The 72,089-nt window shown below is 34.2% G+C and overlaps 1 protein-coding gene and 1 non-coding gene across 9 annotated transcripts; both read right to left on the reverse strand.

Moving 5' to 3' along the window:
• Positions 1–8,881: 8,881 nt before the first annotated feature.
• On the reverse strand, positions 8,882–20,079 carry LOC125658100 (uncharacterized). Of its 8 annotated transcripts, none has more exons than XR_007363599.2 (4): positions 19,962–20,079; positions 13,510–13,577; positions 11,458–11,574; positions 8,882–10,918 (listed from the first exon to the last, which is right to left on the reverse strand). XR_007363599.2 is itself a non-coding variant. In XM_056149669.1 (3 exons), exons 1-3 carry the CDS (start codon positions 13,209–13,211, stop codon positions 10,650–10,652), a joined length of 426 nt encoding a protein of 141 aa, XP_056005644.1. In that variant the 5' UTR covers positions 13,212–13,347; the 3' UTR covers positions 8,882–10,649. The 8 variants fall into 8 exon arrangements, 1 of the variants encoding a protein (XP_056005644.1); XR_008798658.1 differs by having other exon boundaries at positions 13,382–13,577; XR_007363598.2 differs by lacking the exon at positions 19,962–20,079 and adding an exon at positions 17,933–18,894.
• A 2,643-nt stretch (positions 20,080–22,722) lies between these two features.
• On the reverse strand, positions 22,723–22,795 carry Trnas-gga (transfer RNA serine (anticodon GGA)). The gene has a single exon. It is a non-coding gene; the product is annotated as a tRNA-Ser (tRNA).
• Positions 22,796–72,089: the final 49,294 nt, after the last annotated feature.

Here is a 72,089-nt window from a genome sequence, read left to right on the forward strand (position 1 = left end):
GAGGTGTAATTGTGACAGACTCATATTATACATGTATATTGTATAATATGATGGGTATATGTATAAAGAATCGGTTCATTGAATAAAATGCTTAGGCAAGGTAATGTAATTTAAACATGCAGTCAAGCATATAAATTTGGTCACTTTCCCAGTGTAATGGCCTGGGGTGTATAATTATATTTTGGCCAAATGTCCCTTGTGTCTTTTAATTTCATTGGTGTTTTAGTTTGTCTTATGTCATTGGATTGGTCTTGGAGATTTTCCCTCCAAGAGTTCTGTTCTTTGTGGTCAGTCTTTATTCAGTTTTTGAAGAAGAGAGTTGATTTCAGTAGATCTGACATATTTTGACAATTAGACATAGACCGACATTTTTCCTCTTGAATGGTAAGTTAATAATTCATTACTAATGCTTATCTATTCTATAATTCCTTTACTAAATGTTAAATCTGTAATTTTGCATAAAATTCCTTTTGTTGCCACATTCCTGGAATAAATGATCAGTGAGAGTGAGACTTATATAATGTAAATATCTGTGATAGTAATGTATATGATTCATCTCACTGTGATATTATTTTAAAGTAAAAGTATGTTTTATGACTTACAAGATATTGTAGATATCATAATTAATTTATAGATCAGACCAGTTTGGTGTCATCTGTAAATATTGTTCACTCGAGCCTATTCCCATAGAATGGTATGCTCACCATATGGTTTTTATTTAATTCAATAATTAATAATGTTAATACATATTATAATGATAATTATTGTAAAGTTTTATGATGAAGTTAAAGTCTATAGGACTTGGGAGATTTAATATGTGATGTATACAGGTATAGAGTTATCTCCCTTGATATAGATCACCCATGTAATGCTATAATCGTATATTGGTTGTACATCAGTAATTATGTGAAATTATAGTATTCATGTTTTATATAGCATATTACTTAAAATTGTTAAACATTGTTGTTATAGGGTTTCATCATTGGACAATTCGTGCATTGCATGGTAACTCCTGAATAAACGTCTTGTCGAGAACCCAAACAGGTGTTCCTGTTATTACTTAAGGGAAAGAGAAACCTGTTACATAATCAGTTGCGCAATATCGCCCCTCTGAGACACCGATCTCTGTCCTTCGCTGTCAAAACATAATCGTACACAAGTTCTTTCTCGTTCACGAATCCCGCTCGCGCCGTTAAGTGAGAAAGTTTCCCAGTTTACTTTCGGAAGGTCGGTGGTCTCTTCCCAGGTACATTGTATCTGGGTTCTCTCTTCCACCAATAAAAAACTGGGCGCCACAATATAACTGAAATATTGTTGAGTGTGGCAGAAAACATTAATCAATCAATCTCGTTCACGATCGACGCGGATCTTACTGTGTAGTTAAATTTTTTTTTACTGTGTTGCATACATTTTTGCTGTGTCGGGCAAATATTTTACTGAGTCGGAACAGCAGTCAAAACACAAATGGAAAACCCTCATGACTCGTGTGTAGCTTAATGACGTGGCTTCTAATTATAGATTGCACCATGCAAAAGTATTGATTTTCTTGACCTCTAACTGCTATGCGAAGGTTACAATGCAAAGGCACCCTAGCCAAAACATTTTCATGTACAGATTCTTATTGATTTTTAAATTTTGAATTTCTTAATTATCACTTTAATTATCACAGACGCATATTCAAACGGGAATTTTAACTGAAGAATGGCCTGCTTCTGTGTCCCACTTTACCCCAGAATGAGGGCAAAATGTCACCTTTATATACATATTTTATCCACTGTCCAACGAACTGTATTTCCGGAAAAAATAATTGCTCCTGCGGATATTAATGTAAACCCTGTACTAGATCAGTGGCAAAATTACGACTACTTTAAACACGACCTCTTTACTACAGCGATGCATAAATGCCTATAGGGAATGAGAGTACCAAACCCCCGTATGCGTAACCCGGACGGAGTTTACCCAAGATTGAGCGGAGATATAAATGTCTAGGTGTTGCGTGAAATTATTTGGAATTGAAAGAAATATTATAGAGGTTCAAATTAATTGTCAGGATGAAAAATTATCGTACAAAATCGAGAAATGACTGAGGAAATTACCATGGTAGGGGTGTGCTTAAAATGAAGTGTGTAATTTACTGCAGGGTTTACATTAATATCCGCAGGAGCAATTATTTTTTCCGGAAATACAGTTCGTTGGACAGTGGATAAAATATGTTTTAAAAAAGTACAAATATGGCCTATAAAAGGCACGGGACCCTATATATTTTTTGTCCTTTTTTATCAACACTTGGAATGAACATTGAAATGTTTGCGGTCATTTATTTAAAATCGATATATATAATGGGATTGAGATCACAAAATTTCAGTTTTTTGAGGTTCTATAACTATAAATTAGTATGGGGTTCTGAAAATATCCCAGTAAAGGGGGAGGGTAATACCAGAGAAGTACCAGGTGCCGCGCATATAATACAGAGATGCCTCACCAGGTGTTAGTATCTTACATATCAACCATTTCTGTCATTAAAGGCTGTGTATCGGCCTGGAGATCCTGCTTTGTCTCGGAGGCAGATTTCTACGGAAGGGGTGGGATACAAGTTTTATCATATAATCTTATCTGCAGGAAACCAGGTAATAGCCATTTTATTTATTGGGTACCTATATAGTGTAAGTTTCATAATATACAGTAGATATATAGTAGAATTCTCCATTTACTACTTAATATAAGAGTATATTTCAGCAATTTTTGTGGAATTTTCAGGAAATTTGGGGTCATTCTCAAATTCCGGGTAGAATCCACCCTGATGAAGATATGAACAAAATTTTATCTTAAAATGATTGTATATTCCATAACAAACAAATCACACGCGATCTACAGATATAATATTTATTACAGTCGTCAGCTAGATGGCGAACTTGGGACAGGTGTCAGAATCATTCATTCCCTGTAACGGCACTGTCAGCAGACGGTACACTTGTTAAGGGGTTTCACAGTACCCTTCACATTGAAGTTACAGAACTAAATTTTCATCCATATACACTTCAGTATGTAAAGTCTTTGAAAATACAAATTTGGCTGATTTTAAGGTCGTTAACATTATGAGGATAGAGGCCTCATCGGGTAACTTTTCAATCCGGAAATAATGCTTATTTCACTTTATTTGAAACCAGAATCACGTTTTTCATACATTTGTATGAAAATTGGATCACACAAGAGCCAATGGGATTGCGATCACAAAATTTCATTTTCTTGAGGTTCTATAACTATAAATTAGTATGGGGTTCTGAAAATATCCCAGTAAAGGGGGAGGGTAATACCAGAGAAGTACCAGGTGCCGCGCATAAAATACAGAGATGCCTCACCAGGTGTTAGTATCTTACATATCAACCATTTCTGTCATTAAAGGCTGTGTATCGGCCTGGAGATCCTGCTTTGTCTCGGAGGCAGATTTCTACGGAAGGGGGTGGGGTACAAGTTTTATCATATAATCTAATCTGCAGGAAATCAGGTAATAGCCATTTTATTTATTGGGTACCTATATAGTGTAAGTTTCATAATATAGTAAAAGTATGCAGAATTCTCCATTTACTACTTAATATAAGAGTATATTTCAGCAATTTTTGTGGAATTTTCAGGAAATTTGGGGTCATTCTCAAATTCCGGGTAGAATCCACCCTGATGAAGATATGAACAAAATTTTATCTTAAAATGATTGTATATTCCATAACAAACAAATCACACGCGATCTACAGATATAATATTTATTACAGTCGTCAGCTAGATGGCGAACTTGGGACAGGTGTCAGAATCATTCATTCCCTGTAACGGCACTGTCAGCAGACGGTACACTTGTTAAGGGGTTTCACAGTACCCTTCACATTGAGGTTACAGAACTAAATTTTCATCCATATACACTTCAGTATGTAAAGTCTTTGAAAATAACAAATTTGGCTGATTTTAAGGTCGTTAACATTATGAGTATAGGAATGAGAGTACCAAACCCCCGTATGCGTAACCCGGACGGAGTTTACCCAAGATTGAGCGGAGATATAAATGTCTAGGTGTTGCGTGAAATTATTTGGAATTGAAAGAAATATTATAGAGGTTCAAATTAATTGTCAGGATGAAAAATTATCGTACAAAATCGAGAAATGACTGAGGAAATTACCATGGTAGGGGTGTGCTTAAAATGAAGTGTGTAATTTACTGCAGATTGCTATGTGTTTTAAAAAAGTACAAATATGGCCTATAAAAGGCACGGGACCCTATATATTTTTTGTCCTTTTTTATCAACACTTGGAATGAACATTGAAATGTTTGCGGTCATTTATTTAAAATCGATATAGTTAATTAGTGAGAGGGCCAAAGGTTAACATTGAGGTCTATGGGAAATGAATTGGTACTCTTTTCCCATAGGTTGCGATAAACAGGCTATTTGCGAAGCATTATGGTAAGGCCAGGGCACCAGGCTAGTGGCAATAAAGCAGCTACGCGCTTTAAAAAACACACGTCAACTTCGTAAGTGTTTGTAAACATGCATATCTTATAAAATAAATCATCAAAGTATATCAATTTGTAGATGTATATATCTTACCGGTAATATTTGAATATTTTTTCGTGATATTTAACAACAGAAATAAATCCAAGGTGCTGTTAGCTTTATTAGCCCGTATTTACATTTTAACTTAATGGTGGATTGGCATTATGTACAGGCTCGTAGCCCTGTTTTTTCAAAGTAAGGGAGAGGACAGTGTTATAAGAAGTTGACTTCACAGTTGTCTATAATTCTTTACAAGCAAAAAAATATGTAAATAAATAAAAAAATAAAAATCCATAAATTTTTTAAATCTAAATAAACCCTACCTTCAAAATACACACATACGTGTATCGAGTCCGATCTGGGGACCCTGTCATAACATCTTAAAATGGGGACTCAGAGATTTCATGACATATTTGGCATTGTTCAACTCATTTTACTCTGTAGGTATCCTGATTTAAGTAAACAGAGTGAGTCTTTGAGCTGGACTGATATTTCCATGAATTTAGAAAACGTGGACCCGGAAGTGCCAATCTGGGGACTTCTGTGTAAAGTTAGGGGACCCAATTCCTCATAAGCAAACAGAATTGAGGACCTAACCTCAGTCGTTCATACACAGAGACAAATGGGGACCTATTCATGAATTAAAATTTTTGGGGTAGCATGGACCTATGAATCATACATGTCATTAATTTTATTGACTGGGTTCTAGGGCAACATGTGGTTTGTCGGACCCATGAACCAAACTGTTTGCTTGGGGTCGTTAAGCCGAAGGCAAACAGTTTGGTTCGAAGGACAAAACACGTTTTGTCCGAGAACATAGTCAAACAATGTGTTGTCATACCTTTTTACTTTTTATTTTATCATATCTTGTGATGGTTTCCATGTTAGATAATAACTTATCCCGCCTACAGTGTGTCGGGGAAAAAGTCACAGCTCTCCAATATCTCATCGACTGAGGTACAATATCTCAATGAGCTGTTCAACAATTACGATTTAATCAGAAATGTTAGACTATTTTAGTTCAGATTTATTTGAGAAATAATTTTTATAGGTATGACAAAAGATTTTGCTAGGGGTCCGATGAATTTAACATCAAAAATAAAAATGGCGAGACTCCTGATCATGACTTGGATGCGTATATGGTAGCCAAAGCCGAATCTGTTTAAAACTCCGAGAAGCTTCCATTTGGTTTTGACGTTGAGATTCGAAAACAGACTGAGAGTAAAAAAAAGAAGCAGCTAAACAAGTTTGCCATTTTGCTTATTCATAACAGCTACACTTTTAGTTGTACTTCATCGTACACAGGTACATGGTCTGTGCATGGCGATCTAGGTCTTTTTCTTCTTTATGTGTATTGTAAATTGATTTCATTCAGGGCAAAGCTTTTTTATGTCCACAAAACGAAATCGTAAATTTATGCTACGAATATGTTTAAACTGTATTATGATGAAAAATTAACAAGCCAATGGTCAAATTGTATACAGAAAATCTGACTATAAATGTGGATCCAGCAGGAATTTACGTTGGAACGGTGGGAGGGGGGAGGGGGTAGAAGTGGCACTGTTATATGTCACAGTTCCTGAGAATCAGCGATGATTTTATTTTGACACAAAAAATGACAGTTGACAGTTAAAACTGAATGTTTCAAGAATAATGAACCCTGATTTTTATTTTAAATGAATACTCTGTGCATTCCTAGAAATGTCGTCAGTTAAAAAAAGGGTCACATAAAAGTAAAACAAAATTTCTATTATGTACCAAATTGTGCGATACTATTCATACACACAGTTTTCTGACGTATTCCCTTTAAATAATTATAAGACTGTAATATTGTTACGTTTTGTTTTTTCAATCACACTTATCCATGCAAAATAGTTAGGTATGGCTCTATTTTTCCGGCATAAGACCTGCTTCAAACATTTAACAATTTCACTATCACAAAATTATGGGTACCGTACAGAATCAGAAGCATGGTTTGGTATTTTTATCCCATGAAACATCAGCCATGCAACTGAGTTTGATTCAGGTAGGGCCTATACAATTATATATTGGGAATGAGACATACATGTAATCCCGGAACTTTAATCTGCTCATACATTTAGAAAATATTTTGACACTTGACTGGTACAGTTAAACCCGAGAGGTATCATCCATGCATCTAGGGCAGAGAGTTACTTGGAAATAAACTGTTTAAAAATCTTTAACCTGCGAGATACAGACGATACATAAGCTGTCCCCACTTCGTTGAGGTGAGCTAAAAAATGTCCTTGATTTCACTCAGCCATTATGAGTACCATAATTTTTGAAGGGTCAAAATGTTAAAATAGTATTAGAAAGCAGGTAGCTTAATAGTGTATATATATCATAGGGCATTCGCATGATCGTTGAAAAATAAATAAACATTCAAGTCAAATATTTCATGTAAATATTAAACAAAACCTTCATATATTATCAAAACATATTTGACAGGCCCGTAGGAAGCAGGTGGGTTTTTTGGGGGGGGGGGGGGGGGGGGGGCAACCAAATATTTTTAGAAACTACCAAGCAAAAATTTCTTGACGAGAAAAAAAGAAAAGAAAAAAGGTAATCAGACACTATTATTGTGGGGGCACAAGCATCAAAGAGCTAATTTTTTCTCTAGTATACTATATATCGGCAAGATTATGGGGGCACGGCCCCTTGGGTTTCTACGGTCATGTTTGTAGCACCCGGTACCGTAATTAATGTTGTGTACTTGAATAAGAAAAACGTACTTTAACCTGAGGACCTTATACACATTGTACACTTACACAAAATAAGAGGTTCAGAAACTTGGACCTTATACACGCGGCTAAAGTTTAAGAGAAATTACACAAGATAAAGATATAGAAACTGAAGACGATATATAGCCAATGAAAGTTTGAAGACTTACACAAGACAAGGGTATATATAGAAAACTGAGGACCTTTTACACAAGGTAAAAGTTTGGGGACTTACACATGGTAAGGGTACCTACAGAAACTGAGGACTTTATACACAAGGTAAAAGTTTGGGGACTTACACATGATAAGGGTACCTACAGAAACTGAGGACTTTATACACAAGGTAAAAGTTTGGGGACTTACACAAGAGAAGGGGGATAGAAACGGGGGACCTTATACGCACGGTAAACGTTTGGGGACTTACATATTGTAATGGTACCTACAGAAACTGAGGACTTTATACACAAATAAAAGTTTGGGGACTTACACAAAATAAGGGTATAGAAACTGAGGACCTTATACACACGGTAAAAGTTTGGGGACTTACACAAGATAAAAATAGAAATTGAGGACTTACACAAGATAAGGGTATATGTAGAAACTGAGGACCTTATACACATGGTAAAAGTTTGGGGACTTACACATGCTAAGGGTGCCTACATAAAATGAGGACTTCATACACAAAGTAAACGTTTGGGGACCTATACAAGGGTAGAGAAACTGAGGACCTTATACACACGGTAAAAGTTTGAGGACTTACACAAGATAAGGGTATAAATAGAAATTGAGGACTTACACAAGATAAGGGTATATTTAGAAACTGAGGACCTTATACACACGGTAAAAGTTTGGGGACTTACACACAAGAGAAGGGTTTATATAGAAAGTTATTAGAAACTGAGGACCTTATACACAGGGTACAAGTTTGGGGACTTACATCAAATAATATGGTTTAAACAGAAACCGCGGACCTTATTTACACTGAAAAATTTGGGTACTTGAAAATAATAAACTTATATTCAATTTAGGAAATATTACAGTACATGTACTTGATAAAAGTACAGTAACATGAGGATCTCATACAAGGGTATAGTTATTAATTAAAATTGGAGACTTAATCAAACTTAATTGCACCTTATTTACTTTAAGAAAAGTATGTGATACTTTGGAATTTTTTCATGTAAAATCAAATCATAGTAAAACTTCCTACAACACCTTCAATGTTTGCTACACACGTCATGCAAGGCTTGTGAAGCACTGTTCAATCATGCGAGTTCCTTCTATGCAAAGTATGTATTTACATAGTGATAGATCTGCTGCAAAAACTTCACCCTGGGACAGTGCTAACTATGACTCAAATACAGACCGTATATCATATTTATTCCTCCTTTAGATCCATGAGCTACAAATTGACTGCATGTCCCTTATTCACACCAGACACCATTCTCCTGGACCTGCTCACATACTGAGGTATTAAATTATTGACTGACAAAAAAGTACTGAACCATTCAGTCAATACAAACAGTTTACGTAAAATGGTCTATGGGTATCATGTTTAAATCCTATGATTTAAATGTTGTCTGATCTACTAAGCAACAAAATGTTTAAATTTAGGTAAAAAATCAAAATTTATTATCAAATTAATTTCACAAATTCAATTGATAAAATTCTATTACAGTTTCAGTTGTAAATACATTATCTAATACTTCTGATGTTCATTCAAGTCAGTTGTGTTCATAGATACTTGACCTTCAACATAGCATGAAAACAAACATTTATTACAATACTATAAAAAGTAAATTTCCAAAATACCTCCAGACAAATTTTTTCTTGAAAATACATGTGTTAAAGAATCTGACTTTAAACTCATCATCATTCATACAATTGTCATCATTTCATTTCAGATATAAAATTATATCACATGACCAACTGATCAATATTACATGTACCTGTAATATGCAAATTAACATATTCTCTGCATTTTGATTAAACAATGTTAACAATGTGCCCATGGGCCACAATGCTCACCTGAGTAACTATGACCATTCTTGTTTTTAATCAGATTTTTTCCCCTACACATTCCTATGAAAAACTTTTATTTGATTACCCATTGTAGCCCAGGAGGTAGGGGGGGGGGGGGATTCATGACTAGAGCAATCTTGAATCTATGCTTACCATAGGATGCTTCTATATAAATATGACTAATCATTACTTTTTTATTCATGGGGAAAATAGTTTTAAAGAATTTTGCTATGTATTCCTGTGTAAAAATTTGACCGCCCATAGTTGTCCCACCCTACCTCAGAACCACAATTGGACCAAACTTGATTCTACACTACCTGAGGATACCTCCATATAAAATGAATTATCATAGCTATGCTGTTCTTGAGAAATAGATTTTAAGGATTTTTCCTTTGTATTCCTAGGTATTGATTGTTCATAATGGCCCCACCATACTCCCAGGGTTCATGATTTGAACAAACTTGAATCTACACTACCTGACGATGCTTCCATATAAATGTGACTGATCATGACTCTGCTGTTCTTAAGAAGAAGATTTTAAAGATTTTTCCTATGTATGCCCATAATGGCTCCACCAGTACCCCGGGGGTCATGATTTGAATAAATTGAATTTACACTTTGTCAGAAAGCTTTCATTTAAGTTTCATCTTTACTGACCCAAAGGTTCTTGAGAAGAAGATTTTTGAATGACAACACCCAATTTTACTTTTTCTTAATTATTTTCCCTTGAAAGACGGTGTGGCCCTTCATATGCACAAACTTGAATTCCTAATTTGTGCCAAGTTTGGTTGAAACTGGCCCAGTGGTTCTGGAGAAGAAGATGATATTGTAAAAAGTTGACAATGATTGATTGATTGTATGTTGTTTTACATCCCGTTTGAGATTTTTCAGTCATATAGAGACCTCACCATATACCAGTGAAGGGCTTCAAATTTAGACCTTTACTCGGAACTTAGGGCCATCGAGCAGTGAGGGATCTTTATCATGCCAACACCTGCCATGACACGGAACCTCAGTTTTTAAGGTCTCATCTGAAAGACCTGAAACTTTTATTTCAATGTGCTCAGCGCTTGGCCATGGAACAGTTGCTACCTATTTCTTATTGACTCAGGTCAAGTCGCAGCAAGGATTCGAACATCCGACCTTCCGGTCACAAAAACGACAGACAACAGACAAATTTTGATCAGAAAGGCTCACTAAAAAGCTGAAATTTGTCAAAATCTATTTTGATAATGATTCAACAAATTCTGTTATGTACAATTTATGTAAATTGTAAGAACTGTAAACAAAAATATCATTTTTCATAGAGATACCATCAATTGTAGTGAACAATCAAAGCAGTATCGAAATCAACATTTTCTCTGTTTTTTAATTAGATTGTAGACTTGGTCTCTTACATTTCTCCAAGTTCTTTTTGAAAGGTTTTTATCTTTTTTCAAAACATTTGTTACATCATTTTTCCCAGGTACCTTCAAAATGGTAATAAAGTGTGAAAAATGTTTGTGAATGGAGTTCATTTCAGATGAAGTCCATGGCTTTTTCTGTAACTTCTGTCGCTTGGATGAAGACTCGTCCATTTCTCTGGAGCATCCGCTATCAGATACTGCCTCCCTCTTCCCTAAAATCAAGTTTTCAGATTATAATTTTGGTTGGTAGTATGGTATGTGTATAGATAATGCAAATTGCTCAGAAAGTGGTACATCATGACTGGCTAAATATTTTGAGAAGAGTGAAGTGAATTTTATCATATGAATGCGATTTAGGAGAGTGATTGTTTACATATTTATGTGTACTGGTAATAAATACTTTCATTAATTGAATGGTCTGTGTACTTGAGTGGTTAACTATGCACAAAGTTATATACTTTGTTCTACTAGGAATTTAATCTCAGCTCCCCCATCTCCATTCAGAAGACTTTCGTGTGAAGTACAATGTCTTTCATACTGGCAAAGTTCACTCAATGCAAATAAATTGTGTCCTGAACTAAACCTTGCTCTATTCTCGAGTATAATCATCCTGATTGCCATTCATAAACTCCATTTCAAGTCTTGAGAACTACACATTTCAATGCATGTAGTCCATGTTGGGCTTATGCTTACAATACCAAGTAAAGAAACTTGATGCTCAACATTGTTTCATGCAGTGTGTATATAGTACCTGGAGTCACAGTTTGGAAATTCTGGTTGTCTTGACTGTCATCTATTTCCTTCTCACTCTGATCCTCATCATCCACACAAGAAACACAAGTACTGGCATCAATATCCCTTACTTCCTCTGGAAAAAAATGAAACTTGATTTTAAAAACACAAATATTTAAACCAGAATAGAAAGAGCCATTTTATGATATACACACATGTTCATAGGTCAAAACCTTTGTAATGTGAGGTATGAGCCTCCACCTTTTTGTTTTAAGTTTTGCACAATTATCATAGGCCTTGGATCCTGATTTTATGGCATTAGTAATGAAAAATGATATTAATTCTTACAGTTACTGCCAAGATAAAAGAAATGCTGTGGTCATAATTCTACATTAAAACACTGTAAGTATAGAAAGTATACATATCAAACTTCCACAGGGTGAATAAATACATGTACAATAAAACATTCCTATAGCAAAATACTAAGGACTGACCATTTTGCTCTCATAGATGTAATTTATATTGTTAAGTTGTCAACATGGTTTACAACGAAACGGAATGAAAATAACTTTGCTTTAACATGTTTAACGACCCTCTCTACACTGAACACTAATTTCAGGGTACTTTTGTGTAGTTAGACCGATCCACCATTTGATATAAAATAGAATAATTTGCAATCTGCATTCTATTACATAATTTATAAAGATTAATTCAAGCATTCTAAACACTATATTAGTCCATGATAGAGTTATTAAAAACTTAATTTGCATGTATTTTTCCCATTTGAGTTAGCAAAATTTGCCATTTCAGCAAGTTTGTTTACATATGCTAAAGTCATAACCTAACGTAGCAAGAAATGAGGTATTTCATTGGATGACAAGAATGAACCAATTACATCACTTTGGAATGTAATGGTTTGGACCATGGATATTTGCCTGAATAGGTCAGTTGGTAGAGCACCTGCACTAGTGATGCAGGAGTCTCAGTTCGATACCTGGTCCAGACATACATTTTCTCCTTTCTTAGTACGGGAAATTCCCAATCTATTTTTAGTCTGAAGTAGAAAAACTATGTGAAACCCACTTTTTGTTTAACACAAGGTAGTAAACAATAGATTGTCCATCTAACCAACAGTTCTGACACACTGTAGAGCACCAACTTTTTTTGATACCTTATTTTTGCAAGAAAGTCATATGGTATTTATTAGCAAGACAAAATTTTTATAGAAATCTGTATATTGTTGAAAATAATCCTTAACATTAAAAATACATGTAAGCAGACAGTCTCAAGTCATTACATAAAATAAAGTTCTAAAGAAAAAGAAGTGATTTGCAGCAGTAGTGAAACAGTGAAAATTTCATACCAGCATAAAATATATTCTAAAGAAAGCTATTAAGTTAGGGTTTGTTTGGGTAACCATAAACAAATATATACACTTTTCGTTATAGGTCCAGCGAATTTGCTGTATGTATAAACACTGTACATTGACCATTTCACAACTTCTGAGCTTATGTATTCATTCAAGTTTCATATAAGTTAGAGAAAGATGATCTCGAAGATGAAATTCAGTAAATTGCTTCAAAACTGTTGTTCTTGGGTTGTAACCATAGTCTTAAGTTAGCATATTGAAGATAGATAAATTATAAATTTGCTTTTCTCTGAGTGTTAAGTTCAATAAAAAATTCTGGTGATAAGTTTCAACAAAACAAGAACATAATGCACAAAAATAAGACCTTTCCATGGATTTGTATTTTTTGCACTTCTTTTGGACATCTACAGATCAAAGAGTCATGCAATCGATATCTTATTTTTGATTCAGCTAACATGAAATATAGCATTGCAAATGAGCTGAAATTAGATTGAATATTTACATGTGTATATTCATCCACCTCAAATCACACATACACACACAAAAAAAAAGCATGCAAATATGGCTTCATTACCTTTCTTCTCCAAGGATACATGTTACCAGGCCCATAATCATACAACAGTTCTGTATCTGGAGGTATTGGTTTTAGAGAGTAAAAGCAAATAACTGGTTTCTCATCTATCTCAATGACTTTTGGCTTACAATTTGGATGAAGATGATCATCGCTTAACAGGCGTCCAAACGAACCGTCTTCCTCTGAAGCATCAACCCTTAATGAAAAAAAATTAGCACCATAAAATTCAGCCTAGCTTGCATGACTATGATTTTATCACTGGAAAATGCTGATGCTGCTAAATAACATTATAAAGGCAAGATTTCTGGAGCTACAAATTCACTTGTACATGTTGTATGAACTACATGTAAATTATAAATACATTTGTATTTGAAATGACTTGAAAACAGGATGCAACTTGGAAAAAATCTTGCAGATTATTTTGCACAAATACTACAAATAAAAATATGGTATTCAAACCTGTCTTTGTCCTGAGTAACCGAACGTAGCAAACTTGTGATGAGATCAACAGTTTTAGACTGTATAGTCTGACATTCCTATGTAATCATCAATATTTCATATAAAATTTTGAAAATCTTTTTTAATACTGTACAATAAAAATAAGACTTTTCTTGTTGTTTTTTTTAAAGATAAATTTCAATAATTCTAAGGATCATTAGCTTTTGTATCGTACGTATGGTTCATAAGCTGATGATCAAGGTGTTGCATTCCAAACACCAGCTACCTACATATAACTTGTATGCAATTTTTTTCACTAGAAGAACTTTAATTCTATGAGGAAACCCTACTTGTATACATAATATTGCTTGATTACCTCAGTGTGCGAAATTAACCATGGACCGATAGACAATGTCTATAGAAAATCGAGTCGGTCTATAACGATCAAAATAGCTATAGACCGACTTGTCTATAGGAATTCTGAGTAAAAAACTGGTTCCCCGCTGCTTATTAAACATATATGAGTAGTGGGACCAGTTTATATGTAGTATGCTGATGTTTCTGTTCACCCCTTAGCTGTAATAAAATGTTCCACAATGTAATTACAAATCCTTCGAATCAGATTATTCCATTTTCAACAGGGGGGGGGGGGGGGGGGGGGGGGTCAATATGATATTTACTTCAATGTACGCCATTTTTTGTGCAAATTCGGAATGTCCTTTTTGAACAGTTTTAAAAATATATGGAAGGTGCACGCACTTAAGTCAAACGGAAAGCGGTCAGTACAACAAGTTTCAGCAAGGCTAAAGTCGCAGAAAATCATGAGAAAATGAAACGTAAATGTGACTTAGATGAAGAATCAGGCAGTGAAACTGAGCTGGAACAATATGAAAAAGAAAACGAAATTCTAATTGAAAAGCTTGACCTGCATGAAATTGAAAAAGAATATAATTAAACTATGAACAGATTACCAAACCGAATGTGTGTCTATTATTTACTTTTAAATAACAATGAATATTGCATGATAAATTTCACTCTATAGGAATTTGTTGTGGTCTATAGGAAATAAAATGACTATGGACCGAAAGTCTATAGGACTTTAAAGTTAGTTTCGCACACTGCTACCTTATGAATTTCACCTCAGTAGGAGACCAATAGGATTAGTTTATTGGACATGAAACTTGTGAAGTTGATATCAAATAGACATAAATTAGGATGTAAAAGTTCAAGTTTTTGACCTGCTTAAGGTAATTAGGTTTGCGACATTTTGATAAGTGGCGAATAAAGTCACTTGCATATCAGTATGTTCAGTAGGAATTTATCTTTTAAAAATTGACTTTTTAAAAAAAATCGCCCGTGTACCGTTTTTTGACCAGATGGGCTTATTTTTCTGCGTTACATTAGCCCGAACCTGTCTTATACTCTACATCTTTGAAATAATATCCATCCCCTTGTTCCATTGCTTGATATTTGTTTACACCTGTAACCTTTGCGACAATATAAAGTATAGAGCCCGGTCAATGGTGGATCTAAAGGGGGGGGGGGGGGGGGGGGTAACGTAAAGTTAGTAAAAATGGCACTAATAAAATCTGTTTTATGTCGACGTTATGCAGATATTCCTCAGAAAAAATTAAGACTATTTTAAGATGTACTAGAGAACACCCTTTTCTTATTTTTATATGATCAGATCAGTCGCGTTTTCTGCATTTCAAAGTTCATGCGATAAATTGATCTATCAGCACAAGTAGATGTCATAGCATTGAAATATATATAGTGCAATTGCATATGTAATTAGAGAGCATTGTCAGATTTATTTTAAGAAATGCATGTAAATGTCATAAAAATTCCTAGCTTCGTTAATGTCGAACCTTGTCTTTGAGGATACTATTCACAAACAATGATCGATTATAACAGCATCAAATTAAATCCTGCTTTCCCTACTGAGCAAGATTCGCAGAGATTACATGGTTACAACATAATTTTAATGGTTCAAATCAACCGTAGTGCATACTACATATGTATATATATAAATTGTAGACTTTTATAATATCAAGGAAAATAATTCATAAATGATCATTTGAGAAACATTATTATTATTGTCATAGAGGGTTACACATACGCCGCTTGACACAAGTTTGACAACGTTAGCAGATCATATAACAAGTAAATATTATGACATTTTCCCTCGATTCAACTATGACGTGACGCATTTTTCATTATGACGCCATAAAACGCGAAGTGCACTGAGGTATATCCAGAGTTATTTCCCTGTTGTTGCAAACCTTACCTTAAATTAAAAGTAATTTATGGAAAGAGGTGGTAAAAGTTTTTAACCTGTGTAAATTCAAAGTAATTTACATTTAATAAAATACAATGTAATAGTTTAACTTAAACATTAGGGACCCAAACTCTTTAATGAAATTGTGCAATATAAATAATAACCAGCAAAAAATTCTTACTAAAAAACCTTCTCCTTTAAATGTTAATTCATAAATGTATGTATCATCTGCTAATTTGGGTCCCACTGTCCCCAATTCCCATATTTGTTTTCCATTCTCTCACCAGAGGGCGCACTACGCAAGCTTCACTTTCACCTCTGTTATCGTCTGATAAATAGTTCGGCTAACCATATGATCTCGCACGGACAAAATGACGTCTTTGACTCCAACAGAAGGCACGTTTCTGTTCTTTGTGCAATGTCAGATTTTCATCATTATAATCTCGCTAGTTTTTTTTAATGTAGAGTCCATAGTTACTAAGTGAAAGTGAAATAATACATTTGACAAGACAAAATAATTCCATAAATATGAAGGTTGCACTAACGTAATACAGCGTTTCGATACCTACCAATGTGTTTTTAACTCATAAATGTATGTTTTATTTATGAAAATGATGCAGATTTATTTTATTTTCAAAGACGTTCTGTTTTACAAAATTCTTGTAAATTAGACGATAACAGAGGTGTTGTGGAGCGTAGCATAACGCCCTCTGGTGAGAGATTGATTTGTTTTCCTGTACATTTTGTTTTTTTAATTGCATTCATGGAGGCAAGCAATTATCATATAATGTGATTACAAACACACATAAGACACTACCCCAAAATTTAGTTAAATTTGACTTAAATTGTGTTTACTTGAACTTGTTTAAGTTAAACAATTACATTGTATTTTATGAAATGTAAATTACTTTGCTTTGCAAGCGGCACGTTGCGACTTGCTACGCTTGCTATTATTATATGTTCATGTTTTTTACAGTGAATAAAGCTCATGTTATGTTTATATCATTTTCATATCAACAATTGTGACATCACAAGGGTTTTAATGTAAACAATGTAATTGGTAAAGTCACACGAAGTGGATTCGAATATCTAACAGTATAAAAACACAAACTAAAACACTGTGTAAATATGGGATAGCTAAATAATGAATTTTACCCTAAAAGTAATCCAGATAAAGACAAAAATTCAGCTCATTTTCTCAACGTTTTTCTCCCTTCGAATTTACACACCATGCTGACATTAAGAACTCTCGGGATTGTTCATAGTGAATTCACTGAGTTTGAGTAACGCCCGTGTTTATCTTGCTACATTGTCAATACATGGAAACGATTTCTTTTGATAAACTGGGTCCGTAGGACAATATCATTTTAACGATAGAATGTTCCATCTATCTTCTTGCATGCCCTCAAGGGCCTAAATTCTTATCTTATTGTACCAGGACAATGTATTTCATGTATGCCTGATTAATTGTTTTCATTGAAAAATATTCTTATATTTGTTATTCATAATATATTTATACATGTATACAATATGGTGTAATATGGGCACAGCATTAATTGCATCTTATTACTGAAAATGGACACTAACATAGACATGACCTAATCTGTGAATTTTAAAATATGCCTTCATTCACATGATATAAGATTTATACTGCTTTGTCTTAAATGATTATTTTATAATTTTTATTTCCTCCATTGTACAGATTTTTGCTGACCTCATCAATGGGTGCAGACTTATCTATTATGCCCGAATAAAAGTCGTAGTAGAAGTCCATTTAAATGTAAATATCTCTTACTACATAACTTCACCAATTTATCACAAGAAATTACCCGTACCATCACCTAGCTGTCTAGCCTGTCAGCTGTCAAGGAAAATACGCGGGTATTAAACTGAAAGTTGAATGGGGAGGTGAATACCGATCCCGACCAGAATCAAGACGAAGAAAATCAGAAATTTTACAATAATAGGGGGAAAATCGAGGCGGGCGGGGATGAGAATCTATAAAAAAAAATTATCATGGTCTAACACATCTATGGCGATTGACAAGAAATTGCACGGATGTAAGAGAGTATAAACAAGATTACAGCACTGCAAAATGACAAGAAATCAAACACTCGATGCGCATTTTCAACACCCATAATGTGCCTTACTTCAATCAGCTGTTTACAGTGGTTTACACAGGAACTTGGATCTACGTTAGATACCACCACACAAAAAGAAATCCAGAGAAAATTTAATTTTTTAGGACTTATGAAGTATTCTTTTAACATTAGTTTGAAAATAGTTAATCTAGAGCATTTTTAATATAATATTATAAAGTATAATCTAACATTAATAAATGTATGTTACCATCTAATATGCATCATGCAGCTTATCATAATCATCCTGACCGTGTGGTCCCAAGAATAATTATGAGAAAAAAAATTATATATGTCAGAACTTGGAATTTTTTCCGGTTTGAGAGAGTTTGTTAAAATATTAGCGTTTTGTTAATAATCAAAGAATACAATGTTATGAAATGGCAGACAATTAATATTAACACACAGCTTTAGGCTAGTGAGACCACAATGAGATATTATTCATTTATTAATCTTAGGAATTGTGTAGAATAAAAGGAAAAAAAGAAAAACAAATGGTTGTAGCTATATTATTTATAATTCATATCAGTGATTTGATCACTTTTTAAATCATTGAATGCATTGCTGCAGCACTAGCATCCCTAGTATAAACAACCTGAACACATTTATTACAATTAGTTTAGTCTTAAACAATAGAAAACAAGTGCGTTATCAATTGAGTAACAATGAAGTACGTTGATGTTTTATTAAGTAATCCCTTTTGGATTTTCTTATTTTAGAGCTCTGTGTTTTCTGAAACACAATGTGCTGAAAATTAATGAAAATTTGCGGCATAAAAATGAATTATTTTTTTTTAAATCGGATATTGGCATAATATTTTGTGACCTTATGTGACCTTTGTATATGATATCCCATAACTTAAAATCAATATTCATTTCATAACAGGGATGGCAACAGGTTTCTAATGATGAATTATTACATCATTCTTAGGAACACCACAAACAAAGAGCAAAGAGAGGTCTGATCCTATCTTGTCCTTTTGTTTGGTAGTGCCCCCCCCCCCCTTCCCCCAGGAAAAGACCCCCCCCCCCTCACTGAAATTGCTTTCTAAGGTCCTGAATAAGGTCTACAAATTTTAGACACAAGTCAGTATGACATGTTCTATTTTAAGCATGCGTAACAATAAGTGAGAGGAAGGACTTTATATAGTAATAGGTAGATGAATCGGAGAAGAAAAGGGGGGATAGACTCCGATCTCAAGTTTGGCTTCAAAAACCTACATTACGTGTACTATTTTCCCGTATCTCCAATTAACGGGGACCAAATTCATTTATTATAAAACTTACAAAATCTCATGTTGCTATGACACATATGTGTGCACATTCATATCGTTTATTAGTTGAATTCTAAAATATTGTGAAATGAATACACTTCCCGGAGTTTGAAATAAGTTCAAAACATACATTGGATTGCGAGGTCGGTTTTTGGTTTTCACTTGTAATTTATATGCTTAAGTACAGATAATTTATATAGAAGGTTCTCTCGGTTATTATGATATCGCATGTCTTCGTTGATCACCTGACGGTCATTTATAATTGTTTGAAGTGTTTCACATAAATCGCTTTAAAATAGCGCAGCAAATTTAACAATTATTTTTAACTTTTTGTTTGATAAATGAACTCACCGTATCCTTGTGTACCTGAAATGTGCTTGGGAAAAATGGTAGTATTACTTGCGTACAAAATACACGTATTTCATGAAGAGTTCAACTTACCGACACACTTACCTACACATTTGAGGGTAATCTGTATTCAAGCAAAGCCATCACACATTTACCCAAGCAAGATTCGGATAGAGAACAAACCCATCTTACGATTTCCGTAAAAGATCTCAAATGAATCCTCGTATAAATCAGAGTATATTTCAAAAGTATATTTTTCGAAAGCAGTTTAAACACGCTGAATTTCAATCAAGGGTAATGAAACAAATTATTTTAAAATATTCGCACATATAAGGTATTAAAATACAATTCAGACACGTGAATTTTGCAATAGCGTTCTGGCATCTTATAGGCAGTTTGAAATAAGGTCTAAAGTTTTTGACACTCTCCCCGTCATAACAGCTCAAGTTTGCAGTGGCTTGACGTCATTTTCCATTATGACGTCAAATATTGGTAGTTCGGAGAAGTAAAGGTATAAAGTGCACTGTGATATTCTATAAGGGAATCCTTAACCTACCCGGGCAGCGTAGTATACATTGTGTACTATTTGAAGGAATAAATATTAACCAATATGTCTGTCATTTCATTTCAATTGAATTTCTAATATGCAGCAATCGTCAATGGACCCCCCCCCCCCCCCCTCCACTTGCACTTTAAGATAAGATATAAGATTCTTCACATCTTATTTCATCAAACAAGTAACAAAACATACCCTTTTCCAGCGTTTCTTTGATATAGAAAGAATCCTTATTGAAAGAATCCAGAATGCCCTGCCCAGCCTTTCTGCGTCTTCTTTTTGTCATGTTTGTTGACTCCCGCCTCAAAACATTTATACTTCCGTTCTCTTTACACATGCACATGCGCATATTACATGTGTGTATCGTCAGAGGTGCGTAAACGAAGATGGCAACTTCAATCCACACAGTATCTGTGTAATCATGTGTTTGATGAAACCCCGAAAGTGGGACACGTTATTATTTTTATTTTTCTAGATAGTAGACATGTTATTTATTTGTTTTGAACGATAAAAAAGATTGGGGACCTAAGTCAAGTCCCCAAACTTTTTGAGGCCCCCATTTTAAGACTTGCGTATCTGTAGCAGGTCCCCAATATGACAGAATCACACACACACACACACACCAGGAGTTTTAATCAAAACTCAAACTTCACAATCTTAAATCGTAAAGGGTCGGAAGGGGGGGGGGGGGGGTAGCAAGTGTTTATCCTCCTCTACACGGGTTCAATTCATAGGGTCAAATGCTGCCTGACAGTGTATGCCAATTATGAGGACGTTCTTTATATACTACTTTTGACTACGGATTACCAGGGCCGTAAGTAGGGTTCTAAATCAGGGGAGGCAGGGGATTGGGGGCCGCCGATTGACTTTACGACTGAAAATGACACTTTTTAAATCCCAATTTATCATGTTTGTGTTTCATTTGTACTATGTAAAGAATCGTAATATGGTGTCAAAGACAAAGGTGCTTGTCTTCATTTTAAACATATATCCTATAATATAACATTTATATAATTTTATTTTCTTTTTTGCCAAAAAATCAGACGAGGCAGTTGCCTCGTCTGCCTCATCGGCAGTTACGGCCCTGATTACCCTGGTTGCCTGATCAAGATATGAGCTTACAGCGGTTGCGACTGTCAAAGCTCGCTTACCTTCACTTGTTCAAGCTTACATCCTTAACACTCGATACTACTTTGAAACTTCCAGGTCAATGTCATAAGATCACACACCATGAAATCACATGAAAGGTCTTTCTGTAAAGAATGTATAACCCAATATATTTTACTTTGAATTTTAAATATAGTTTTGTAAAATGTAATAGTAATGTAAAAAATAACTGGAAATGTACGCTGTCAAACACGAGGCCAATGGGCTACATCGCTCACCTGAGCCATCTTAGCCCTGCCGTTTTTCAATGTCACTAGGTCAAACAAAGTATAACAAGGTATATATACAAAATATGAAAGCCCTACCTTGAATAGTTAAGGGGTTTTTTTTGGTCAAAAATAGGTCAAACTCCAAGGTTCAAAAGTTCAAACACCATTGTGTCACAAGGTCTTGCCATATGAATCTATACACAGAATATGAAAGCCCTACCTAAATAGTTCCGAATATACCTAATAGGTTATGTTTTCTAAAAGTAGGCCAAACTAAGAGTTCAATGTCACAAGATCAAAGGACATGGTATGAAATTAAAGGTCTTGCCATAACAAATGTATATTAGATTGAAAGATCAATCTTAAATAGTTCAGGACATATTGTATAGGTCAGAATTTTATTAAAAGTAACTCAAACTTCCAGGTCAATGTCATAAGATCACACACCATGGAATCACATGAAAGGTCTTTCTGTAAAGAATGTATATACAAAATATAAAAGCCCTAGCTTAAATACATGTAGTTCAAGAGAGTTGTAATGATTTTTCCCAAATATATCAGCATATTAAACTTTGATCCCCTATTGTTACCCCCATCCTAACCCCCGGGGACCATGGTTTGAACAATCTTGAATCTATTCTATGTAAGGAAGCTTTCATGTAAATTACCACTTTTCTGACCCAGTGGTTCTTGAGAAGATTGTTCAAAGTTTTCCCTATACATCTAAATGTAAACTTTGATCCCCTATTGTGGCCCCACCCTAGCGGGTACCTGTAAAGTGCGAAACGAAACGAAACGAAATCTACCACGGTGACCGAGAGGTTAGAGCGTTCGCCCCGCATGCGGAAGGCCGGGGTTCGAATCCCGGCCGCGACAGACCTACGTCGTTAAAACATGTGAGTGAAAAATTCTCGAGGAAAGGCGAAAATACAACGGACCAGACCGGGACTCGAACCCGGGCCCCCTGAATCTCCAGTCAGGTGCTCTATCAACTGAGCTATCTGGCTACCGGCGGTCGAACCCGGCTGACCCCTACATTCCTTCCTCCTTAAATGTCTTCCCACTTGAAGACAATCAACCCAGGGTTTTAATATCCTGGCAGGCATTTCCACCTGTCAGTTCCAGGGGCTGGTCACGGCACCAAATGTAACAGGAAAGGAGAAAATGCAACGGACACCAGACTAGGATTAGAACCCGGGCTCCCTGAATCTCTAGTCGGGTGCTCTACCAACTGAGCTATCTGGCCCCCGGCGATCGAACCCGGCTGACCGCTATATTTGTATGTTTAACTCGTTGCTCTCTCTCTCTCTCTCTCTCTCTCTCTCTCTCTCTCTCTTTAAATAAGTAAATGAACAAACAAGCAAACAAACAAATAGATGAAATCTATGTGCTTAGTCCCATATAACCTACATACAAAATTTCAGCTCAATCATTTCACCAACACCAGAGTCATAGTCGAAAATAGTTCGCTATGATTACAGCTCGCGGCGCATAAAGCTCGCGATCAAGATATTTCATGTTACGGGAAGCACATGCCAAGAACACACGAAACCCACATATCGGTTCACAAACACCAGAGATACTGCAGAGTTGCTGAAAATTGTGCAATTCTCGCGGTGCTTTAAGCTCTCGATTCAGAATTCTCATTTTGGGGGAGTCATGTCAGAGGGTGATTTGTAATCTACAGTACATGCAAACATTTCAGCCCGGTCGACAAACACCAGATATATGAGTGCGGACAGACAAACAAACCCATATAAGAGGGAGTACAATAGAATAACTTCTGTGTAATCTATCCTAAAAACGTCAATAAAATATTGGCGTGCGACTATTTAGGACTGGCGATGATTTGGAGTGTACTATAGTTACATCCCAAATCGTCGCCCCTAATGATAGTGCAATCTTGTCCCAAATCGTCGCCGGGGCGACGATTGGGGATGCCGGGCGACGATTTGGGGTGAAATGTCATCCCAAATCATCGCCGGCGACAATTTGGGATGGGGCGACGATTTGGGCTGTAACATATGCGGCTTCACTCTTAATGTGGACTCAAGCAGCACTGATGACTAGACTGGGTGGTAGACGCAATAACTTTGGTTTGTCAACGTTGAGTTTCCTTGTATGTATTGGTTATATGTAGCTCGTGTGTTATGGTTGTTATAATGACTTTGTTGTCATCACAATTGGTTTCGCACTAACTTTTGGACCGTTGGTTTCACGATGATTTTGGCAACAGGTGATTCCGCGCGCCAGTCTTGACCGAGAGTATGAAAAGGTAAAAGATAATGTAAAGTGATCAATAACATAATTCCTATAAGGAATACAAAATAGAGTTGGGCAAACACGGACCCCTGGACATACCAGAAGTATCATGGAGGAGTAAGTGTCCCCTGTCGACCGGTCACACTCGCCTGGGCCCTATATCTTAACCAGTAGTTAACGGAATAATCCGTAGTCAAAGTCGGTATGTAAAGAACATTTGAATACGACTAAATATATTCTTATTTTAATGACTCAAAATCGTTCATATACTGACAAGACAATCAAATTCCAAATATCTGAAGGCTTTTTCTAAACATAACATGTTAAACGTTGAAACCCTACTGTACACGTGGTCATTGTTAAGCAGATCTCTATGAAAGAATCTTCTAAACACCATCTTATGGGAATGGATCTTTATTTTAACAAACTTATTTCCTTCATGAATGCTTTGAGGCAATTTTGGTTAAAACTGAACCAATGTTTCTTTATGAATATGAAGTCCAAAATTGATAAGTTTACGGACAGACAGTTACATTTTGAATCCATAAGTTGAAGATTGACCGCTTTGCTGAAAGACAAATAAGAGCAATGTGCAAAAGTACAGAATAATGAAAGAAATGTTTAACACCCAAAATCATTTACCGGACAAAATGGCTCTGGCAACATTCTTTCTGCATTTTCTCTAATGTCGAATAACATTGATAAGATGTTACCTTTTAGAAGACATTTTTAAATCTCAAGAATGGATTTACTACTTTAATAAAGTATAACTTAGGAAGCGAAAATATTACTTTTCAAAATGGAATTGACACTAATACCATGGGGACATGTATATATAAGTCTGACAATCCCCGACTGTCTCATTCATACTTATTTCCTTCATAACTAACCATTAAAGTTATGACCTTTGACGTTCAGGAATTACAAGCAACTTCCTCTAATCGTGGGAAACATGTGTACCAGCTTTTGAGCTTTTGTGCTGGTTATGCGGGCTTGTTATTGTCTGCTGGTTTCTGAATACTGTTTATTGTGTGCTGTTTGGTTTTTTTTAGTACTATTTATTGTTTGTTGGTTACTAAGTACTATTAATTGTGTTTGTTTCTGAGTACTTTGTATTATATGCTGGTTTCTGAATGTTTATTATGTGCTGGTTTCTGCGTACTATTTACTGTGTGCTGGTTTCTGATTACTGTTTATTGTGTACTCGTTTTTGAGTACATTTTCTTAAGTGTTTGTTTCTGAGTATTGTTTATAGTTTGCTGGCTTCTGAATACTGTTTATAGTAGTCAGAAACCAGCACACAATAAACAGTACTCAGAAACAAGCACAAAAAAACAGTACTCACAAACTAGCAAACTGTAAACAGTACTCACAAACCAGCACACAATAAACATTACTCAGTAATCAGTACACCATAAATAGTACTCTGAAAGACAAATACAATAAACAGTATTCAGAAACCAGAATCCTATTAACAGTACTCATACTCAGAATCCAACACACAATAAACAATACTCACGAACCAGAACACAATACACAGTACTGTACTCAGCATCCAGTACACAATAAACAGTACTCAAAAAGCAGTACACAATAAACAGTACTCAGAAATCGGCACACATTAAACGATACTCACTACCCAGCACACAATTAATAGTACTCAGAAACCACAATAAACAGTACCCAGAAACCAGCACACAATAAACAGTAATCAGGAAAAAAAACTATAAACAGTACTCAGAAATCAGCACATATTAAACAGCACTCAGAAACCAGCCACAATAAACAGTACTCAGAAACCATCATACAATAAACAGTACTCTGAAACCAACAAACACTAGCAAGCAAACAAGAGATAGTTCTTAGAAACCACCACACAAAAAAGAATAGTAACCAATACACAATAAATATTACTCAGAGACCAGCACACATTAAACAATGCTCAGAAACCAGCACACAATAAACAGTACTCAGAAACCAGCCCATAATAAATAGTACTCAGCAACAAGCACACAATAAACAGTACTCAGAAACAAACACTCAGCATTCAGTACATAATAAAAAGTACATAAACACTCAGAAACAAACACAAAATAACCACCCCACAATAAACAGTACTGAGAAACAATCTCGCAATAGACAGTAGTCAGCAACCAACATATCACACACAGAAGGACAAATACAATAAACACTTCCCTGAAACCAGCAAACAATAGATAGTTCTCAGAAACAAGCACAAAATAAAGAGTACTCAGTACCCAATACACAAGAAATATTACTTTTAGACCAGCACACATTAAACAGTACTCAGAAACCAGCATCTTATAAACCTTATCCAGAAACCAGCACACAATAAACAGTACTTAGAATCCAACACACAATGAACAATACTCAGGAACTAGAACACAAGGAATAGTAATCAGATAATAGCACACAATAAACAGTACTCAGCAACCAGCACACAATAAATAGTACTCAGAAACCAGCAAACCATAAACAGTACTCAGAAACGAGCACACAATCAACAGTACTCAGAAATTAGCACATAATAAAGTATACTCAGAAACCAGCACACAATAAATAGTACTCAGGAGTCGTATGCATAAAAATTCTAAGAATTTTCTTAAGTATATACTTAAATTTCTTAAGTATATACTTAGCTAAGTAAGATTCTTAAGTTCCGTTGCATAAAACTTCTAAGCAACATGCTTAGTTGTTTTTAGCTAAGTACATCGCAATATACTTGAGTTTATCGTTGCTATGTCAAACGTCATTTCCGCTTTCACTTTACCGTCAACACAGATTGCATGGAGTTGAACATTTTCTTGATCGCTAATAAATGATGAAATACTATAATTTTTTGTGTTATGCAAGGTTAATAAAATAAATAGACCAAAAATCAAATGTCGTTTTATATGACGTTATATCCGATTTTATCGTCTGCATCTGCATTGATCCTTGAAAATATGGCAGAAAGAGAAGGTGTTGAGAGTCAGTCATTACAGGCAACTAAGAAAAGAAAACCGAATTGGACAGCAGATGAATGCTTGTTTTTAAGCAAGTGTGTAGAAGAACATAAAAGTATCCTTCGAGCTAAATTCGGAACGGGGGTTACGACATTTAAAAAACGGGAGATTTGGAGGAAAATCACAGATGCCATCAATGCCTCTTCCTCCACCAAGCGAACGGTGGAGGAGGTTGAGAAGAAATGACACAATATACATTATCTGCTTTGATATTCATTAAACTTTTCAATTTAGATCAAACTCATTTATATGCCTATATATAAGCTATGTTAACCAGCATATTCAAGAAAATGTCAATTTTACCAAACTTTGATTTATATACAGTTTTACTTATTAAATTAAAATTCATTTCTTCACTCAGGGAAATTATTTTACGGCATTGACTAAAACATGTCTCATTGAATAGAGTAATAATTTTCAAATTAATATTTATAGGTCAAAGCGACACAAGACAGAACATGGGAAGCAGCAGCGCTTAGATGTATATTTTGCTCCAAACAGATCAAATAACCCTGATTTGGTCAACATTGCAACACAAGAAGACGATACCAGTGCTTCAACTGATAGTATTCCTAGTACCAGTGGTACTGCTGTTATTTGTTCTACTACGCCACCACCCCAGAGTTCTTGCATTGAAGAAACAGGAAAAATAGGATCCGATCCTGCGTTGTTATGTTGTAAGCAACTATCAGATGAAGAACGACGGAACATTCTTTGTCCTGAAAACAAACTTCCACTATCATTCAAATATCCCAAGAATAGTCAAGATCGGCGTTACAACAGATCATGGGAAGACACGTTTCCATGGTTAAGCTACTCCGCATCTGTAGATGGGGCTTATTGTGCGGCTTGTATTGCCTTTCAGGACCCAAGTGACGAAAGACAAAACCCGGAATTTGTTCAAGTTCCATTTCGCGACTGGAAAAACGCAATGGGTGAAAAACGGGGTCGGTTAAAAATACATGCACACAGTGAACGACACTTAAAAGCATTAGAAATGCGGGACAGTTTCTTGGCTATTTCTAATATGGAAAAACCGGCTGTCACTCAAAGCATCAGTAAAGCTAGGTCAGACAAAATAGAACGAAACAGGGCAGCTCTGACATCTATAATTGATATTATTATCACTCTAGGTAAAAGAAATATAGCCTTTAGAGGTAACTGGAACAAGGAAATCTCGGAAGAAGATGGGAATTTTATGTTTTTTATTAATTGGAAAGCTACCTTTGACGAAACATTCAAAAGAAAACCCTTATGGTAAATACCTTACTCCTCGAGCTCAAAATGAATTCATTCCGTTCCCTGACGATTTTCAACAGGAGCTTCATCGATGGCGAAATTTCGTGCAACGCAGTCAAATTCCTGAATCATACTCGGTTGAGGCCGTTCTTAGTTTCACATCGGAATACTACCCAAACATTCGACGTATTATGCAGTTATTGTTATGCATACCGGTTGGATCATGTTGCTGCGAGCGTTCTTTTTCAGCTTTAAGGAGACTGAAAACCTGGATTAGATCAACGATGACAGAATCACGCTTATGTGGCCTATCCATGTTACATATACACAGAAGTGACGACGTTGGTGATATTGATAAGAGTGCGGTACTCAAACGGTGGGATGCATCTGGTCATCGAAAGATTGAATTAGCATTTGATGTTGCACCTGAGTCTGAGGACTTGTGACTTGATCTATTCGACTACTGGACAAAAACAAATGTTAATGTCATTGTTTTTATCTTGAAAACATGCAGCTTAATTTCAATATACTAGTATTTGAAATCGTGTTTATTTAATTGCATATCCTTATAAGAAATAGAATTTATGTTGTTTCCAATAACTAAGAACATGATACCTCCCTTAAAAAGCATTCCAAATCTTTCTTTTAGAATGAGTTAGTCAAGTAACATCTTAGAAGGCCCTAGAATCAAGGATTTTGCACGAAACGTGTTCAGTGTGCACAAAATGTGCCTCCTCCAAATTGAAGGTTAATTTACGGCCCTGGCTATCACCGAGAAGATGGCATTTCACGGGCAATAAATGTCGTTGAAAGAGCTGAAATAGACCACTCTCCCTCAGTATTCTGGCATCATGAGTCGCTCCCGGCCAGCTTGCCACGATGTCTAAAATCTTATAACTGGCATCACATACAATCTGTACATTTATACTGTGAAAGTTTTTCCGGTTGACATACTCCACTTCGTGTTCACTGGGAGCTATAATTCGCACATGGGTTCCATCAATCGCCCCAACCACGCCAGGGAAACCAGCAATGGCAAAAAAGTCAACCTGGTGCTTCCGAACAGTTCCTGGGTCCATTGGAAAGGAAACGAATCGCTTGACAATATTTGGTTGAACAAGAGCGGTAGTAACTCTTTGAATTATTCTTGAAACCGTTGACTGGTGAAGACCAAAGTTGTCACCACTACATAGCTGCATCTTACCTGTAGCATAGTATCTCAAGGCAACCATGACTTGCACAATTGCCAATTGCAAGTACACTGTGATTTCTGTTGGTCAAAGGCATAATGTCATTTTGAATTAAATATGTTATAAATTCAATTCCTTCCTGATCAAATCTAAATCTGTGCTGCAGTTCTGCTACTGTCATTGATTCTAAGGGATTAATTCGTGGTTTGAATGTTCTCTGTTTTCTGTCAGCCATTTTGTTCTTGCTACGCAATATGCTTAAGAACTTAAGACAAGTAACGACCATGCTTAACTTTAAGCATATACTAAGCATATACTTAAGAGTTAAGAACAAATACTATAAACAATACTCAGAAAGCATTGTGTAATAAACAGTACTCAGAAACCAGCATCCTATGAACAGTACTCATAAACAAGCACACAATAAACAGTACTCAGAAACCAGCATCCTATTAACAATACTCATAAACAAGCACACAATAACCAGTACTCAGAAACCAACACACAATAAACAGTACTCAGCAATCAGTACACAGTAAAAAGTACATAAACAGTACTCACAAACAAACACAAAATAATCACTCCACAATAAACAGTACTGAGAAAAAATCTCACAATAAACAGTAGTCAGCAACCAATACAACCAACACAGTAAGACAAATACAATAAATAACCAGCAAATAATAGATAGTTCTCGGAACCAGTACTCAGTAACAAGCATAAAATACTCAGTAACCAACACACAATAAACAGGACTCAAAAACCAGACCACAATAAACAGTACTCAGAAACCAGCACACGACAAATAGTACTCACACACCAGCACTCCATAAACAGTGTTCATCAATCTGCACACAATAAACAGTAGTGAGAAACCAGAACACAGTCAGATAATACAACACAGTAAACAGAAACAAACACGTAATTAAAAGTACTCAGAAATAAATACACAATAAAATGTACTCAGAAACGAGTACACAGTAAACAGTACTCAGAAACCAGCAAACTATAAACAATACTCAGTAACCAAAATACAATAAACAGTATTCAGAAACGAGCACACCATAAACAGTACTCAGAAATCAACATTACATAAACGGTACTCATGGACCAGCACACAATAAACAGTACTCAGAAACAAACACACAATAAACAATACTCACGAACCAGAACACAATGAATAGTAATCAGATAATAACAGACAAGAAACAGTACTCAGTAACCAACACAATGAAATAGTACTCAGAACGCAGCACACAGTAAACAGTACTCAAAAACAAACACACAATTAAAAGTACTCAGAAACAGACGCACAATAAATTGTACTCAAAAACAATCACACAATAAGTAGTACTCAGAATCCAATACAAAATAAACAATACTCACGAACTTGTATTCAGAAATTAGCACACAATAAACGAGCACACCATAAACAGTACTCAGAAATCAGCATTCTATGAACAGTACTCATAGACAAGCACACAATAAACAGTACTCAGAACCAAACACACAATAAATAGTACTCAGAAACCAGCTGACAATAAAAAGTATTCAGAAAAAAGCACACAATAAATAGTACTCAGCAACAAGTACACAATAAACATAAACAGTGCTCAAAAACAAATACACAATAAGCAGTATTCAGAAACCAAAACACAATAAACAGTACTCAGCAATCAGTACACAGTAAAAAGTACATAAACAGTACTCACAAACAAACACAAAATAACCACCCCACAATAAACAGTACTGAGAAAAAATCTCACAATAAACAGTATCAGTACCAGTACTGCTTATCAGCAACCAATACAACCAACACAGTAAGACAAATACAATAAATACTACTCTGAAACCAGCAAATAATAGATAGTTCTCAGAAACCAGTACAAAATAAAGAGTACTCAGTAACAAGCATAAAATACTCAGTAACCAACACACAATAAACAGGACTCAAAAACCAGACCACAATAAACAGTACTCAGAAACCAGCACACGATAAATAGAACTCACACACCAGCACTCCATAAACAGTGTTCATCAATTTGCACACAATAAACAGTAGTGAGAAACCAGAACACAGTCAGATAATACAACACAGTAAACAGAAACAAACTCGTAATTAAAAGTACTCAGAAGTAAATACACAATAAAATGTACTCAGAAACGAGTACACAGTAAACAGTACTCAGAAACCAGCATACAATAAACAGTACTCAGAAACAAGTAAACAGTATTCAGAAATTAGCACACAATAAATAGTACTCAGAAAGACATACAATAAACAGTACTCAGAAACCAGCAAACTATAAACAATACTCAGTAACCAAAACACAATAAACAGTACTCAGAAACCAGCACACAATAAATAGTACTCACACACCAGCACTCCATAAACAGTGTTCATCAATCTGCACACAATAAACAGTAGTGAGAAACCAGAACACAGTCTGATAATACAACACAGTCAACAGAAACAAACACGTAATTAAAAGTACTCAGAAATAAATACACAATAAAACGTACTCAGAAACGAGTACACAATAAACAGTACTCAGAAACCAGCACACAATAAACAGTACTCAGAAACCAACAAACAGTATTCAGAAATTAGCACACAATAAATAGTACTCAGAAAGACATACAATAAACAGTACTCAGAAACCAGCAAACTATAAACAATACTCAGTAACCAAAACACAATAAACAGTATTCAGAAACGAGCACACCATAAACAGTACTCAGAAATCAGCATTACATAAACGGTACTCATAGACCAGCACAAAATAAACAGTACTCAGAACCAAACACACAATAAACAATACTCACGAACCAGAACACAATGAATAGTAATCAGATAATAACAGACAAGAAACAGTACTCAGTAACCAACACAAAGAAATAGTACTCAGAACGCAGCACACAGTAAACAGTACTCAAAAACAAACACACAATTAAAAGTACTCAGAAACAGACGCACAATAAGTAGTACTCAGAATCCAACACACAATAAACAGTACTCAGGAACTTGTATTCAGAAATTAGCACACAATAAACGAGCACACCATAAACAGTACTCAGAAATCAGCATTCTATGAACAGTACTCAGAAACCTGTATACAGTAAACAGTACTCAGAATTAAACACACAATAAACAGTACTCACGAATCAGAACACAATGAATCAGATTATGACACAGTACTCAGCAACCAGCACACAATAAATAGTACTCAGAAACCAGCTGACAATAAAAAGTATTCAGAAAAAAGCACACAATAAATAGTACTCAGCAACAAGTACACAATAAACATAAACAGTGCTCAAAAACAAATACACAATAAGCAGTATTCAGAAACCAACACACAATAAACTCAGCAATCAGTACACAGTAAAAAGTACATAAACAGTACTCACAAACAAACACAAAATAACCACCCCACAATAAACAGTACTGAGAAAAAATCTCACAATAAACAGTAGTCAGCAACCAATACAACCAACACAGTAAGACAAATACAATAAATACTACTCTGAAACTAGCAAATAATAGATAGTTCTCAGAAACCAGTACAAAATAAAGAGTACTCAGTAACAAGCATAAAATACTCAGTAACCAACACACAATAAACAGGACTCAAAAACCAGACCACAATAAACAGTACTCAGAAACCAGCACACGACAAATAGTACTCACACACCAGCACTCCATAAACAGTGTTCATCAATCTGCACACAATAAACAGTAGTGAGAAACCAGAACACAGTCAGATAACACAACACAGTAAACAGAAACAAACACGTAATTAAAAGTACTCAGAAGTAAATACACAATAAAATGTAAACAGTACTCAGAAACCAGCACACAATAAACAGTACTCAGAAACAAGCAAACAGTATTCAGAAATGAGCACACAATAAATAGTACTCAGAAAGACATACAATAAACAGTACTCAGAAACCAGCAAACTATAAACAATACTCAGTAACCATTACACAATAAACAGTATTCAGAAACGAGCACACCATAAACAGTACTCAGAAATCAGCATTACATAAACGGTACTCATAGACAAGCACACAATAAATAGTACTCACGAACCAGAACACAATGAATAGTAAGCAGATAATAACAGACAAGAAACAGTACTCAGTAACCAACACAAATAAATAGTACTCAGAAATTACGCACAATAAATTGTACTCAAAAACAATCACACAATAAGTAGTACTCAGAATCCAACACACAATAAACAATACTCAGGAACTTGTATTCAGAAATTAGCACACAATCAACGATCACACCATAACCAGTACTCAGAAAAGAGCATTCTATGAACAGTACTAATAGACAAGCACACAATAAACAGTACTCAGAACCAAACACACAATAAATAGTACTCAGAAACCAGTATACAGTAAACAGTACTCAGAAACAAACACACAATAAAAAGTACTCAGAACTAAACACACAATAAACAGTACTCACGAATCAGAGCACAATGAATCAGATTCAGCAACCAGCACACAATAAATAGTACTCAGAAACCAGCTAACAATATAATATACTCAGAAAAAAGCACACAATAAATAGTACTCAGCAACAAGTACACAATAAACAGTACATAAACAGTGCTCAAAAACAAATACACAATAAGCAGTATTCAGAAACCAACACACAATAAACAGTACTCAGCAATCAGTACACAGTAAAAAGTACATAAACAGTACTCACAAACAAACACAAAATAACCACCCCACAATAAACAGTACTGAGAAAAAATCTCACAATAAACAGTAGTCAGCAACCAATACAACCAACACAGTAAGACAAATACAATAAATACTACTCTGAAACTAGCAAATAATAGATAGTTCTCAGAAACCAGTACAAAATAAAGAGTACTCAGTAACAAGCATAAAATACTCAGTAACCAACACACAATAAACAGGACTCAAAAACCAGACCACAATAAACAGTACTCAGAAACCAGCACACGACAAATAGTACTCACACACCAGCACTCCATAAACAGTGTTCATCAATCTGCACACAATAAACAGTAGTGAGAAACCAGAACACAGTCAGATAACACAACACAGTAAACAGAAACAAACACGTAATTAAAAGTACTCAGAAGTAAATACACAATAAAATGTAAACAGTACTCAGAAACCAGCACACAATAAACAGTACTCAGAAACAAGCAAACAGTATTCAGAAATGAGCACACAATAAATAGTACTCAGAAAGACATACAATAAACAGTACTCAGAAACCAGCAAACTATAAACAATACTCAGTAACCATTACACAATAAACAGTATTCAGAAACGAGCACACCATAAACAGTACTCAGAAATCAGCATTACATAAACGGTACTCATAGACAAGCACACAATAAATAGTACTCACGAACCAGAACACAATGAATAGTAAGCAGATAATAACAGACAAGAAACAGTACTCAGTAACCAACACAAATAAATAGTACTCAGAAATTACGCACAATAAATTGTACTCAAAAACAATCACACAATAAGTAGTACTCAGAATCCAACACACAATAAACAATACTCAGGAACTTGTATTCAGAAATTAGCACACAATCAACGATCACACCATAACCAGTACTCAGAAAAGAGCATTCTATGAACAGTACTAATAGACAAGCACACAATAAACAGTACTCAGAACCAAACACACAATAAATAGTACTCAGAAACCAGTATACAGTAAACAGTACTCAGAAACAAACACACAATAAAAAGTACTCAGAACTAAACACACAATAAACAGTACTCACGAATCAGAGCACAATGAATCAGATTCAGCAACCAGCACACAATAAATAGTACTCAGAAACCAGCTAACAATATAATATACTCAGAAAAAAGCACACAATAAATAGTACTCAGCAACAAGTACACAATAAACAGTACATAAACAGTGCTCAAAAACAAATACACAATAAGCAGTATTCAGAAACCAACACACAATAAACAGTACTCAGCAATCAGTACACAGTAAAAAGTACATAAACAGTACTCACAAACAAACACAAAATAACCACCCCACAATAAACAGTACTGAGAAAAAATCTCACAATAAACAGTAGTCAGCAACCAATACAACCAACACAGTAAGACAAATACAATAAATACTACTCTGAAACCAGCAAATAATAGATAGTTCTCAGAAACCAGTACAAAATAAAGAGTACTCAGTAACAAGCATAAAATACTCAGTAACCAACACACAATAAACAGGACTCAAAAACCAGACCACAATAAACAGTACTCAGAAACAAGCACACGACAAATAGTACTCACACACCAGCACTCCATAAACAGTGTTCATCAATCTGCACACAATAAACAGTAGTGAGAAACCAGAACACAGTCAGATAACACAACACAGTAAACAGAAACAAACACGTAATTAAAAGTACTCAGAAGTAAATACACAATAAAATGTAAACAGTACTCAGAAACAAGCAAACAGTATTCAGAAATTAGCACACAATAAATAGTACTCAGAAAGACATACAATAAACAGTACTCAGAAACCAGCAAACTATAAACAATACTCAGTAACCATTACACAATAAACAGTATTCAGAAACGAGCACACCATAAACAGTACTCAGAAATCAGCATTACATAAACGGTAGTCATAGACAAGCACACAATAAACAGTACTCACGAACCAGAACACAATGAATAGTAAGCAGATAATAACAGACAAGAAACAGTACTCAGTAACCAACACAAATAAACAGTACTCAGAAATGACGCACAATAAATTGTACTCAAAAACAATCACACAATAAGTAGTACTCAGAATCCAACACACAATAAACAATACTCAGCAACTTGTATTCAGAAATTAGTACACAATCAACGATCACACCATAACCAGTACTCAGAAAAGAGCATTCTATGAACAGTACTCATAGACAAGCACACAATAAACAGTACTCAGAACCAAACACACAATAAATAGTACTCAGAAACCAGTATACAGTAAACAGTACTCAGAAACAAACACACAATAAAAAGTACTCAGAACTAAACACACAATAAACAGTACTCACGATTCAGAGCACAATGAATCAGATAATGACACAGTACTCAGCAACCAGATAACCATAAATAGTACTCAGAAACCAGCTAACAATATAATATACTCAGAAAAAAGCACACAATAAATAGTACTCAGCAACAAGTACACAATAAACAGTACATAAACAGTGCTCAAAAACAAATACACAATAAGCAGTATTCAGAAACCAACGCACAATAAACAGTACTCAGCAATCAGTACACAGTAAAAAGTACATAAACAGTACTCACAAACAAACACAAAATAACCACCCCACAATAAACAGTACTGAGAAAAAATCTCACAATAAACAGTAGTCAGCAACCAATACAACCAACACAGTAAGACAAATACAATAAATACTACTCTGAAACCAGCAAATAATAGATAGTTCTCAGAAACCAGTACAAAATAAAGAGTACTCAGTAACAAGCATTAAATACTCAGTAACCAACACACAATAAACAGGACTCAAAAACCAGACCACAATAAACAGTACTCAGAAACCAGCACACGACAAATAGTACTCACACACCAGCACTCCATAAACAGTGTTCATCAATCTGCACACAATAAACAGTAGTGAGAAACCAGAACACAGTCAGATAACACAACACAGTAAACAGAAACAAACACGTAATTAAAAGTACTCAGAAGTAAATACACAATAAAATGTAAACAGTACTCAGAAACCAGCACACAATAAACAGTACTCAGAAACAAGCAAACAGAATTCAGAAATTAGCACACAATAAATAGTACTCAGAAAGACATACAATAAACAGTACTCAGAAACCAGCAAACTATAAACAATACTCAGTAACCATTACACAATAAACAGTATTCAGAAACGAGCACACCATAAACAGTACTCAGAAATCAGCATTACATAAACGGTACTCATAGACAAGCACACAATAAACAGTATTCACGAACCAGAACACAATGAATAGTAATCAGATAATAACAGACAAGAAACAGTACTCAGTAACCAACACAAATAAATAGTACTCAGAAATGGCGCACAATAAATTGTATTAAAAAACAATCACACAATAAGTAGTACTCAGAATCCAACACACAATAAAAAATACTCAGGAACTTGTATTCAGAAATTAGCACACAATCAACGATCACACCATAACCAGTACTCAGAAATCAGCATTCTATGAACAGTACTCAGAACCAAACACACAATAAATAGTACTCAGAAACCAGTATACAGTAAACAGTACTCAGAAACCAGCACACGATAAATAGAACTCACACACCAGCACTCCATAAACAGTGTTCATCAATTTGCACACAATAAACAGTAGTGAGAAACCAGAACACAGTCAGATAATACAACTCAGTAAACAGAAACAAACACGTAATTAAAAGTACTCAGAAATAAATACACAATAAAATGTACTCAGAAACGAGTACACAATAAACAGTACTCAGAAATCAGCAAACAGTATTCAGAAATTAGCACACAATAAATAGTACTCAGAAAGCCATACAATAAAGAGTACTCAGAAACCAACAAACTATAAACAATACTCAGTAACCAAAACACAATAAACAGTATTCAGAAACGAGCAAACCATAAACAGTACTCAGAAATCAGCATTACATAAACGGTACTCATAGACCAGCACAAAATAAACAGTACTCAGAACCAAACACACAATAAACAATACTCACGAACCAGAACACAATGAATAGTAGTAATCAGATAATAACAGACAAGAAACACTACTCAGTAACCAACACAAAGAAATAGTACTCAGAACGCAGCACACAGTAAACAGTACTCAAAAACAAACACACAATTAAAAGTACTCAGAAACAGACGCACAATAAATTGTACTCAAAAACAATCACACAATAAGTAGTACTCAGAATCCAACACACAATAAACAATACTCAGGAACTTGTATTCAGAAATTAGCACACAATAAATGAGGACACCATAAACAGCACTCAGAAATCAGCATTCTATGAACAGTACTCAGAAACCTGTATACAGTAAACAGTACTCAGAACTAAACACACAATAAACAGTACTCACGAATCAGAACACAATGAATCAGATTATGACACAGTACTCAGCAACAAGCACACAATAAATAGTACTCAGAAACCAGCTGACAATAAAAAGTATTCAGAAAAAAGCACACAATAAAAAGTACTCAGCAACAAGTACACAATAAACATAAACAGTGCTCAAAAACAAATACACAATAAGCAGTATTCAGAAACCAACACACAATAAACAGTACTCAGCAATCAGTACACAGTAAAAAGTACATAAACAGTACTCAAAAACAAACACAAAATAACCACCCCACAATAAACAGTACTGAGAAAAAATCTCACAATAAACAGTAGTCAGCAACCAATACAACCAACACAGTAAGACAAATACAATAAATACTACTCTGAAACCAGCAAATAATAGATAGTTCTCAAAAACCTGTACAAAATAAAGAGTACTCAGAAACAAGCATGAAATACTCAGTAACCAACACACAATAAACAGGACTCAAAAACCAGACCACAACAAATAGTACTCACACACCAGCACTCCATAAACAGTGTTCATCAATCTGCACACAATAAACAGTAGTGAGAAACCAGAACACAGTCAGATAATACAACACAGTAAAAAGAAACAAACACGTAATTAAAAGTACTCAGAAGTAAATACACAATAAAATGTACTCAGAAACGAGTACACAGTAAACAGTACTCAGAAACCAGCATACAATAAACAGTACTCAGAAACGAGCAAACAGTATTCAGAAAAAATCAAACTATCAACAATATTCAGTAAACATTACACAGTAAACAGTACTCATAAAAAAGCACACAAAAACAACAATACTCAGAACCAATCACACAATAAACAATACTCACGAACCAAGACACAATAAATAGTACTCAGAAACCAGCTGACAATAAAACGTATTCAGAAAAAAGCACACAAAAAAGCAACAAGTACACAATAAACAGTACATAAACAGTGCTCAAAAACAAATACACAATAAGCAGTATTCAGAAACCAACACACAATAAACAGTACTCAGCAATCAGTACACAGTAAAAAGTACATAAACAGTGCTCACAAACAAACACAAAATAACCACCCCACAATAAACAGTACTGAGAAAAAATCTCACAATAAACAGTAGTCAGCAACCAATACAACCAACACAGTAAGACAAATACAATAAATACTACTCTGAAACTAGCAAATAATAAATAGTTCTCAGAAACCAGTACAAAATAAAGAGTATAAAATAAAATACAAGCATAAAATACTCAGTAACCAACACACAATAAACAGGACTCAAAAACCAGACCACAATAAACAGTACTCAGAAACAAGCACACGACAAATAGTACTCACACACCAGCAACTCCATAAACAGTGTTCATCAATCTGCACACAATAAACAGTAGTGAGAAACCAGAACACAGTCAGATAACACAACACAGTAAACAGAAACAAACACGTAATTAAAAGTACTCAGAAGTAAATACACAATAAAATGTAAACAGTACTCAGAAACCAGCACACAATAAACAGTACTCAGAAACAAGCAAACAGTATTCAGAAATGAGCACACAATAAATAGTACTCAGAAAGACATACAATAAACAGTACTCAGAAACCAGCAAACTATAAACAATACTCAGTAACCATTACACAATAAACAGTATTCAGAAACGAGCACACCATAAACAGTACTCAGAAATCAGCATTACATAAACGGTACTCATAGACAAGAACACAATAAACAGTACTCACGAACCAGAACACAATGAATAGTACTCAGGAACAAGTACACAATAAACAGTACATAAACAGTGCTCAAAAACAAATACACAATAAGCAGAATTCTGTAACCAACACACAATAAACAGGACTCAAAAACCAGAACACAATAAACAGTACTCAGAAACCAGCACACAACAAATAGTACTCACACACCAGCAACTCCATAAACAGTGTTCATCAATCTGCACACAATAAAACAGTAGTGAGAAACCAGAACACAGTCAGATAATACAACACAGTAAACAGAAAAAAACACACAAGTACTCAGAAGAAAATACACAATAAAATGTATTCAGAAACGAGTACACAGTAAACAGTACTCAAAAACCAGCACACAATAAACAGTACTCAGAAACAAGCAAACAGTATTCAGAAATGAGCACACAATAAATAGTACTCAGAAAGACATACAATAAACAGTACTCAGAAACCAGCAAACTATAAACAATACTCAGTAACCATTACACAATAAACAGTATTCAGAAACGAGCACACCATAAACAGTACTCAGAAATCAGCATTACAAAAACGGTACTCATAAACAAGCACACAATAAACAGTACTCAGAATCAAACACACAATAAACAATACTTACCAACCAGAAGACAATGAATAGTAATCAGATAATAACAGCACAAATAGATAGAACTCAGAATGCAGCACACAGTAAACAGTACTCAAAAACAAACACACAATTAAAAGTTCTCAGAAACAGACACACAATAAATTGTACTCAAAAACAATCACACAATAAGTAGTACTCAGAATCCAACACACAATAAACAGTACTCAGGAACTTCTATTCAGAAACGAGCACACAATAAACAGTACTCACGAATCAGAGCACAATGAATCAGATTATGACACAGTACTCAGCAACCAGCACACAATAAATAGTACTCAGAAACCAGCATACAGTAAACAGTACTCAGAACTAAACACACAATAAACAGTACTCACGAATCAGAACACAATGAATCAGATTATGACACAGTACTCAGCAACCATCACACAATAAATAGTACTCAGAAACCAGTTGACAATAAAAAGTATTCAGAAAAAAGCACACAATAAATAGTACTCAGCAACAAGTACACAATAAACATAAACAGTGCTCAAAAACAAATACACAATAAGCAGTATTCAGAAACCAACACACAATAAACAGTACTCAGCAATCAGTACACACTAAAAAGTACATAAACAGTACTCAAAAACAAACACAAAATCACCACCCCACAATAAACAGTACTGAGAAAAAATCTCACAATAAACAGAATCAGTACCAGTACTGCTTATCAGCAACCAATACAACCAACACAGTAAGACAAATACAATAATTACTACTCTGAAACCAGCAAATAATAGATAGTTCTCAGAAACCAGTACAAAATAAAGAGTACTCAGTAACAAGCATAAAATACTCAGTAACCAACACACAATAAAGGGGACTCAAAAACCAGACCACAATAAACAGTACTCAGAAACCAGCACACAATAAATAGTACTCACACACCAGCAACTCCATAAACAGTGTTCATCAATCTGCACACAATAAACAGTAGTGAGAAACCAGAACACAGTCAGATAATACAACACAGTAAACAGAAACAAACACGTAATTAAAAGTACTCAGAAGTAAATACACAATAAAATGTATTCATAAAGGACTACACAGTAAACAGTACTCAGAAACCAGCACACAATAAATAGTACTCAGAAAGACATACAATAAACAGTACTCAGAAATCAGCAAACTATAAACAATACTCAGTAACCATTACACAATAAACAGTATTCAGAAACGAGCAAACCATAAACAGTACTCAGAAATCAGCATTACATAAACGGTACTCATAGACCAGCACACAATAAACAGTACTGAGAACCAAACACACAATAAACAATACTCAGCAATCAGTACACACTAAAAAGTACATAAACAATACTCATAAACACAAAATAACCACCCAACAACAGTACTGAGAAACAATTTCACAATAAACAGTAGTCAGCAACCAATACACCCAAAACAGTAAGACAAATACAATAAATACTACTCTGAAACCAGCAAATAATAGATAGCTCTCAAAACCAGTACAAAATAAAGAGTACTCAGAAACAAGCATAAAATACTCAGTAACCAACACACAATAAACAGGACTCAAAAACCAGACCACAACAAATAGTACTCACACACCAGCACTCCATAAACAGTGTTCATCAATCTGCACACAATAAACAGTAGTGAGAAACCAGAACACAGTCAGATAATACAACACAATAAACAGAAAAAAACACGTAATTAAAAGTACTCAGAAGTAAATACACAATAAAATGTATTCAGAAACGAGTACACACTAAACAGTCCTCAGAAACCAGCAGACAATAAACAGTACTCAGAAACAAGCAAACAGTATTCAGAAATTAGCACACAATAAATAGTACTCAGAAAGACATACAATAAACAGTACTCAGAAATCAGCACACTATAAACAATACTCAGTAACCATTACACAATAAACAGTATTCAGAAACGAGCACACCATAAACAGTACTCAGAAATCAGCATTACATAAACGGTACTCATAGACAAGAACACAATAAACAGTACTCAGAAAAAAGAACACAACAAATAGTACTCACACACCAGCAACTCCATAAACAGTGTTCATCAATCTGCACACAATAAAACAGTAGTGAGAAACCAGAACACAGTCAGATAATACAACACAGTAAACAGAAAAAAACACACAAGTACTCAGAAGAAAATACACAATAAAATGTATTCAGAAACGAGTACACAATAAACAATACTCACCAACCAGAAGACAATGAATAGTAATCAGATAATAACAGCACAAATAGACAGAACTCAAAACGCAGCACACAGTAAAGAGTACTCAAAAACACACACAATTAAAAGTTCTCAGAAACAGACACACAATAAATTGTACACAAAAACAATCACACAATAAGTAGTACTCAGAATCCAAAACACAATAAACAATACTCACGAACTTGTATTCAGAAATTAGTACACAATAAACGAGCACACCATAAACAGTACTCAGAAAAGAGCATTCTATGAACAGTACTCATAGACAAGCACACAATAAACAGTACTCAGAACCAAACACACAATAAATAGTACTCAGAAACCAGCATACAGTAACAGTACTCAGAAAGAAACACACAATAAACAGTACTCAGGAAAAAGTACAAAATACAATAAACAATACTCAGAAAACAACACAACAATAAAAGTACTCAGAAACCAGCACAAACTAAGAGGTACTAAGAAGCCAGCACATAATAAACAGTACTCAGAAACATACACATAGAAGACAATAAATAGTACTCAAAAACCAGCACACCGTAAACAGTATTCAGAAAACAAAAAACGATAAACAGTATTCAAATATAAGAACATATTAAACAGTACTCAGAAACCAGCCACAATAAAAAGTACTCAGAAACCAGCACACGATAAATAGTACTCAGAAACCAGCACAAACTAAGAGGTACAAAGAAGCCAACACACAATAAACAGTACTCAGAAACCAGCACACGATAAATAGTACTCAGAAACCAGCACAAACTAAGAGCTACAAAGAAGCCAGCACACAATAAACAGTACTCAGCAACCAGCACACATTAAACAGTAATCAGCAACCAACGCACATTAAATAGTACTCAGAAACCAAAATGCAATAAACGGTACTCAGAAAACAACACATAGAAGACAATAAATAGTACACAAAAACCAGCACACAATAAACAGTACTCAGAAAACAAAAACTATGAACAGTACTCCGAAATCAGCACATATTAAACAGCACTCAGAAACCAAATACGATAAACAGTACTCACAACCAGCACACGATAAATAGTATTCAGAAACATGCATACAATAACTAGTACTCAGAAAACAACACATAGAACACAATGAAAAGTACTCAAAAACCAGCACACCATAAACAGTACTCAGAAAACAAAAAAACGATAAACAGTATTCAGAAATCAGCACATATTAAACAGTACTCAAAAACCAGCCACAATAAAAAGTACTCAGAAACTAGCACACGATAAATAGTACTCAGAAACCAGCACAAACTAAGAGATTGAAAGAAGCCAGCACACAATAAACAGTACTCAGAAACCAAAACACATTAAACAGTAATCAGCAACCAACACACATTAAATAGTACTCAGAAACCAAAATACAATAAACAGTACTCAGAAAACAACAGAGAACACAATAAATAGTACACAAAAACCAGCACACAATAAACAGTACTCAGAAACCAAAACACATTAAACAGTAATCAGCAACCAACACACATTAAATAGTACTCAGAAACCAAAATACAATAAACACTACTCAGAAAACAACAGAGAACACAATAAATAGTACACAAAAACCAGCACACAATAAACAGTACTCAGAAACCAAAACACATTAAACAGTAATCAGCAACCAACACACATTAAATAGTACTCAGAAACCAAAATACAATAAACACTACTCAGAAAACAACAGAGAACACAATAAATAGTACACAAAAACCAGCACACAATAAACAGTACTCAGAAAACAAAAAATTATAAACAGTACTCAGAAATCAGCAAATATTAAACAGCACTCAGAAATTACCCACAATAAACAGTACTCAGAATCCAACATACATTAAACAGTAATCAGCGACCAACACATATTAAATAGTAGTACTCAGATACCAAAATACAATAAACAATACTCAGAAAACAACACAACAATAAAAGTACTCACAAACCAGCACAAACTAAGAGGTACTAAGAAGCCAGCACATAATAAACAGTACTCAGAAACCAACACATAGAAGACAATAAATAGTACTCAAAAACCAGCACACCGTAAACAGTATTCAGAAAACAAAAAACGATAAACAGTATTCAAATATAAGAACATATTAAACAGTACTCAGAAACCAGCCACAATAAAAAGTACTCAGAAACCAGCACACGATAAATAGTACTCAGAAACCAGCACAAACTAAGAGGTACAAAGAAGCCAACACACAATAAACAGTACTCAGAAACCAAAACACAGTAAACAGTAATCAGCAACCAACACACATTAAATAGTACTCAGAAACCAAAATACAATAAAAACTACTCAGAAAACAACAGAGATCACAATAAATAGTACACAAAAACCAGCACACAATAAACAGAACTCAGAAAACAAAAAACTATCAACGGTACTCAGAAATCAGCAAATATTAAACAGCACTCAGAAACTAGACACAATAAACAGTACTCAACCATAAATAGTACTTAGAAACAAGCACAAACTAAGAGGTGTTAAGAAGCCACCACACAATAAAGAGTACTCAGAATCCAACATACATTAAACAGCAATCAGCAACCAACACATATCAAATAGTACTCAGATACCAAAATACAATAAACAATACTCAGAAAACAATACATAGAAGACAATAAATAGTACTCAAAATCCAGAAGATCATAAACAGTACATACAAATAAAAAGTACTCAGAAACCAGCAAAGGATAAATAGTACTCAGAAACCAGCACACACTAAGAGGTACAAAGAGGCCAGCACACAATAAACAGTACTCAGAAACCTGCACACATTAAACAGTAATCAGCAACCAACACACATTAAATAGTACTCAGAAAACAAAATACAATAAACACTACTCAGAAAACAACAGAGAACACAATAAATAGTACACAAAAACCAGCACACAATAAACAGAACTCAGAAAACAAAAAACTATAAACAGTACTCAGAAATCAGCAAATATTAAACAGCACTCAGACACCAGCCACAATAAACAGTACTCAGAAACCAGCACACGATAAATAGTACTCAGAAAACACAAAATACAATAAACACTACTCAGAAAACAACAGAGAACACAATAAATAGTACACAAAAACCAGAACACAATAAACAGAACTCAGAAAACAAAAAACAACAGAAAACAACACAACAATAAAAGTACTCAGAAACCAGCACAAACTAAGAGGTACTAAGAAGCCAGCACATAATAAACAGTACTCAGAAACCAACACATAGAAGACAATAAATAGTACTCAAAATCCAGTACACCCATAAACAGTATTCAGAAAACAAAAAACGATAAACAGTATTTAAAATATAAGAACATATTAAACAGTACTCAGAAACCAGTCACAATAAAAAGTACTCAGAAACCAGCACACGATAAATAGTACTCCAAAACCAGTACAAACTAAGAGGTACAAAGAAGCCAGCACACAATAAAGAGTACTCAGAATCAAACATATAGCAATCAGCAACCAACACATATCAAATAGTACTCAGATACCAAAATATAATAAACAATACTCAGAAAACAATACATAGAAGACAATAAATAGTACTCAAAATCCAGAAGACCATAAACAGTACATACAAATAAAAAGTACTCAGAAACCAGCAAAGGATAAATAGTACTCAGAAACCAAAATACAATAAACAGTACTCAGAAAACAACAGAGAACACAATAAATAGTACACAAAAACCAGCACACAAAAAACAGTACTCAGAAAACAAAAAATTATAAACAGTACTCAGAAATCAGCAAATATTAAACAGCACTCGGAAATTACCCACAATAAACAGTACTCAGAATCCAACATACATTAAACAGTAATCAGCGACCAACACATATTAAATAGTAGTACTCAGATACCAAAATACAATAAACAATACTCAGAAAACAACACAACAATAAAAGTACTCAGAAACCAGCACAAACTAAGAGGTACTAAGAAGCCAGCACATAATAAACAGTACTCAGAAACCAACACATAGAAGACAATAAATAGTACTCAAAAACCAGCACACCGTAAACAGTATTCAGAAAACAAAAAACGATAAACAGTATTCAAATATAAGAACATATTAAACAGTACTCAGAAACCAGCCAAAATAAAAAGTACTCAGAAACCAGCACACGATAAATAGTACTCAGAAACCAGCACAAACTAAGAGGTACAAAGAAGCCAGCACACAATAAACAGTACTCAGAAACCAGCACACATTAAACAGTAATCAGCAACCAACACACATTAAATAGTACTCAGAAAACAAAATACAATAAACACTACTCAGAAAACAACAGAGAACACAATAAATAGTACACAAAAACCAGCACACAATAAACAGTACTCAGAAAACAAAAAACAGTACTCAGAAATCAGCAAATATTAAACAGCACTCAGAAACTAGACACAATAAACAGTACTCACAAACCAGCACACGATAAATAGTACTTAGAAACAAGCACAAACTAAGAGGTGTTAAGAAGCCACCACACAATAAAGAGTACTCAGAATCCAACATACATTAAACAGCAATCAGCAACCAACACATATCAAATAGTACTCAGATACCAAAATACAATAAACAATACTCAGAAAACAATACATAGAAGACAATAAATAGTACTCAAAATCCAGAAGATCATAAACAGTACATACAAATAAAAAGTACTCAGAAACCAGCAAAGGATAAATAGTACTCAGAAACCAGCACACACTAAGAGGTACAAAGAGGCCAGCACACAATAAACAGTACTCAGAAACCTGCACACATTAAACAGTAATCAGCAACCAACACACATTAAATAGTACTCAGAAAACAAAATACAATAAACACTACTCAGAAAACAACAGAGAACACAATAAATAGTACACAAAAACCAGCACACAATAAACAGAACTCAGAAAACAAAAAACTATAAACAGTACTCAGAAATCAGCAAATATTAAACAGCACTTAGACACCAGCCACAATAAACAGTACTCACAAACCAGCACACGATAAATAGTACTCAGAAACCAGCACAAACTAAGAGCTACAAAGAAGCCAGCACACAATAAACAGTACTCAGAAACCAAAACACATTAAACAGTAATCAGCAACCAACACACATTAAATATTACTCAGAAACCAAAATACAATAAACACTACTCAGAAAACAACAGAGAACACAATAAATAGTACACAAAAACCAGAACACAATAAACAGAACTCAGAAAACAAAAAACAACAGAAAACAACACAACAATAAAAGTACTCAGAAACCAGCACAAACTAAGAGGTACTAAGAAGCCAGCACATAATAAACAGTACTCAGAACCCAACACATAGAAGACAATAAATAGTACTCAAAAACCAGTACACCCATAAACAGTATTCAGAAAACAAAAAACGATAAACAGTATTCAAATATAAGAACATATTAAACAGTACTCAGAAACCAGTCACAATAAAAAGTACTCAGAAACCAGCACACGATAAATAGTACTCCAAAACCAGTACAAACTAAGAGGTACAAAGAAGCCAGCACACAATAAAGAGTAATCAGAATCCAACATATAGCAATCAGCAACCAACACATATCAAATAGTACTCAGATACCAAAATACAATAAACAATACTCAGAAAACAACACAACAATACAAGTACTCAGAAACCTGCACAAACTAAGAGGTACTAAGAAGCCAGCACATAATAAACAGTACTCAGAAACCAACACATAGAAGACAATAAATAGTACTCAAAAACCAGTACACCCATAAACAGTATTCAGAAAACAAAAAACGATCAAAAGTATCCAAATATAAGAACATATTAAACAGTACTCAGAAACCAGCCACAATAAAAAGTACTCAGAAACCAGCACACGATAAATAGTACTCAGAAACCAGCACAAACTAAGAGGTACAAAGAAACCAGCACACAATAAAGAGTACTCAGAATCCAACATACATTAAACAGCAATCAGCAACCAACACATATCAAATAGTACTCAGATACCAAAATACAATAAACAATACTCAGAAAACAATACATAGAAGACAATAAATAGTACTCAAAATCCAGAAGATCATAAACAGTACATACAAATAAAAAGTACTCAGAAACCAGCAAAGGATAAATAGTACTCAGAAACCAGCACACACTAAGAGGTACAAAGAAGCCAGTACACAATAAACAGTACTCAGAAACCTGCACACATTAAACAGTAATCAGCAACCAACACTCATTAAATAGTACTCAGAAACCAAAATACAATAAACGGTACTCAGAAAACAACACATAGAAGACAATAAATAGTACAAGAAAACCAGCACACAATAAACAGTACTCAGAAAACAAAAACTATGAACAGTACTCCGAACTCAGCACATATTAAACAGCACTCAGAAACCAACCACAATAAACAGTACTCACAACCAGCACATGATAAACAGTATTCAGAAACATGCATACAATAACTAGTACTCAGAAAACAACACATAAAACACAATAAATAGTACTCAAAAACCAGCAAACTATAAAGAGTACTCAGAAAACAACACATAGAAGACAATGAAAAGTACTCAAAAACCAACACACCATAAACAGTACTCAGAAAACAAAAAAACGATAAACAGTATTCAGAAATCAGCACATATTAAACAGTACTCAGAAACCAGCCACAATAAAAAGTACTCAGAAACCAGCACACGACAAATAGTACTCAGAAACCAGCATAAACTCATAGGTACAAAGAAACCAGCACACAATAAACAGTACTCAGAAACCAAAACACATTAAACAGTAATCAGCAACCAACACACATTAAATAGTACTCAGAAACCAAAATAAAATAAACACTACTCAGAAAACAACAGAGAACACAATAAATAGTACACAAAAACCAGCACACAATAAACAGTACTGAGAAAACAAAAAACTATCAACAGTACTCAGAAATCAGCAAATATTAAACAGCACTCAGAAACAAGCCACAATAAACAGTACTCACAAACCAGCACACGATAAATAGTACTCAGAAACCAGCACAAACTAAGAGGTACAAAGAAGCCAGCACACAATAAATAGTACTCAGAAACCAGCACACATTAAACAGTAATCAGCAACCAACACACATTAAATAGTACTCAGAAACCAAAATACAATAAACACTACTCAGAAAACAACAGAGAACATAATAAATAGTACACAAAAACCAGCACACAATAAACAGTACTCAGAAAACAAAAAATTATAAACAGTACTCAGAAATCAGCAAATATTAAACAGCACTCAGAAATTACCCACAATAAACAGTACTCAGAATCCAACATACATTAAACAGTAATCAGCGACCAACACATATTAAATAGTAGTACTCAGATACCAAAATACAATAAACAATACTCAGATAACAACACAACAATAAAAGTACTCAGAAACCAGCACAAACTAAGAGGTACTAAGAAGCCAGCACATAATAAACAGTACTCAGAAACATACACATAGAAGACAATAAATAGTACTCAAAAACCAGCACACCGTAAACAGTATTCAGAAAACAAAAAACGATAAACAGTATTCAAATATAAGAACATATTAAACAGTACTCAGAAACCAACCACAATAAAAAGTACTCAGAAACCAGCACACGATAAATAGTACTCAGAAACCAGCATAAACTAAGAGGTACAAAGAATGGCACACAATAAACAGTACTCAGAAACCAAAACACATTAAACAGTAATCAGCAACCAACACACATTAAATAGTACTCAGAAACCAAAATACAATAAACACTACTCAGAAAACAACAGAGAACACAATAAATAGTACACAAAAACCAGCCACAAATAAACAGAACTCAGAAAACAAAAAACTATAAACAGTACACAGAAATCAGCAAATATTAAACAGCACTCAGACACCAGCCACAATAAACAGTACTCAGAAACCAGCACACGATAAATAGTACTCAGAAACCAGCACAAACTAAGAGGTACAAAGAAGCCAGCACACAATAAACAGTACTCAGAAACCAAAACACATTAAACAGTAATCAGCAACCAACACACATTAAATAGTACTCAGAAACCAAAATACAATAAACACTACTCAGAAAACAACACAGAACACAATAAATAGTACACAAAAACCAGCACACAATAAACAGTACTGAGAAAACAAAAAACTATCAACAGTACTCAGAAATCAGCAAATATTAAACAGCACTCAGACACCAGCCACAATAAACAGTACTCAGAAACCAGCACACGGTAAATAGTACTCAGAAACAAGCACAAACTAAAAGGTGTTAAGAAGCCACCACACAATAAAGAGTACTCAGAATCCAACATACATTAAACAGCAATCAGCAACCAACACATATCAAATAGTACTCAGATACCAAAATACAATAAACAATACTCAGAAAACAATACATAGAAGACAATAAATAGTACTCAAAATCCAGAAGACCATAAACAGTACATACAAATAAAAAGTACTCAGAAACCAGCAAAGGATAAATAGTACTCAGAAACCAGCACACACTAAGAGGTACAAAGATGCCAGCACACAATAAACAGTACTCAGAAACCAAAACACATTAAACAGTAATCAGCAACCAACACACATTAAATAGTACTCAGAAACCAAAATACAATAAACGGTACTCAGAAAACAACACATAGAAGACAATAAATAGTACAAGAAAACCAGCACACAATAAACAGTACTCAGAAAACAAAAACTATGAACAGTACTCCGAACTCAGCACATATTAAACAGCACTCAGAAACCAACCACAATAAACAGTACTCACAACCAGCACATGATAAATAGTATTCAGAAACATGCATACAATAACTAGTACTCAGAAAACAACACATAAAACACAATAAATAGTACTCAAAAACCAGCAAACTATAAAGAGTACTCAGAAAACAACACATAGAAGACAATGAAAAGTACTCAAAAACCAACACACCATAAACAGTACTCAGAAAACAAAAAAACGATAAACAGTATTCAGAAATCAGCACATATTAAACAGTACTCAGAAACCAGCCACAATAAAAAGTACTCAGAAACCAGCACACGACAAATAGTACTCAGAAACCAGCATAAACTCATAGGTACAAAGAAACCAGCACACAATAAACAGTACTCAGAAACCAAAACACATTAAACAGTAATCAGCAACCAACACACATTAAATAGTACTCAGAAACCAAAATAAAATAAACACTACTCAGAAAACAACAGAGAACACAATAAATAGTACACAAAAACCAGCACACAATAAACAGTACTGAGAAAACAAAAAACTATCAACAGTACTCAGAAATCAGCAAATATTAAACAGCACTCAGAAACAAGCCGCAATAAACAGTACTCACAAACCAGCACACGATAAATAGTACTCAGAAACCAGCACAAACTAAGAGGTACAAAGAAGCCAGCACACAATAAATAGTACTCAGAAACCAGCACACATTAAACAGTAATCAGCAACCAACACACATTAAATAGTACTCAGAAACCAAAATACAATAAACACTACTCAGAAAACAACAGAGAACACAATAAATAGTACACAAAAACCAGCACACAATAAACAGTACTGAGAAAACAAAAAACTATCAACAGTACTCAGAAATCAGTAAATATTAAACAGCACTCAGAAACAAGCCGCAATAAACAGTACTCACAAACCAGCACACGATAAATAGTACTCAGAAACCAGCACAAACTAAGAGGTACAAAGAAGCCAGCACACAATAAATAGTACTCAGAAACCAGCACACATTAAACAGTAATCAGCAACCAACACACATTAAATAGTACTCAGAAACCAAAATACAATAAACACTACTCAGAAAACAACAGAGAACATAATAAATAGTACACAAAAACCAGCACACAATAAACAGTACTCAGAAAACAAAAAATTATAAACAGTACTTAAAAATCAGCAAATATTAAACAGCACTCAGAAATTACCCACAATAAACAGTACTCAGAATCCAACATACATTAAACAGTCGTCAGCGACCAACACATATTAAATAGTAGTACTCAGATACCAAAATACAATAAACAATACTCAGATAACAACACAACAATAAAAGTACTCAGAAACCAGCACAAACTAAGAGGTACTAAGAAGCCAGCACATAATAAACAGTACTCAGAAACATACACATAGAAGACAATAAATAGTACTCAAAAACCAGCACACCGTAAACAGTATTCAGAAAACAAAAAACGATAAACAGTATTCAAATATAAGAACATATTAAACAGTACTCAGAAACCAACCACAATAAAAAGTACTCAGAAACCAGCACACGATAAATAGTACTCAGAAACCAGCATAAACTAAGAGGTACAAAGAATGGCACACAATAAACAGTACTCAGAAACCAAAACACATTAAACAGTAATCAGCAACCAACACACATTAAATAGTACTCAGAAACCAAAATACAATAAACACTACTCAGAAAACAACAGAGAACACAATAAATAGTACACAAAAACCAGCAACAAATAAACAGAACTCAGAAAACAAAAAACTATAAACAGTACACAGAAATCAGCAAATATTAAACAGCACTCAGACACCAGCCACAATAAACAGTACTCAGAAACCAGCACACGATAAATAGTACTCAGAAACCAGCACAAACTAAGAGGTACAAAGAAGCCAGCACACAATAAACAGTACTCAGAAACCAAAACACATTAAACAGTAATCAGCAACCAACACACATTAAATAGTACTCAGAAACCAAAATACAATAAACACTACTCAGAAAACAACACAGAACACAATTAATAGTACACAAAAACCAGCACACAATAAACAGTACTGAGAAAACAAAAAACTATCAACAGTACTCAGAAATCAGCAAATATTAAACAGCACTCAGACACCAGCCACAATAAACAGTACTCAGAAACCAGCACACGGTAAATAGTACTCAGAAACAAGCACAAACTAAAAGGTGTTAAGAAGCCACCACACAATAAAGAGTACTCAGAATCCAACATACATTAAACAGCAATCAGCAACCAACACATATCAAATAGTACTCAGATACCAAAATACAATAAACAATACTCAGAAAACAATACATAGAAGACAATAAATAGTACTCAAAATCCAGAAGACCATAAACAGTACATACAAATAAAAAGTACTCAGAAACCAGCAAAGGATAAATAGTACTCAGAAACCAGCACACACTAAGAGGTACAAAGATGCCAGCACACAATAAACAGTACTCAGAAACCAAAACACATTAAACAGTAATCAGCAACCAACACACATTAAATAGTACTCAGAAACCAAAATACAATAAACGGTACTCAGAAAACAACACATAGAAGACAATAAATAGTACAAGAAAACCAGCACACAATAAACAGTACTCAGAAAACAAAAACTATGAACAGTACTCCGAAATCAGCACATATTAAACAGCACTCAGAAACCAACCACAATAAACAGTACTCACAACTAGCACACGATAAATAGTATTCAGAAACATGCATACAATAACTAGTACTAAGAAAACAACATATAAAACACAATGGAAAGTACTCAAAAACCAGCACACCATAAACAGTACTCAGAAAACAAAAAAACGATAAACAGTATTCAGAAATCAGCACATATTAAACAGTACTCAGAAACAAGCCACAATAAAAAGTACTCAGAAACCAGCACACGATAAATAGTACTCAGAAACCAGCATAAACTCATAGGTACAAAGAAACCAGCACACAATAAACAGTACTCTTAAACCAAAACACATTAAACAGTAATCAGCAACCAACACACATTAAATAGTACTCAGAAACCAAAATACAATAAAAACTACTCAGAAAACAACAGAGAACACAATAAATAGTACACAAAAGCAGCACACAATAAACAGTACTCAGAAAACAAAAAATTATAAACAGTACTCAGAAATCAGCAAATATTAAACAGCACTCAGAAATTACCCACAATAAACAGTACTCAGAATCCAACATACATTAAACAGTAATCAGCGACCAACACATATTAAATAGTAGTACTCAGATACCAAAATACAATAAACAATACTCAGAAAACAACACAACAATAAAAGTACTCAGAAACCAGCACAAACTAAGAGGTACTAAGAAGCTAGCACATAATAAACAGTACTCAGAAACCAACACATAGAAGACAATAAATAGTACTCAAAAACCAGCACACCGTAAACAGTATTCAGAAAACAAAAAACGATAAACAGTATTCAAATATAAGAACATATTAAACAGTACTCAGAAACCAGCCATAATAAAAAGTACTCAGAAACCAGCACACGATAAATAGTACTCAGAAACCAGCATAAACTCATAGGTACAAAGAAACCAGCACACAATAAACAGTACTCAGAAACCAGCACAGGATAAATAGTACTCAGAAACCAGCACAAACTAAGAGGTACAAAGAAGCCAGCACACAATAAACAGTACTCAGCAACCAGCACACATTAAACAGTAATCAGCAAACAACGCACATTAAATAGTACTCAGAAACCAAAATGCAATAAACAGTACTCAGAAAACAACAGAGAACACAATAAATAGTACACAAAAACCAGCACACAATAAACAGTACTCAGAAAACAAAAAATTATAAACAGTACTCAGAAATCAGCAAATATTAAACAGCACTCAGAAATTACCCACAATAAAGACTACTCAGAATCCAACATACATTAAACAATGCTCAGAAAACAATGCATAGAAGACAATAAATAGTACTCAAAATCCAGAAGACCATAAACAGTACATACAAATAAACGGTACTCAGAAAACAACACATAGAAGACAATAAATAGTACACAAAATCCAGCACACAATAAACAGTACTCAGAAAACAAAAACTATGAACAGTACTCCGAAATCAGCACATATAAAACAGCACTCAGAAACCAACCACAATAAACAGTACTCACAACCAGCACACGATAAATAGTATTCAGAAACATGCATACAATAACTAGTACTAAGAAAACAACACACAAAACACAATGAAAAGTACTCAAAAACCAGCACACCATAAACAGTACTCAGAAAACAAAAAAACGATAAACAGTATTCAGATATCAGCACATATTAAACAGTACTCAGAAACCAAAATACAATAAACACTACTCAGAAAACAACACAGAACACAATAAATAGTACACAAAAACCAGCACACAATAAACAGTACTCTTAAACCAAAACACATTAAACAGTAATCAGCAACCAACACACATTAAATAGTACTCAGAAACCAAAATACAATAAACACTACTCAGAAAACAACAGAGAACACAATAAATAGTACACAAAAACCAGCACACAAGAAAGAGAACTCAGAAAACAAAAAACTATAAACAGTACTCAGAAATCAGCAAATATTAAACAGCACTCAGAAACTAGCCACAATAAACTGTACTCACAAACCAGCACACGATAAATAGTACTCAGAAACAAGAAGAAACTAAGAGGTGTTAAGAAGCCACCACACAATAAAGAGTACTCAGAATCCAACATACATTAAACAGCAATCAGCAACCAACACATATCAAATAGTACTCAGATACCAAAATACAATAAACAATACTCAGAAAACAATACATAGAAGACAATAAATAGTACTCAAAATCCAGAAGATCATAAACAGTACATACAAATAAAAAGTACTCAGAAACCAGCAAAGGATAAATAGTACTCAGAAACCAGCACACACTAAGAGGTACAAAGAAGCCAGTACACAATAAACAGTACTCAGAAACCTGTACACATTAAACAGTAATCAGCAACCAACACACATTAAATAGTACTCAGAAACCAAAATACAATAAACGGTACTCAGAAAAAAACACATAAAAGATAATAAATAGTACAAAAAAACCAGCACACAATAAACAGTACTCAGAAAACAAAAAATTATAAACAGTACTCAGAAATCAGCAAATATTAAACAGCACTCAGAAATTCCCCACAATAAACAGTACTCAGAATCCAACATACATTAGACAGTAATCTACGACCAACACATATTAAATAGTAGTACTCAGATACCAAAATACAATAAACAATACTCAGAAAACAACACAACACTAAAAATACTCAGAAACCAGCACAAACTAAGAGGTACTAAGAAGCCAGCACATAATAAACAGTACTCAGAAACCAACACATAGAAGACAATAAATAGTACTCAAAAACCAGCACACCGTAAACAGTATTCAGAAAACAAAAAAACGATCAACAGTATTCAAATATAAGAACATATTAAACAGTACTCAGAAACCAGCCACAATAAAAAGTACTCAGAAACCAGCACACGATAAATAGTACTCAGAAACCAGCACAAAGTAAGAGGTACAAAGAAGCCAGCACACAATAAACAGTACTCAGAAACCAGCACACATTAAACAGTAATCAGCAACCAACACAATAAATAGTATTCAGAAACATGCATACAATAACTAGTACTCAGAAAACAACACAAAAAACACAATAAATAGTACTCAAAAACCAAAATACAATAAACACTACTCAGAAAACAACACATAGAAGACAATGAAAAGTACTCAAAAACCAGCACACCATAAACAGTACTCAAAAAACAAAAAAACGATAAACAGTATTCAGAAATCAGCAAATATTAAACAGTACTCAGAAACCAGCCACAAGAAAAAGTACTCAGAAACCAGCACACGATAAATAGTACTCAGAAACGAGCACAAACTAAGAGGTACAAAGAAGCCAGCACACAATAAACAGTACTCAGAAACCAAAACACATTAAACAGTAATCAGCAACCAACGCACATTAAATAGTACTCAGAAACCAAAATACAATAAACACTACTCAGAAAACAACAGAGAACACAATAAATAGTACTCAAAAACCAGCACACAATAAACAGTACTCAGAAAACAAAAAATTATAAATAGTACTCAGAAATCAGCAAATATTAAACAGCACTCAGAAATTACCCACAATAAACAGTACTCAGAATCCAACATACATTAAACAGTAATCAGCGACCAACACATATTAAATAGTAGTACTCAGATACCAAAATACAATAAACAATACTCAGAAAACAAAACAACAATAAAAGTACTCAGAAACCAGCACAAACTAAGAGGTACTAGGAAGCCAGCACATAATAAACAGTACTCAGAAACCAACACATAGAAGACAATAAATAGTACTCAAAAACCAGCACACCGTAAACAGTACTCAGAAAACAAAAAAACGATAAACAGTATTCAAATATAAGAACATATTAAACAGTACTCAGAAACAGCCACAATAAAAAGTACTCAGAAACCAGCACAAACTAAGAGGTACAAAGAAGCCAGCACACATTAAACAGTAATCAGCAACACACATTAAATAGTACTCAGAAACCAAAATACAATAAACACTCCTAAGAAAACAACACAGAACACAATAAATAGTACACAAAAACCAGCACACAAGAAACAGAACTCAGAAAACAAAAAACTATATACAGTACTCAGAAATCACCAAATATTAAACAGCACTCAGACACCAGCCACAATAAACAGTACTCAGAAACCAGCACACGATAAATAGTACTCAGAAACCAGGAACTAAGAAGCCAGCACATAATAAACAGTACTCAAAAACCAGCACACCATAAACAGTATTCAGAAAACAAAAAAACGATAAACAGAATTCAAATATAAGCACATATTCAACAGTACTCAGAAACCAGCCACAATAAACAGTACTCAGAAACAGCAGACGGTAAAAAGAACTCAGAAACCAAAATACAATAAACACTACTCAGAAAACAACACAGAACACAATAAATAGTACACAAAAACCAGCACACAATAAACAGAACTCAGAAAACAAAAAACTATAAACAGTACTCAGAAATCAGCAAATATTAAACAACACTCAGACACCAGCCACAATAAACAGTACTCAGAAACAGCAGACGGTAAAAAGAACTCAGAAACCAAAATACAATAAACACTACTCAGAAAACAACACAGAACACAATAAATAGTACACAAAAACCAGCACACAATAAACGGAACTCAGAAAACAAAAAACTATAAACAGTACTCAGAAATCAGCAAATATTAAACAACACTCAGACACCAGCCACAATAAACAGTACACAGAAACAGCACACGATAAAAAGTAACCAGAAAACAGAAAAAATAAGAGGTACAATAAAGTCAGCACAAAATAAATAGTTCTCAGAAACCAGCACACATTAGCAGTAATCAGGAGCAAACACCCATTAAATAGTACTCAGAAACCAAAATAAAATAAACAGTACTCAGAAAACAACACATAGAAGACAATGAATAGTACTAAAAAGCCAGCACACCATAAACAGTACACAGAAAACAAAAAACGATAAACAGTATTCAGAAATCAGGACATATTAAACAGTTCTCAGAAACCAGCCACAATAAAACCAGCACAGGATAAATAGTTCTCACAAACCAGAACACATTAAACAGTAATCAGCAACAAACACACATTAAATAGTACTCAGATACCAAAAAACAATAAAACAGTACTCAAACAACAACACATAACACAATAAATAGTACACAAAAACAAGCACACAATAAACAGTACTCAGAAAACAAAAAACTATTAACAGTACTCCGAAAACAACAGAGAACACAATAAATAGTACACAAAAACCAGCACATAATAAACAGTACAGAGAAAACAAAAAACTATGAACAGTGCTCAGAAATCAGCACATAATAAACAGCACTCAGAATCCAGCCACAATAAACAGTTCTCAGAAACAAGAACACAATAAACAGTACACAGAAAACAAAAAACTATAAACAGTCCTCAGAAATCAGCACATATTAAACAATACTCAGAAACCAACCACAATAAACAGTACTCACAACCAGCACACGATAAATAGTATTCAGAAGCATGCATACAATAACTAGTACTCAGAAAACAACACATAAAACACAATAAATAGTACTCAAAAACCAGCACACAATAAATAGTACTCAGAAAACAGAACAAGTTCAGACTTACTAAGAAACCATCACACAATAAACCGTACTCAAAAACCATCAAACAATAAACAGTCCTCAGAAAACAACACATAGAAGATAATGAATAGTACTCAAAAACCAGCACACCATAAACAGTACTCAGAAAACAAAAAACGATAAACAGTATTCAGAAATCAGCACATATTAAACAGCACCCACAAACCAGCCACAATAAACATTACTCAGAAACAGCACACGAAATAAAACCAGCACACGATAAATAGTACTCAGAAACCAGCACAAATTAAGAGGTACAAAGAAGCCAGCACACAATAAACTATACTCAAAAACCAGCACACATTAAACAATAATAAGCAACCAACACACATTGAATAGTACTCAGATACCAAAATACAATAAACAGTACTCAGAAAACAACACAGAACACAATCAATAGTGCACAAAAACCACCCACGATAAATAGTACTCAGAAAACAAAGAACTATGAACAGTACTCAGAAATCAGCACATATTAATCAGCAATAAAATATCAGCCAGAAAAAACAGTACTCAGAAACAGCAGACGATAAAAAGTACTCAGAAACCAGCACAAACTAAGAGGTACTAAGAAGCCAGCACGCAATAAACAGTACTCAGAATCCAGCACACATTAAGCAGTAATCATGAACCAACACCCATTAAATAGTACTCAGAAACCAAAATACATTAAACAGTACTCAGAAAACAACACATAGACGACAATGAATAGAACTCAAAAACTAGAACACCATAAACAGTACTCAGAAAACAAAAAACGATCAACAGTATTCAGAAATCAGCACATATTAAACAGCACCCAGAAACCAACCACAATAAACAGTATTCAGAAACAGTAGACGATAAAAAGTACTCAGAAACCAGCACAAACTAAGAGGTACTAAAAAGCCAGCACTCAGAAACCAGCAAACAAAAAACAGTACTCAGAATCCAACATACATTAAACAGTAATCAACACCCAACACACATTAAATAGTACTCAGAAACAAAAATACAATAAACAGTACTCAGTGAGTACTGTTTATTGTGTGTTTCGTTCTGAGTTCTGTTTATTGTGTTTTTGATTCTGAGTACTGTTTACTGTGTCCTTATCTATGAGTACTGTTCATAGAATGCTGATTTCTGAGTATTGTTTATGGTGTGCTGGTTTATTGTGTGCTAATTTCTGAATACAAGGTCGTGAGTATTGTTTATTGTGTTTTGGATTCTGAGTACCACTTATTTTGTGATTGTTTTTTAGTACAATTTATTGTGTGTCTGTTTCTGAGTACTTTTAATTGTGTGTTTGTTTTTGAGTACTGTTTACCGTGTGCTGCATTCTGAGAACTATTTATTTGTGCTGGTTACTGAGTACTGTTTCTTGTCTGATTAATATTCATTGTGTTCTGGTTGGTGAGTAATGTTTATTGTGTGCTTGTCTATGTGTCTATGTGTTTATGTAATGCTGATTTCTGAGTACTGTTTATGGTGTGCTCGTTTCTGAATATTGTTTATTGTGTAATTTTTACTTAGTATTGTTTATAGTTTGCTGGTTTCTGAGTACTGTTTATTGTATGTCTTTCTGAGTTCTATTTATTGTGTGCTAATTTCTGAATACTGTTTGCTCGTTTCTGAGTACTGTTTATTGTGTGCTGGTTTTTGAGTACTGTTTACTGTGTACTCGTTTTTGAATACATTTTATTGTGTATTTTCTTCTGAGTACTTTTAAATACGTGTTTTTTTCTGTTTACTGTGTTGCATTATCTAACTGTGTTCTGGTTTCTCACTACTGTTTATTGTGTGCAGATTGATGAACACTGTTTATGGAGTGTGTGTGAGTACTATGTGTCGTGTGCTGATTTCTGAGTACTGTTTATTGTGTTCTCGTTTTTGAGTCCTGTTTATTGTGTGTTGGTTACAGAATTCTGCTTATTGTGTATTTGTTTTTGAGTACTTTTTATGTACTGTTTATTGTGTACTTGTTGATTACTATTTACTGTGTGCTGCGTTCTGAGTACTATCTATTTGTGCTGTTATTATTTGATTACTATTCATTGTGTTCTGGTTTTTGAGTCCTGTTTATTGTGTGTTGTTTCTGAGTACTGCTTATTGTGTATTTGTTTTTGAGCACTGTTTATGTACTGTTTATTGTGCACTTGTTGCTGAGTACTATTTATTATGTGTTCGTTTGTAAGTATTGTTTATTGTGAGCTTTTCTACGAGTACTGTTCATATTAAGCTGATTTCTGAGTACGGTTTATGGTTTACTCGTTTCTGAATACTGTTTATTGTGTGCTTGTTTCTGAGTACTGTTTACTGTGTACTCGTTTCTGAGTATCTTTTAATGTGTATTTGCTTCTGAGTACTTTTAATTACGTGTTTTTTTCTTTTTACTGTATTGTTTTAACTGTGTTGGTTACTGAGTATTTTATGATTGTTTCTGAGTACTCTTTATTTTGTACAGGTTTCTGAGAACTATCTATTATTTGCTGGTTTCAGAGTAGTATTTATTGTATTTGTCTTACTGTGTTGGTTGTATTGGTTGCTAACTACTGTTTATTGTGAGATTGTTTCTCAGTACTGTCTATTGTGGGGTGGTTATTTTGTGTTTGTTTATGAGTACTGTTTATGTACTTTTTATTACTGTTTATTGTGTGTTGGTTTCTGAATACTGCTTATTGTGTATTTTTGAGCACTGTTACTGTACTGTTTATTGTGGTATCTGAGTACTACTATTTAATATGTGTTGGTCGCTGATTACTGTTTAATGTATGTTGGATTCTGAGTACTGTTTATTGTGGGTAATTTCTGAGTGCTGTTTAATATTTGCTGATTTCTGAGTACTGTTTATAATTTTTTGTTTTCTGAGTACTGTTTATTGTGTGCTGGTTTTTGAGTACTATTTATTGTGTTCTCTGTTGTTTTCTGAGTACTGTTTATTGCATTTTGGTTTCTGAGTACTATTTAATGTGCGTTGGTTGCTGATTACTGTTTAATGTGTGCTGGTTGCTGAGTACTGTTTATTGTGTGCTGGCTTCTTTGTACCTCTTAGTTTGTGCTGGTTTCTGAGTACTATTTATCGTGTGCTAGTTTCTGAGTACTGTTTATTGTGGCTGGTGTCTGAGTGCTGTTTAATATTTGCTGATTTCTGACTACTGTTTATAGTTTTTTGTTTTCTAAGTTCTGTTTATTGTGTGCTGGTTTTTGTGTACTATTTATTGTGTTCTCTGTTGTTTTCTGAGTAGTTTTTATTGTATTTTGGTTTCTGAGTACTATTTAATGTGTGTTGGTTGCTGATTACTGTTTAATGTGTTTTGGTTTCTGAGTACTGTTTATTGTGTGTTGGCTTCTTTGTACCTCTTAGTTTGTGCTGGTTTCTGAGTACTATTTATCGTGTGCTGGTTTCTGAGTACTTTTTATTGTGGCTGGTTTCTGAGTACTGTTTAATATGTTCTTTTATTTGAATACTGTTGATCGTTTTTTGTTTTCTGAATACTGTTTACGGTGTGCTTGTTTTTGAGTACTATTTATTGTCTTCTATGTGTTGGTTTCTGAGTACTGTTTATTATGTGCTGGCTTCTTATTACCTCTTAGTTTGTGCTGGTTTCTGAGTACTTTTATTGTTGTGTTGTTTTCTGAGTATTGTTTATTGTATTTTGGTATCTGAGTACTACTATTTAATATGTGTTGGTCGCTGATTACTGTTTAATGTATGTTGGATTCTGAGTACTGTTTATTGTGGGGAATTTCTGAGTGCTGTTTAATATTTGCTGATTTCTGAGTACTGTTTATAATTTTTTTTTTTCTGAGTACTGTTTATTGTGTGCTGGTTTTTGTGTACTATTTATTGTGTTCTCTGTTGTTTTCTGAGTAGTGTTTATTGTATTTTGGTTTCTGAGTACTATTTAATGTGTGTTGGTTGCTGATTACTGTTTAATGTGTTTTGGTTTCTGAGTACTGTTTATTGTGTGCTGGCTTCTTTGTACCTCTTAGTGTGTGCTGGTTTCTGAGTACTATTTATCGTGTGCTGGTTTCTGAGTACTGTTTATTGTGGCTGGTGTCTGAGTGCTGTTTAATATTTGCTGATTTCTGACCACTGTTTATAGTTTTTTGTTTTCTGAGTTCTGTTTATTGTGTGCTGGTTTATGTGTACTATTTATTGTGTTCTCTGTTGTTTTCTGAGTAGTGTTTATTGTATTTTGGTTTCTGAGTACTATTTAATGTGTGTTGGTTGCTGATTACTGTTTAATGTGTTTTGGTTTAAGAGTACTGTTTATTGTGTGCTGGCTTCTTTGTACCTATGAGTTTATGCTGGTTTCTGAGTACTATTTGTCGTGTGCTGGTTTCTGAGTACTTTTTATTGTGGCTGGTTTCTGAGTACTGTTTAATATGTGCTGATTTCTGAATACTGTTTATGGTTTTTTTGTTTTCTGAGTACTGTTTATGGTGTGCTTGTTTTTGAGTCCTTTTCATTGTGTTTTATGTGTTGTTTTCTGAGTACTAGTTATTGTATGCATGTTTCTGAATACTATTTATCGTGTGTTGGTTGTGAGTACTGTTTATTGTGGTTGGTTTCTGAATGCTGTTTAATATGTGCTGATTTCGGAGTACTGTTCATAGTTTTTGTTTTCTGAGTACTGTTTATTGTGTGCTGGTTTTTGTGTACTATTTATTGTGTTCTCTGTTGTTTTCTGAGTACTGTTTATTGTATTTTGGTTTCTGAGTACTATTTAATGTGCGTTGGTTGCTGATTACTGTTTAATGTGTTTTGGTTGCTGAGTACTATTTATTGTGTGCTGGCTTCTTTGTACCTCTTAGTTTGTGCTGGTTTGTGAGTACTATTTATCGTGTGCTGGTTTGTGAGTACTGTTTATTGTGGCTGGTGTCTGAGTACTGTTTAATATGTGCTGATTTCTGAATACTGTTTATCGTTTTTTTGTTTTCTTAGTACTGTTTATGGTGTGTTGGTTTTTGAGTACTTTTCATTCTCTTCTGTGTGTTGTTTTCTGAGTACTGTTTATTGTTTGCTGGTTTTTGAGTACTATTTATTGTGTTTTTTGTGTTGTTTTCTGAGTACTAGTTATTGTATGCATGTTTCTGAATACTATTTATCGTGTGCTGGTTGTGAGTACTGTTTATTGTGGTTGGTTTCTGAGTGCTGTTTAATATGTGCTGATTTCGGAGTACTGTTCAGTTTTTGTTTTCTGAGTACTGTTTATTGTGTGCTGGTTTTTGTGTACTATTTATTGTCTTCTATGTGTTGTTTTCTGAGTACTGTTTATTGTATTTTGGTTTCTGAGTACTGTTTATGGTGTGCTGGTTTTTCAGTACTTTTCATTGTCTTCTATGTGTTGTTTTCTGAGTAGTGTTTATTGTTTGCTGGTTTCTGAGTACGGTTTATTGTGTTATGGCTTCTTAGTACGTCTGAGTTTGTGCTGGTTTCTGATTACTATTTATCGTGTGCTGGTTTTTGAGTACTATTGATTGTGTTTTATGTGTTGGTTTCTGAGTACTAGTTATTGTATGCATGTTTCTGAATACTATTCATCGTGTGCTGGTTGTGAGTACTGTTTATTGTGGTTGGTTTCTGAGTACTGTTTAATATGTGCTGGTTTCTGAGTACTGTTTAATATGTGCTGATTTCTGAATACTGTTTATCGTTTTTTGCTTTCTGTGTTCTGTTTATGGTCTTCTGGATTTTGAGTTCTATTTATTGTCTTCTATGTATTGTTTTCTGAGTATTGTTTATTGTATTTTGGTATCTGAGTACTATTTGATATGTGTTGGTTGCTGATTACTGTTTAATGTATGTTGGATTCTGAGTACTCTTTATTGTGTGGTGGCTTCTTAGCACCTCTTAGTTTGTGCTTGTTTCTGAGTACTATTTATCGTGTGATGGTGTCTGAGTACTGTTTATTGTGTCTAGTTTCTGAGTGCTGTTTAATATTTGTTGATTTCTGAGTACTGTTTATCGTTTTTTGTTTTCTGAGTTCTGTTTATTGTGTGCTGGTTTTTGTGTACTATTTATTGTGTTCTCTGTTGTTTTCTGAGTAGTGTTTATTGTATTTTGGTTTCTGAGTACTATTTAATATGTGTTGGTTGCTGATTACTGTTTAATGTGTGCTGGTTTCTGAGTAATGTTTATTGTGTGCTGGTTTCTTTGTACCTATGAGTTTATGCTGGTTTCTGAGTACTATTTATCGTGTGCTGGTTTCTGAGTACTTTTTATTGTGGCTGGTTTCTGAGTACTGTTTAATATGTTCTTATATTTGAATACTGTTTATTATTTTTTTGTTTTCTGAGTACTGTTTATGGTGTGCTGGTTTTTGAGTACTATTTATTGTCTTCTATGTGTTGGTTTCTGAGTACTGTTTATTATGTGCTGGCTTCTTAGTACCTCTTAGTTTGTGCTGGTTTCTGAGTACTTTTATTGTTGTGTTGTTTTCTGAGTATTGTTTATTGTATTTTGGTATCTGAGTACTACTATTTAATATGTGTTGGTCGCTGATTACTGTTTAATGTATGTTGGATTCTGAGTACTGTTTATTGTGGGTAATTTCTGAGTGCTGTTTAATATTTGCTGATTTCTGAGTACTGTTTATAATTTTTTGTTTTCTGAGTACTGTTTATTGTGTGCTGGTTTTTGTGTACTATTTATTGTGTTCTCTGTTGTTTTCTGAGTACTGTTTATTGTATTTTGGTTTCTGAGTACTATTTAATGTGTGTTGGTTGCTGATTACTGTTTAATGTGTGCAGGTTTCTGAGTACTGTTTATTGTGTGCTGGCTTCTTTCTATCTCTTAGTTTGTGCTGGTTTGTGAGTACTATTTATCGTGTGCTAGTTTCTGAGTACTGTTTATTGTGGCTGGTTTTTGAGTACTGTTTAATATGTGCTGATTTCTGAATACTGTTTATCGTTTTTTTGTTTTCTGAGTACTGTTTATGGTGTGCTGGTTTTTGAGTACTTTTCATTGTGTTTTATGTGTTGTTTTCTGAGTACTAGTTATTGTATGCATGTTTCTGAATACTATTTATCGTGTGCTGGTTGTGAGTACTGTTTATTGTGGTTGGTTTCTGAGTGCTGTTTAATATGTGCTGATTTCGAAGTACTGTTCATAGTTTTTGTTTTCTAAGTACTGTTTATTGTGTGCTGGTTTTTGTGTACTATTTATTGTCTTCTATGTGTTGTTTTCTGAGTACCGTTTATTGTATTTTGGTTTCTGAGTACTATTTAATGTGTGTTGGTTGCTGATTACTGTTTAATGTGTGCTGGTTGCTGAGTACTGTTTATTGTGTACTGGCTTCTTTGTACCTCTTAGTTTGTGCTGGTTTCTGAGTACTATTTATCGTGTGCTGGTTTCTGAGTACTGTTTATTGTGGCTGGTGTCTGAGTGCTGTTTAATATTTGCTGATTTCTGAGTACTGTTTATAGTTTTTTGTTTTCTGAGTTCTGTTTATTGTGTGCTGGTTTTTGTGTACTATTTATTGTGTTCTCTGTTGTTTTCTGAGTAGTGTTTATTGTATTTTGGTTTCTGAGTACTATTTAATGTGTGTTGGTTGCTGATTACTGTTTAATGTGTGCTGGTTTCTGAGTAATGTTTATTGTGTGCTGGTTTCTTTGTACCTATGAGTTTATGCTGGTTTCTGAGTACTATTTATCGTGTGCTGGTTTCTGAGTACTTTTTATTGTGGCTGGTTTCTGAGTACTGTTTAATATGTTCTTATATTTGAATACTGTTTATCGTTTTTTGTTTTCTGAATACTGTTTACGGTGTGCTTGTTTTTGAGTACTATTTATTGTCTTCTATGTGTTGGTTTCTGAGTACTGTTTATTATGTGCTGGCTTCTTAGTACCTCTTAGTTTGTGCTGGTTTCTGAGTACTTTTATTGTTGTGTTGTTTTCTGAGTATTGTTTATTGTATTTTGGTATCTGAGTACTACTATTTAATATGTGTTGGTCGCTGATTACTGTTTAATGTATGTTGGATTCTGAGTACTGTTTATTGTGGGTAATTTCTGAGTGCTGTTTAATATTTGCTGATTTCTGAGTACTGTTTATAATTTTTTGTTTTCTGAGTACTGTTTATTGTGTGCTGGTTTTTGAGTACTATTTATTGTGTTCTGTGTTGTTTTCTGAGTACTGTTTATTGCATTTTGGTTTCTGAGTACTATTTAATGTGTGTTGGTTGCTGATTACTGTTTAATGTGTGCTGGTTGCTGAGTACTGTTTATTGTGTGCTGGCTTCTTTGTACCTCTTAGTTTGTGCTGGTTTGTGAGTACTATTTATCGTGTGCTGGTTTCTGAGTACTGTTTATTGTGGCTGGTGTCTGAGTGCTGTTTAATATTTGCTGATTTCTGAGTACTGTTTATAGTTTTTTGTTTTCTGAGTTCTATTTTTTGTGTGCTGGTTTTTGTGTACTATTTATTTTGTTCTCTTTTGTGTTCTGAGTAGTGTTTATTGTATTTTGTTTTCTGAGTACTATTTAATGTGTGTTGGTTGCTGATTACTGTTTAATGTGTTTTGGTTTAAGAGTACTGTTTATTGTGTGCTGGTTTCTTTGTACCTATGAGTTTATGCTGGTTTCTGAGTACTATTTGTCATGTGCTGGTTTCTGAGTACTTTTTATTGTGGCTGGTTTTTGAGTACTGTTTAATATGTGCTGATTTCTGAATACTGTTTATCGTTTTTTTGTTTTCTGAGTACTGTTTATGGTGTGCTGGTTTTTGAGTACTTTTCATTGTGTTCTATGTGTTGTTTTTTGAGTACTAGTTATTGTATGCATGTTTCTGAATACTATTTATCGTGTGCTGGTTGTGAGTATTGTTTATTGTGGTTGGTTTCTGAGTGCTGTTTAATATGTGCTGATTTCGGAGTACTGTTCATAGTTTTTGTTTTCTGAGTACTGTTTATTGTGTGCTGGTTTTTGTGTACTATTTATTGTCTTCTATGTGTTGTTTTCTGAGTACCGTTTATTGTATTTTGGTTTCTGAGTACTATTTAATGTGTGTTGGTTGCTGATTACTGTTTAATGTGTGCTGGTTTCTGAGTACTGTTTATTGTGTACTGGCTTCTTTGTACCTCTTAGTGTGTGCTGGTTTCTGAGTACTATTTATCCTTTGCTGGTTTCTGAGTACTTTTTATTTGTATGTACTGTTTATGGTCTTCTGGATTTTGAGTACTATTTATTGTCTTCTATGTATTGTTTTCTGGGTATTGTTTATTGTATTTTGGTATCTGAGTACTATTTGATATGTGTTGGTTGCTGATTGCTGTTTAATGTATGTTGGATTCTGAGTACTCTTTATTGTGTGGTGGCTTCTTAGCACCTCTTAGTTAGTGCTTGTTTCTGAGTACTATTTATCGTGTGATGGTTTGTGAGTACTGTTTATTGTGTCTAGTTTCTGAGTGCTGTTTAATATTTGCTGATTTCTGAGTACTGTTTATCGTTTTTTGTTTTCTGAGTTCTGTTTATTGTGTGCTGGTTTTTGTGTACTATTTATTGTGTTGTCTGTTGTTTTCTGAGTAGTGTTTATTGTATTTTGGTTTCTGAGTACTATTTAATGTGTGTTGGTTGCTGATTACTGTTTAATGTGTTTTGGTTTCTGAGTACTGTTTATTGTGTGCTGGTTTGTTTGTACCTATCAGTTTATGCTGGTTTCTGAGTACTGTTTATCGTGTGCTGGTTTCTGAGTACTTTTTATTGTGGCTGGTTTCTGAGTACTGTTTAATATGTTCTTATATTTGAATACTGTTTATCGTTTTTTGTTTTCTGAGTACTGTTTATGGTGTGCTGGTTTTTGAGTACTATTTATTGTCTTCTATGTGTTGGTTTCTGAGTACTGTTTATTATGTGCTGGCTTCTTAGTACCTCTTAGTTTGTGCTGGTTTCTGAGTACTTTTATTGTTGTGTTGTTTTCTGAGTATTGTTTATTGTATTTTGGTATCTGAGTACTACTATTTAATATGTGTTGGTCGCTGATTACTGTTTAATGTATGTTGGATTCTGAGTACTGTTTATTGTGGGTAATTTCTGAGTGCTGTTTAATATTTGCTGATTTCTAAGTACTGTTTATAATTTTTTGTTTTCTGAGTACTGTTTATTGTGTGCTGGTTTTTGTGTACTATTTATTGTGTTCTCTGTTGTTTTCTGAGTAGTGTTTATTGTATTTTGGTTTCTGAGTACTATTTAATATGTGTTGGTTGCTGATTACTGTTTAATGTGTGCAGGTTTCTGAGTACTGTTTATTGTGTGCTGGCTTCTTTCTATCTCTTAGTTTGTGCTGGTTTCTGAGTACTATTTATCGTGTGCTGGTTTCTGAGTACTTTTTATTGTGGCTGGTTTTTGAGTACTGTTTAATATGTGCTGATTTCTGAATACTGTTTATCGTTTTTTTGTTTTCTGAGTACTGTTTATGGTGTGCTGGTTTTTGAGTACTTTAAATTGTGTTTTATGTGTTGTTTTCTGAGTACTATTTATCGTGTGCTGGTTGTGAGTACTGTTTATTGTGGTTGGTTTCTGAATGCTGTTTAATATGTGCTGATTTCGGAGTAATGTTCATAGTTTTTGTTTTCTGAGTACTGTTTATTGTGTGCTGGTTTTTGTGTACTATTTATTGTCTTCTATGTGTTGTTTTCTGAGTACCGTTTATTGTATTTTGGTTTCTGAGTACTATTTAATGTGTGTTGGTTGCTGATTACTGTTTAATGTGTGCAGGTTTCTGAGTACTGTTTATTGTGTGCTGGCTTCTTTGTACCTCTTAGTGTGTGCTGGTTTCTGAGTACTATTTATCGTGTGATGGTTTCTGAGTATTTTTTATTTGTATGTACTGTTTATGGTCTTCTGGATTTTGAGTACTATTTATTGTCTTCTATGTGTTGTTTTCTGAGTAGTGTTTATTGTATTTTCGTTCCTGAGTACTATTTAATGTGTGTTGGTTGCTGATTACTGTTTAATGTGTGCTGGTTTCTGAGTACTGTTTATTGTGTGCTGGCTTCTTTGTACCTCTTCGTTTGTGCTGGTTTCTGAGTACTATTTATCGTGTGCTGGTTTCTGAGTACTTTTTATTGTGGCTGGTTTCTGAGTACTTTTTAATATGTTCTTATATTTGAATACTGTTTATCGTTTTTTGTTTTCTGAATACTGTTTACGGTGTGCTGGTTTATGAGTACTATTTATTGTCTTCTATGTGTTGGTTTCTGAGTACTGTTTATTATGTGCTGGCTTCTTAGTACCTCTTAGTTTGTGCTGGTTTCTGAGTACTTTTATTGTTGTGTTGTTTTCTGAGTATTGTTTATTGTATTTTGGTATCTGAGTACTACTATTTAATATGTGTTGGTCGCTGATTACTGTTTAATGTATGTTGGATTCTGAGTACTGTTTATTGTGGGTAATTTCTGAGTGCTGTTTAATATTTGCTGATTTCTGAGTACTGTTTATAATTTTTTGTTTACTGAGTACTGTTTATTGTGTGCTGGTTTTTGAGTACTATTTATTGTGTTCTCTGTTGTTTTCTGAGTACTGTTTATTGCATTTTGGTTTCTGAGTACTATTTAACGTGCGTTGGTTGCTGATTACTGTTTAATGTGTGCTGGTTGCTGAGTACTGTTTATTGTGTGCTGGCTTCTTTGTACCTCTTAGTTTGTGCTGGTTTCTGAGTACTATTTATCGTGTGCTAGTTTCTGAGTACTGTTTATTGTGGCTGGTGT

Source organism: Ostrea edulis, chromosome 9 (genome assembly GCF_947568905.1).
Source record: "Ostrea edulis chromosome 9, xbOstEdul1.1, whole genome shotgun sequence".
Classification (NCBI taxonomy): domain Eukaryota; kingdom Metazoa; phylum Mollusca; class Bivalvia; order Ostreida; family Ostreidae; genus Ostrea; species Ostrea edulis.

Coding starts and splice junctions, on each gene's coding strand:
- LOC125658100 (XM_056149669.1), bottom strand. CDS start 13,211: ATGTCCAAAAGAAGTGCAAAAAATACAAATCCATGGAAAG. Junction 11,575..13,171: donor AAATACAAATCCATGGAAAG/GTCTTATTTTTG, acceptor ATTTTTTTCCAG/AGGAAGTAAGGGATATTGAT. Junction 10,919..11,457: donor TTTCCAAACTGTGACTCCAG/GTACTATATACA, acceptor ACTTGATTTTAG/GGAAGAGGGAGGCAGTATCT.